This window comes from Pelophylax lessonae, assembly GCF_965119305.1.
Source record: "Pelophylax lessonae genome assembly, chromosome: 2".
In the NCBI taxonomy this organism is placed as follows: Eukaryota; Metazoa; Chordata; class Amphibia; order Anura; family Ranidae; genus Pelophylax; species Pelophylax lessonae.
The window spans coordinates 726,353,533-726,425,621 of NC_138769.1; the positions used below are offsets into that span (position 1 = coordinate 726,353,533).

Consider the following 72,089-nt stretch of genomic DNA (forward strand, 5'->3'; position numbering starts at 1 on the left):
AGGGATAAAGGCAGGCGGCTGATGTAAACAAAGCCACCTGTCATTCTCCCTGGTGTAACTGCAGAGATCATACGATCCTGCTATGTAGGATCGTATGTCTCTGTGGTTACATCAAAAGCCACGCCCCTTGACAGTTAGAATCACGCCCCTAGGGACACACTTAACCCCTGGATCTCTAATAAAGTTAACCCCTTCCCTGCCAGTGTCATGTTAACAGTAACAGTGCATATTTATAGCACTGATTACTGTAGTAAAGTCACTGGTACTCCCAAAAGTGTAAAAAATGTCAGTCAGCGGTCCGATCTGTCCGCCACAATGTCGAAGTCCCGCAAAAAAAAAAAAAGAAGATCGTCGCCATTATTAGTTAAAAAAAAAACAATAAAAATGACATAAATCTTTCCCGTAGTTAGTAAACGCAATGACTTTTGCGCAAACCAATCACAATACGCTTATTGCGTTTTTTTTTTTTACCAAAAATATGTAGCAGAAAACAAATTGGCCTAAAATGTTAGAAAATTTAGATTTTTAAATTTTTTTTTTTTTGAGAATTTCATATAAAAAAATGTGAAAAATATTGTTATTTTTTCAAAATTGTCGCTCTTTTTTTGTTTATAGCGCAAAAAGTAAAAATCGCACAGGTGATCAAATACCACCAAAAGAAAGCTCTGTTTGTGGGGAAAAAAAGGACGTCAATTTCATTTGGGTACAGCGTCGCACGACCGCGCAATTGTCCGTTAAAATCAAGCAGTGCCGAATCGCAAAATAGGCCCTGGTCTTTGAGCAGCCAAATCCTCCGGGGCTTAAGTGCTTAAAGAAGGGAGGTCTTGAAAAATGATCTGTGTAGTGTTTCAGACACTCTGGGAATGCCATGATCCGATGTAATGTAGATAGAAAAAATTTAAACAGGCGTTTCCTGAGATCTGAAAATTATTTCAAGGGATACTCCAGGCAAAGAGGTTGAGAAAGGCTGCTGTAGATTAACCTGTATTTGGGGAGTAGAGAAAGTGGTATCTCACAAGAACTTGGCAACAACAACCCAACCGCTGACTTTGCAAATAAGGCCGGACACATATGTTGAAATCGAGTTACAGGAGCATCTCAAAAAATTTGAATATCATCAAAAAGTTCATTTGGTTCAGTGATTTGATTTAAAAGGGAAACTCATATATTATATAATCTAAAAAAACTGTTTATTTTCGCTGTATTCTATTTCTCCAACGAATTTGTTAACATATGTACTCTATATATCTACTTTGGTAAAGTGGGTGGCCTCACTCAAAGTCCCATGACCTCCATTAACCACTTGCCGACTGCCTAACGCCGATCTACGTCGGCGGTCAGCCCCTCACAGGCAAAGTGACGTAGGGCTACGTCACTAGCTTGTGAGGGTCTAGGGAGCGAGCGCGCGCCCCCGGAGGCGCGCTCCCGCGTGGTCACGGACCCCCCCGCGCGTGTGACCAGCGGACCCGATGTCCGCCGGTCACTCGGCGATCGGCGGGGGAGAGGGAGAATGTCAGGCAGCTTGTGTAAACAAGCCACCTGTCATTCTCCTTGCTGTAAAGACACTGATCACACGGATCTAGTATGTAGATCCGTTGATCAGTGTCCTTACAGCTCAAGCCACAGCCAATCACAGTAGAAAGCACGCCCCTAGGGACACACACAGCCCCTCCCTCCCAAATAAAGTTAACCCCTTCACTACCAGTGTATTTTTACAGTAACAGTGCATATATATAGCACTGATTACTGTAGAAATGTCACTGGTAACCCCAAAAGTGTCACAAATGTCAGTCAAGGGTCCGATCTGTCCGCCCCAATGTCGCAGTACCGCAAAAAAAATCGCAGATCGCCGCCATTACGCGTTAAAAAAAAAAAACAACAAAAATTACAAAAATCTTTCCTTTTGTTAGTAAACGCGATAACTTTTGCGCAAACCAATCAAAATACGCTTTTTGCGATTTTTTTTACCAAACATAGGTAGCATAAAACAAATTGGCCGAAAATGTTAAAAGATTTTGATTTTTACTTTTTTTTGGGGGAAATTTTTATATAAAAAAATGTGAAAAATATTGCTATTTTTGCAAAATTGACGCTCTTTTTTTGTTTATAGCGCGTGATCAAAAAATCGCACAGGTGATCAAATACCGCCAAAAGAAAGCTCTGTTTGTGGGAAAAAAAGGACGCCAAATTTGTTTAGGTACAGCGTCGCATGACCGCGCAATTGTCCGTTAAAGTCACGCAGTGCCGAATCGCAAAATACCCCCTGGTCGGAATGGGGGAAAAATCTTCCGGGGCTTAAGTGGTTATTTACTTTTTTGTAATGATAATCTGCCTAAATTATTCTTGTTCTTATCTCCTTCAAGAATCTTAAGTAATATTCTTGTTTACTTTGCTACAGTCTGGTGTCTGTGTAATTGCATTATAACTTTGATTTATGTTCGAACCTGGGGTGTCAGAGGTGTCGGGAAGCTTGCAAGGTCAGGGCAACCTTTAGGGTCCATCATCTTCCAGCGGCCCTCATTTCGCTACATTTCCTATATTTCATAATGAATATGACCATCTTAATTATTTCATTCCTACAGCTTCTCTTTCATAGTTTGGTTGGCATTGGACTGCTGAAGATGCTTATTGCAACAAGTACTGCGCCTCTACCATGAGCAGGTTGTCCTGATCACACCACTTTACACTTGTCTATTCTCCACTAGGGTGACTTTAACTGGTTCCCCCTTCAACCAAAAAAAGATAGAAGACTCTACTCTGGTAGCTGTTCACAATTGCGAAGTTAGGTTCATGAAAATTTTAATGGCAGCTTGACATGCGTTGTTTAGGAGCTTTAAATGGCACAGCAGGTGTAGGAGTGTATTCTGGAACCACTGGGAGGAATCTAGAAGCTCTCAGCTCACCATCAACAGAACACTTCAATTTTAGAGTTCCTGCACTCTACTGTCCCATCAGTCTACCATGGAGAAGGATCCTTCTGAAGACCCAGGTGCACAACCATCAAGAAATCCACATTTTTGCTTAAGACTTGCACTTTCTTCTCTCTAGCCACCACCCAAACAGTTGCTCCAAATGTATGCCACTCCATGTCACCTTACCAAAGAGCTAGACCCTTCTTCAAGACAGATATCATTGCATCATAAGGGTGCAACTCCAGCTACTCTCTTATAGCGTGTGTTTGGCTGCACTTCTTGGTAGTGTTTACATAGTTACATAGTTACATAGTAGGTGAGGTTGAATAAAGACAATAGTCCATCCAGTTCAACCTGTGTAGGTGTGTGTGGCTGTACTCATCTCACATACCCCTGAATGTTCTGATCCTTGAGATGTAAGTCTAAGAGTCTTTTGAAAGCCACCATACTACCCGCAGAAACCACCTCTTGTGGTAGAGAATTCCACAATCTTGTAGCCCTAACAGTAAAGAACCCCCCACGTTGCCTGAGGTTAAAACGCTTCTCCTCTAATCGCATTGTATGCCCTCGAGTCCTCATGCAATCCCTTCGAATGAACAGCTTTTTTTCTAAGCTGGGATCCCCATTAAGATATTTATAAATTGCTATCATGTCCCCCCTCAGACGTCTCTTCTCCAGGGAGAATAAATAGAGCGATTGTAGACGCTCTTCATAGTCAAGGTCCTCCAATCCCCTAATTAGTTTAGTTGCCCTTCTCTGGACTCTCTCCAGCTCCAACACATCCCTCCTGAGGACTGGCGACCAGAACTGGACAGAATACTCCAGATGCGGTCAGACCAGAGTTTTATAAAGTGGAAGGATTACAGTCTTATCTCTGGAATACATCCCTTTCTTTATGCATGCTGATATTCTGCTGGCTTTGGCAGCTGCCGCTTGACATTGCATGCTGTTGCCTAATCTATCATCAACCAAGACTCCCAGATCCTTCTCCATTTTTGATTCCCCCAAGGGTTCCCCTCCTAACGTGTATTGTGTTTTTATGTTTTTAGTCCCCAAGTGAAAAACCTTACACTTCTCCACATTAAACCTCATTTGCCATGTCGTTGCCCACTCTGTAATTTTGTCCAGGTCATCCTGTAGGATATCTGCTTCATGCTGTGAAGTTATTGCCCTGTCCAATTTTGTGTCATCTGCAAAAACTGATAACGAACTACTGATCCCGTCCTCAATGCTGTTTATGAATAAATTGAACAAGGTTGGTCCCAGGACTGAGCCTTGGGGGAACCCCGCTTACTACCTCAGACCAGTCTGAGTATGTGCTGTTTATTACCACCCTTTGGACACGGCCTTTTAGCCAATTCTGTATCCAAGAGCAAACCCTGCGATCGATACCTGCAGACCTTATTTTATAAATTAAGCGCTTGTGGGGAACTGTTTGACCTTGTACTAAAAGCCAAGGTCCACTTATTGTGTCAGGCTTTGCTCCTAAATGTTAAAGGTTAACAAAAAAAAGCCTTGGCGTGCCATTCACAATTAAAAGAGAAGTATGGACTTTATTTTTATTTTAGTATTATACTTACCTAGGTCGACGCAGCATCTGTCCCCCACTGGCTCTAACACTGAGAACCAAGCGATATAATACCACAGATCGCTGGACTTCCGCCCGCTGACTGCTGACAACGTGTCACAGGAGTGCAAAATGAACTGCACTCCAGTGATCCACAAACGCACAGCCAAATGAGCTTTAAAGCCCCAGTCAAGGCAGATAAAAAATAAATTCTTGCAGTGGGGCTGTGCCTGCGTTGCAAGGGTTAGTAGCTCACTTTGTCAAGGGGAGAGAAGAAACAGTTTTACTTGCCTAATCTTCCACCCCCTGGCAGATGGGGTCCCCCACAATCCGGTAGTGGACTGTCCCTCAGAATCACCATGTCCAGAGCAGAGCTATGGAGTCTGCTCTGGTCTTGATGACATCAGGTTCCTAGACCACTAGAGGGTGGAGGTGCAGAAGCTGTGGGGACTGCTCTAGCCGCTGGGAGGAATAGAGGATTGGGTAAATAATATCTCCTTTTATTATTCCCCTAGATCAAGTAGCCTCTAAAATGCGGCCCAAGGATCGGATGATGAGGCACTATTTCTCCTACTTATACCAATGATGGGGCACTATGGTTCCCACTGACACCAATGATGGGGCACTATGGTTCCCACTGACACCAATGATGGGGCACTATTCCTCCTACTGATACCACTGATGGGGCACTATGCCTCGCACTGACACCAATGATGGGGCACTATGCCTCGCACTGACACCAATGATGGGGCACTATGGCTCCCACTGACACTAATGATTGGGCTCTATGTCTCCAACTGACACCAATGATGGGGCACAATGCCTCCCACTGACACCAATGATGGAGCACTATTCCTCCCACTGACACCAATGATTGGGCTCTATGTCTCCCACTGGCACCAATGATGGGGCACTATGCCTCCCACTGACACCAATGATGGGGCTCTATGCCTCCCACTGACACCAATGATTGGGCTCTATTTCTCCAACTGACACCAATGATGGGGCACAATGCCTCCCACTGACACCAATGATGGGGCACGATACCACCCACTGACACCAATGATGGGGCACAATGCCTCCCACTGACACCAATAATGGGGCATTATGCCTCCCACGGACACCAATGATTGGGCTCTATATCTCAAACTGACACCAGTGATGGGGAACAATGCCTTCCACTGACACCAATGATGGGGCACAATACCTCCCACTGACACCAATGATGGGGCACTATTCCTCCCACTGACACCAATGATTGGGCTCTATGTCTCCAACTGACACCAATGATGGAGCACAATGCCTCCCACTGACACCAATGATGGGGCACAATGCCTCCCACTGACACCAATGATGGGGCACAATGCCTCCCACTGACACCAATAATGGGGCATTATGCCTCCCACGGACACCAATGATTGGGCTCTATATCTCAAACTGACACCAGTGATGGGGAACAATGCCTTCCACTGACACCAATGATGGGGCACAATACCTCCCACTGACACCAATGATGGGGCACTATTCCTCCCACTGACACCAATGATTGGGCTCTATGTCTCCAACTGACACCAATGATGGAGCACAATGCCTCCCACTGACACCAATGATGGGGCACAATGCCTCCCACTGACACCAATGATGGGGCACAATGCCTCCCACTGACACCAATGATGGGGCACTATGCCTCCCACTGACACCAATGATTGGGCTCTATGTCTCCAACTGACACCAATGATGGGGCACAATGCCTCCCACTGACACCAATGATGGGGCACTATGCTTCCCACTGACACCAATGATGGAGCACTATTCCTCCCACTGACACCAATGATCTGGCACTATGCCTCCCACTGACACCAATGATTGGGCTCTATGACTCCAACTGACACCAATTATGGGGCACTATTTCTTCCACTGATACCAATGATGGAGCACTATTCCTCCCACTGATACCAATGGTGGGATCACTATCCCATTGATACCAATGATGGGGCGTTGCAGAAGAGTCCTGTGCATCTTTGGCTTTGTTTCAGGTCCGAATTCTGGCAAAAATTCAGACCTGAAATGGGGACGCACTGGCTGCAAGCTGCACCGCTCATAGTGTGAACCCAGCCTCAGTGTGGTGCATTAATGCACACGTAGAAATATGCATTGCATTGATGCAGCCCATTCATTATAAAAAAAAAACGTCATCCTGAAAGCTGAATGCTTTGATGTATTGACCCTTCTTCCTCTTCTTCTCCTCAGACTTTTAGAGGGTAATTCTTGTTCAATTCTTCAGAATGAGATTTATTTTTGGATTACACTGGGAATTTCTATTATCTGAAACATTCAGTCTCTGGAAGGATCTTTATTTAGTCCTTTCTTGTTACTATGTGTAACCAAACATCACGGAGGTTCTGCTCTTCCCATACGAGGACGGCTGTTTATGCCCCGACTCAAGTGTTTGATGTAACTGGACACGGATCTGTCTGTGTTAGTGGCAGCCTGTAATGGGCACTAGGAGAAACAAATGGGTTGATTAAAAGGTGACGTGTCACAGTGTTAAATATATTAATGCGCTGACAAACAGCAGGCACCAGGGGAGTCTGCATGCAGCTTTAGTTTCTGATGATATGACTCTGGTGCTCCAGGCTTTTTTCTCAGACAATAGGTGCAGGAACTCCCCCTTTCTGAGTCACCCCTTGTCTCCGTCCCCTACCTTCCTCTTAGCATCATTCCTTGCTTCCACCCCCTACCCACCTACGAGCATCATTCCTTGGTTCCACCCACCTACCTACCTCCGAGCATCATTCCTTGGTTCCACCGCCTACCCACCTCCGAGCATCATTCCTTGGGTCCACCACCTACCCAACTCAGAGCATCATTCCTTGCTTCCACCCCCTACCCTACTCAGAGCATCATTCCTTGCTTCCACCCCCTACCCACCTCCGAGCATCATTCCTTGCTTCCACCGCCTACCCACCTCTGAGCATCATTCCTTGGTTCCACCCCCTAACCACCTCCGAGCATCATTCCTTGGTTCCACCCCCTACCCACCCCCGAGCATCATTCCTTGCTTCCACCCCCTACCCACCTCCAAGCATCATTCCATGCTTCCACCCCCTACCCACCTCCAAGCATCATTCCTTGGTTCCACCCCCTACCCACCTCCGAGCATCATTCCTTGCTTCCACCCCTACCCACCTCCGAGCATCATTCCTTGGTTCCACCGCCTACCCACCTCTGAGCATCATTCCTTGGTTCCACCGCCTACCCACCTCCGAGCATTATTCCTTGGTTCCATCGCCTACCAACCTCCGAGCATCATTCCTTGGTTGCACCCCCTACCCACCTCCGAGCATCATTCCTTGGTTCCACCCCCTACCCACCTCCGAGCATCATTCCTTGCTTCCACCCCCTACCCACCTCCGAGCATCATTCCTTGGTTCCACCGCCTACCCACCTCCGAGCATCATTCCTTGGTTCCACCCCCTACCCACCTCCGAGCATTATTCCTTGGTTCCATCGCCTACCAACCTCCGAGCATCATTCCTTGGTTCCACCCCCTACCCACCTCCGAGCATCATTCCTTGGTTCCACCCCCTGCCCACCTCCGAGCATCATCCCTTGGTTCCACCCCCTGCCCACCTCCAAGCATCATTCCTTGGTTCCAGCCCTACCCACCTCCAAGCATCATTCCTTGGTTCCACCCCCTACCCACCTCCAAGCATCATTCCTTGGTTCCACCCCTACCCACCTCCAAGCATCATTCCTTGGTTCCACCCCTACCCACCTCCGAGCATTATTGCTTGGTTCCACCCCCTACCCACCTCCCAGTACTTCCCCCTTTAGAGAGTACAAAAAGGATAAAAAAAGGTCTGGTGCTGCCAGTGATACACCTCCATCCTTATGTCAATATACAAAAAAAGAAGTTGATTGTTCTACTTTTAATAAATCTACTACTTTGATTACATATTCAGTGGCCCTTTGTGTTCAACTCAACCAAAGTGCCAGGGCATTCCTTTTCTTTTTTCTTTAGAGAATACAGAACCAAGTAACATTTGTGGTATTAAAGTAAAACTAAAGTCTGAGTTTTTTTTCTTTTAAAATCACAAAAATGTTATACTTCCCTCCCCTGTGTAGTTGGTTTTGCACAGAGCATCCCCGATCCTCCTCTTCCCCGGTCCCTCTTCAGTACTCCTGGCCCCTCCCTTCTTCTGAGTGTCCCCACAGCATTCAGCTTGCTATGGGTGCACTCGGGCCGAGCCGCCGCTCTGCGTGTCCATTCAGACACAAAGCCGTAGTTCGGCCCCACCCCCTCTCTCTCCTCATTGGCTCACTGACTTTTATTGACAGCAGCAGGAGCCAATGGCGCTAGGGCTGTTTCTCAGCCAATGAGGAGGGGGAGTCCCGGGCTGCCGAGACTGTCCTGCAACATCGCTGGATCTAAATGGGGCTCAGGTAAGTGTGAGGGGGGATGGGGGGGGGGCTGTTACACACAGAAGGCTTTTTATCTTAATGCATAGAATGCATTAAAGCGGAGCTCCACCCGAACAGGGTTTAAGATGAAATTTAAAAATAGAATCTGAAAATAACACATATCCACCACTGTATCATTAACCACTTGCTGACCGCTCACAGTAATATTACTGCGGCAGGTTGGTTCCCCTGGGTCCAGCGACGTAGACCTACCTGTACGTCGCTGAACTCCTAGTGGTCTCGGCCGTGCGTGCATGCCCCTGGAGGCTCTAAACACAGCGGAAGTCGGGCCAGAGGAGGAGAGACGGCGATCGCCGCTTCTCTTCCCCGATTATCCGTGAAAGTGTGAGAAGATCCGCCTGCTTGTGTAAACAAAGCAGGTGAATCTTCTCTGTGACAGACAGGGAGAGATCACAGGATTCAGCTTAGCTGAACATGCGATCTCTGTGTGTGTCACAGAACCCCCTCCCCCCCACACGTCAGTAAGCATGAGGCATACATTTAACCCCTTGATCACCAACAGTGTTAACCTCTTCCCTGCCAGTGTCATTATTACAGTAACAGTGCATATTTTTAGCACTGATTACTGTAGTAATGTCACTGGTACCCCCAAAAGTGTCAAAAATGTCAGTCAGGGGTTCGATTTGTCCGCCGCAATGTTGCAGTCCCACAAAAAAAACGCAGATCGCCGCCATTACTGGTAAAAAAGAAAAAACAATAAAAATTACATAAATCTTTACCTTAATTAGTAAACTTTTGCGCAAACCAATAAAAATAGGCTTATTTTTTTGTTACCAAAAATATGTAGCAGAAAACAAATTGACCAAAAATGTTAAAACATTTTGATTTTTAAATTATGTTTTTTTGTGGAATGTTATATATCAGAATGTCAAAAATATTGTTTTTTTTTTTCTTTCAAAATTGTCACTCTTTTTTTCAAAAATGAAAAATCATACAGGTGATCAAATACCAACCAAAATACAGCTCTGTTTGTGGGGAAAAAAGGACGTAAATTTAATTTGGGTACAGCGTCGCACGACCGCGCAATTGTCCGTTAAAGTAGCGCAGTGCCGAATCGCAAAATATGGCCTGGTCAGGAATCTTCCGGTCTTAAAGTGGATAAAAATACGCTCATTGAGAATTTTTTTGTCAAAGACATGTAGCTAAATACATTTTGGCCTAAATATATGACAAAAAATTGAATATATTGGATATTTTTTTAAAAGTCAAAGTAGAAAATGTTAATTTTTCGAAAAAAATTTTTGCCCTTTTTTTATTAATAAAACAATGTCTGTGGCGCTAAACCCTATAGGAAAGTCCCAAACGAATGAGAAAAAAACAGTCCATGAAGATGTGTCCCCCACACTCAGGGGAGGACTGGCAAGGGGGGCAGGGGGGCAATTGCCCCCCGGGCCACTCTGAAAAGTAGTAAAAACTGGTAAAAAGGCCGCACTCAGGGCTGGATTACTGTAGGGGCCGGACACTGTATACAGCTGTCAGTCCAAAACCAGGTGGGCATGGATGGTGAGCTGATTCCATGGTTCAATGGGCCATTTGACTGGACTTGACCCCCAGGCCTAAGGCTGCCAGCCCTCCCCTGCCCACACTTGAAAACAAAATGAGGCAACTCCAAAGCTGAAGAACCACCACCAGAAAGCACTCCAACACCACCAACTCCTTACCAGCTGTAGTTGACCCCCATGACAGAGATCACATGCGCCCAGAAAGTAGGTTTTAAAACAGGAAGCTTCCCCCTCTGATCTCCGGCTGACAGGCTCAAAGGATGGTGTAATGTAAAAGAAGGCAGGAAAACTCACATAGAGCAGACTGCTGTTGTACTTTATTCCCACATATAAAAGTAACACTTACAGAGCTCAGAAAGAAATCTCGCATCTCCAAGTTAGGGACCTCCCCCGATGTTCCTCGGTGTTCCCAGCGTTGACCACCCGAAAGATGGCCGCCCACGTCTCCTCCACGCTGCGGCACGCGTCACCTTTTTTCTTTTTTTATTAATATCGCAAAAAATAAAAAGCGCAGAGGTGATATAATAACACCAAAAGAAAGCTCTGTTTGTGGGGAAAAAAAGGACGTAAATTTCGTTTGGGTACAGCATTGCATGATCGCGCAATTGTCAGTTAAATTCGCACAGTGGCAAGTTGAAAAAAGTGGCCTGGTCATTGAGCAGCAAAATCTTCCGGGGCTAAAGTGGTTAACCACTTTACCACCAGAGGATTTTGCTGTCTTACATCCAGGCCACTTTTTGCGTTTCGGCGCTGTGCGACTTTAACTGACAATTGCGCGGTCATGCAACGCCCTACCCAAACGAAATTTCTGTCCTTTTTTTCCCCACAAACAGAGCTTTCTTTTGGTGGTATTTGATCACCTGTGCGATTTTTACTTTTTGCGCTATAAACAAAAAAAGAGCGTTTATTTTGAAAAAATAACAATATTTTTAACATTTTTTTTATATGAAATTCCCCCCCCCCCCCCAAAAAAAATGTAAAAATCAAATTTTTTTTAATTTTTTGCCAATTTGTTTTCTGCTACATATGTTTGGTAAAAAAAAAATCACAATAAGTGTATTTTGATTGGTTTGCGCAAAAGTTATTGCGTTTACTAACTAAGGGAAAGATTTCTGTCATTTTTGGTGGGTTTTTTTTAACGCGTAATGGCGGCGATCTGTGATTTTTTTTGCGGGACTGCGACATTGCGGCGGACAGATCGGACCCTTGACTGACATTTTTGACACTTTTGGGGTTACCAGTGACATTACTACAGTAATCAGTGCTATATATATGCACTGTTACTGCAAAAATGACACTGGCAGGGAAAGGGTTAATATTATTGGAGAGGGAGGGGTTAATGTATGCCTGGTGCTTACTAACGTGTGTGGGGGGAGGTGACTGAGTGACACAGGGACAGATCGAGGGTTCAACTATGCTGAACCCTGCAATCTGACCCTGCCTGTCACTTAGGAGATCTCCAGACTCGATTCCCCGACGATCGGGGAAGAGCGGCGGTGATCACTGCCGCTCCTCCCCTGGCCCGACTCCCGCTGTGACTGAATACAGCGGGAGCGAGCCTCCGGCGGCGCGCGCGCGCCGCCGAGAAAGGGGAGTGTCTGGCGACGTAGGTCTACGCCAGACGATAACTAACCACTTTGCCGCAGTAGGCTCAACGTGAGCAGATGGCAAGTGGTTAAAGTGACATTAAACAATATCCTTATTCGCCAACAATTTATGCTCATTTGCTATTTACTGACCTTGTCATCTATCTCTTATTAAATACCCTCTAACAGGAAGTCAAATCACAGTTAGGTAGCGGAGGGGGTTTCATCAGTTTCAGCTGCTTTGGTGTTAATGAAATTACCAACAGGTGCACTAGATGGGCAACAATGAGATGACCTCCAAACAAGGAATGGTTTTACAGGTGGAGGCCAATGACATTTTCTTTTCCCTACTCATTTTTTCTGACTGTTTTTCACTAGTTTTTGGCTAGGCTCAGTGTCACTACTGGTGACATTAGGCGATACCTGGACCCTATAGAGGTTGCACAGGCAGTCCAACTCCTCCAGGATGGCACATCAATACGTGCCATTGCCAGAAGGTTTGCTGTGTCTCCCAGCACAGTCTGAGAGCATGGAGGAGATCCCAGGAGACAGACAGTTACTCTAGGAGAGCTGGACAGGGCTGTAGAAGGTCCTTAACCCATCAGCAGGACCGGTATCTGCTCCTTTGTGCAAGGAGGAACAGGATGAGCCCTGCCAGAGCCCTACAAAATGACCTCCAGCAGGACACTGGTGTGAATGTCTCTGACCAAACAATCAGAAACAGACTTCATGAGGGTGGCCTGAGGGCCCGACGTCCTCTAGTGGGCCCTGTGCTCACTGCCCGGCACCATGGAGCTCGATTGGCATTTGCCATTGAACACCAGAATTGGCAGGATCTGAGATCAGGTTCACCCTGAGCACACTTATGACAGATGTGAAAGGGTCTGGAGAAGCCGTGGAGAACGTTATGCTGCCTGTAACATCGTTCAACATGAATGGGTTTGGTGGTGGGTCAGTGATGGTCTGGGGAGGCAAATCCATGGAGGGATGCACAGACCTCTACAGGCTAGACAATGGCACCCTGACTACCATTAGGTATGGGGATGAAATCCTTGGACCCAATGTCAGAACCTACGCTGGGGCAGTGGGCTCCTGGGTTCCTCCTGGTGCACGACATTGCCCAGTCTTATGTGGTGAGAGCATGCAGCCAGTTCCTGGAGGATGGATGGAGGAATTGATACCATTGAATGGCTCCCACCCTTGCCTGACCTAAATCCAATAGAACACCTTTAGGACATTATGTTTTGGTTCATCAGCCGCTAGGTTGCACCTCAGTCTGTTCAGGAGCTCAGTGATGTCCTGGTCCAGATCTGGGAGGAAATACCCCAGGACACCATCCGTTGTCTCAATAGGAGCATGTCCCAACGTTGTCAGACATGCATACAAGCACGTGGGGGCCATACACACTACTGAGGACCATTCTGATGTAGCCCCCTTCAAGGTAGGTGCTAGGCAAAGTATAGTGGGTCTTGGCTGCCTAACAGCAGGACCATGATTTTCAGCTGGACTGTCATGTCTCTCAGGTGTGGCTGTTGAGACTGGGGAGTCTCCCCACTGCCTCCATGAGAGGGCTCTCATTGGGCAGTGGAGGAAACCCAATCAATGGCACATTCAGGCCTGTATCTACAACAGAAAGGCAGATTCTGCCGCACAGGATTCTGGGAGTGGGTATAAATTTGAAGGGAGCGCATGACGCAGCATCTTTGGCGGGAAGCAGAGTCCCAGGAGGGAGAGTACGGCTGTCTCTCCTCCTGTCAGAAGGATCGGTATCCCAGGCGGCTTGCCTGAGGGGACAGAGAGCTGAGCTGCAGAGAGGATCAGGTGTGCTGAGGACCAGCGGAGTAGAGGGGGTCCAGTTTCAGGAAAGCATTCCAAGTTTGTGAGTACTGTAACTGCCCCTGGGGGTCTGCCTAGCAGAGAGGGGACTGCTCCGATGAAGGTCCAAGGGATCCAGGAGCTAGCTAGCGGTAAAGGGGGTGCCAGTGTGACCATTAAGTACAAAGGGGGTGCCTAGTGAGAGGACCCCAAAGTGTAGAGGGGGTGCCTAGTGAGAGGACCCTGAAGTGTAGAGGGGGTGCCTAGTGAGAGGACCCTAAAGTGTAAAGGGGGCACCAGCGGTTGGGCCCTGAAGAGTTAATGCGTGCAGCGTGCAGTGTACAGTGTTAAGAGTTGCAGCAGCACAAGCAGTTACAAAGAGCTACCTCAGTCAGTGAAGGGCTGAAGGGAGCTGTTTATAGGACTTTTGAGCTAACCAGAGTGTCAAAAGTCAAATTCTAGCACAGTTCAGCAAGACGGTATTTTTCAAGTGCCAGTAAGCGTTGGTCGGCATCCAGCTGGCGTCAAGACAGCGCTAACAGGCATTTTTTCTGCAAAGTGTCCCATTTGTACCTAGTTGAGCCAGAGGAGTATCCCACTCATTCCTTCTCCCATCCCCATTATCAAATAGACAAAACAAACCAAAGACAAAAGGTGTCTTTGAATTCAGCCCTCACATTACCCAGTCCATACCAGTATAGATCCTCCTAACACATTACCCAGTCCATACCAGTATAGATCCTAACACATCACCCAGTCCATACCATCCTACACATTACCCAGTCCATACCAGTATAGATCCTAACACATTACCCAGTCCATACCAGTATAGATCCTAACACATTACCCAGTCCATACCAGTATAGATTCTAACACATTACCCAGTCCATACCAGTATAGATCCTAACACATTACCCAGTCCATACCAGTATAGATCCTAACACATTACCCAGTCCATACCAGTATAGATTCTAGAACACATTACCCAGTCCATACCACTATAGATCCTAACACATTACCCAGTCCATACCACTATAGATCCTAACACATTACCCAGTCCATACCAGTATAGATTCTAACACATTACCCAGTCCATACCAGTATAGATCCTAACACATTACTCAGTCCATACCAGTATAGATCCTAACACATTACCCAGTCCATACCAGTATAGATCCTAACACATTACCCAGTCCATACCAGTATAGATCCTAACACATTACCCAGTCCATACCAGTATAGATTCTAGAACACATTACCCAGTCCATACCACTATAGATCCTAACACATTACCCAGTCCATACCAGTATAGATCCTAACACATTACCCAGTCCATACCAGTATAGATTCTAACACATCACCCAGTCCATACCAGTATAGATCCTAACACATTACCCAGTCCATACCAGTATAGATCCTAACACATTACCCAGTCCATACCAGTATAGATCCTAACACATTACCCAGTCCATATCAGTATAGATCCTAACACATTACCCAGTCCATACCAGTATAGATCCTAACACATTACCCAGTCCATACCAGTATAGATCCTAACACATTACCCAGTCCATACCAGTATAGATTCTAGAACACATTACCCAGTCGATACCACTATAGATCCTAACACATTACCCAGTCCATACCAGTATAGATCCTAACACATTACCCAGTCCATACCAGTATAGATTCTAACACATCACCCAGTCCATACCAGTATAGATCCTAACACATTACCCAGTCCATACCAGTATAGATCCTAACACATTACCCAGTCCATACCAGTATAGATCCTAACACATTACCCAGTCCATACCAGTATAGATCCTAACACATTACCCAGTCCATACCAGTATAGATCCTAACACATTACCCAGTCCATACCAGTATAGATTCTAGAACACATTACCCAGTCCATACCAGTATAGATCCTAACACATTACCCAGTCCATACCAGTATAGATCCTAACACATTACCCAGTCCATACCAGTATAGATCCTAACACATTACCCAGTCCATACCAGTATAGATCCTAACACATCACCCAGTCCATATCAGTATAGATTCTAGAACACATTACCCAGTCCATACCAGTATAGATCCTAACACATTACCCAGTCCATACCAGTATGGATCCTAACACATCACCCAGTCCATATCCGTATAGATCCTAACACATTACCCAGTCCATACCAGTATAGATCCTAACACATTACCCAGTCCATACCAGTATAGATCCTAACACATTACCCAGTCCATACCAGTATAGATTCTAACACATCACCCAGTCCATACCAGTATAGATCCTAACACATTACCCAGTCCATACCAGTATAGATCCTAACACATTACCCAGTCCATACCAGTATAGATCCTAACACATTACCCAGTCCATACCAGTATAGATCCTAACACATTACCCAGTCCATACCAGTATAGATCCTAACACATTACCCAGTCCATACCAGTATAGATCCTAACACATTACCCAGTCCATACCAGTATAGATTCTAGAACACATTACCCAGTCCATACCAGTATAGATCCTAACACATTACCCAGTCCATACCAGTATAGATCCTAACACATTACCCAGTCCATACCAGTATAGATCCTAACACATTACCCAGTCCATACCAGTATAGATCCTAACACATCACCCAGTCCATATCAGTATAGATTCTAGAACACATTACCCAGTCCATACCAGTATAGATCCTAACACATTACCCAGTCCATACCAGTATGGATCCTAACACATCACCCAGTCCATATCCGTATAGATCCTAACACATTACCCAGTCCATACCAGTATAGATCCTAACACATTACCCAGTCCATACCAGTATAGATCCTAACACATTACCCAGTCCATACCAGTATAGATTCTAACACATCACCCAGTCCATACCAGTATAGATCCTAACACATTACCCAGTCCATACCAGTATAGATCCTAACACATTACCCAGTCCATACCAGTATAGATCCTAACACATTACCCAGTCCATACCAGTATAGATCCTAACCCATTACCCAGTCCATACCAGTATAGATCCTAACACATTACCCAGTCCATACCAGTATAGATCCTAACACATTACCCAGTCCATACCAGTATAGATCCTAACACATTACCCAGTCCATACCAGTATAGATCCTAACACATCACCCAGTCCATATCAGTATAGATTCTAGAACACATTACCCAGTCCATACCAGTATAGATCCTAACACATTACCCAGTCCATACCAGTATGTATCCTAACACATCACCCAGTCCATATCCGTATAGATATCCAGGATGAGATTTTTCCCCATTGAGATCGGATGTGTTTTCAAAGTGTTCCTTTCATTTTTTTGAGCAGTGTATATGTGTGTGTATAGTTTTTTTATTTATTTTTTTCAAACCAGAGTTCGGTGTCACTTTAGGGATTGCAGAAGTTGCGGCTGACGCTGACCCTGTATTTCCTGTGACATTTCCTGTGAGCTGACCTCAGATGTACAGGAGAAGACTTCACAATGGCTGTCACCAGTCACAGATCCCCATCTGTGCAATAAGGAGAATTTGCTTAGCTGTCTTAGTGGCGTAGATTTATTGCCCTTGGAGCTTCTGCTCATCCCGGCCAGCACTGAAATTCATATATCCTGTATGTCTAGCACGGTTGTCCTCAGGCTGTAAAAATCGCAGAGTGTCTCCTCAGTTTAAAACTGACACCTGTTTGCCGTTTTTTTCAAATCAAATCTCACATTTTAAAGTCTAACTCCATCTTTTCCACCATGTTACACCTGTATTTAGGGTGTAACATGGTGCAAATGGGAATCCCCCCACCCTAAAACCACCGAAGATGGACTTATAGTTCTCACTTCCTACAGCTCTCCAAGTGAAAGCCTGTACAGAGAGCCTGGAGGAATAGTCTGCAGGAGCCTGTCACTGCATCCATCCAGGGCCGTCTTTAACACAGGGCAAAAGGGGCAACTGCCCAGGGCCCAGTCATTGTTGTGGGGCCCAAAGCAGCTGCCCCTTGAGCCCCCACTGCCTGCAAATAGGTAATAAGTGGATTTTGGAAGGCCCAAGAAAATATATGCCCAGAGTCCAATCAATAATAGAGGTGCAAATCTTTGCAGGCTCCTGTGTAAAAGAAAAAAAATGTTTTTTTTTTTCTACAAAAATATATGCATTTTTAAGTTTTTTTTTTTTTTTAAGTTGGACCCAGGGCCGGTGCTATCACTAGGCGAACTAGGCAGCCGTCTGGGGTGCACTGCCACCTAAGGTGCAGCCATGGCCAGTGCCACATTCCTCTCCTGTCACCTCCTCACCCCCAGTGGACGTCACCACTAGACAGGGGGTGTATACAGGAAGGGTGGGTGTAGGATTAAAGGGGGGCAGTGTGTATAGGAAGAAGGGTGTAGGGTTAAATGGGAGCAGTGTGTATAGGAAGAGGGTGTAGAGTTAAAGGGGGTGTAGGGTTAAAAGGGGCCAGTGTGTGCAGGAAGGGGGTGTAGCATTAAAGGGGGCAGTGTGTGCAGGAAGGGGGGTGTAGAATTAAAGGGGGGCAGTATGTATAGAAAGGGGGGGTGTAGGGTTAAATGGGAGCAGTGTGTAAAGGAAAGGGGGTGTAGAGTTAAAGGGGGTGTAGGGTTAACGGGGGGAAGTGTGTGCAGGAAGGGGGGGGGGTGTAGGATTAAAGGGGGGCAGTATGTAGAGAAAGGGGGGTGTAGGGTTAAATGGGAGCAGTGTGTAAAGGAAGGGGGGTGTAGAGTTAAAGGGGGGAAGTGTGTGCAGGGAGGGGAGTATAGCATTAAAGGGGAGCAGTGTGTGCAGGAAGGGGGGGTGTAGCATTAAAGGAGGACAGTGTGTGCAGGACGGGGGTGTAGCATTAAAGGGGTATAGGGTCAGGGGGGCATAATGTGCAGGAAGGGGGACAACGTGTACAGTTTTTTTTTTTTTTTTTTGGGGGGGTGCAATTGGCTGTAGCATTAAAGGGGAGCAGTGTGTGCAGGAAGGGGGGTGTAGCATTAAAGGAGGACAGTGTGTGCAGAACGGGGGTATAGCATTAAAGGGGTATAGGGTCGGGGGGGCATAATGTGCAGGAAGGGGGGCAACGTGTACAGTTTTTTTTTTTTTTGGGGGGGTGCAATTGGCTGTAGCATTAAAGGGGAGCAGTGTGTGCAGGAAGGGGGGTGTAGCATTAAAGGAGGACAGTGTGTGCAGAATGGGGGTATAGCATTAAAGGGGTATAGGGTCGGGGGGGCATAATGTGCAGGAAGGGGGGCAACGTGTACAGTTTTTTTTTTTGGGGGGGTGCAATTGGCTGGTTTTGCCTAGGGCGCAAAATTGTCTAGCACTGGCCCTGGTTGGACCACTTGCGAACCAGCCTATAGCCGAATGACAGCTACAGCTCAGCCAGGCCAGTTCTGGGAGGGTGTCATATGACAGATCAGAGTAAAGGGCCAATCACAGCGGCCTGTAAAAGTGAAATATGCAGCTGCTGTACACCAAGTGCATAACTCAGAAAAAAATACAATGAAACAAATACAGCGCTTGCACAAAAACATGAATGATAGATGACAACACATATACCATAATAATATATCAATGGAAAATGCTGAAAAAAGTCCTTCAAAATGAATATATGAAATGAATAGTCCCCATAGTTACATAGTTACATAGTCAGTCAGGTTGAAAAAAAGACACAAGTCCATCTGGTTCAACCAAAAAAAAAAAAAAAACAAAACAGTATTGAAAACCCAACCATACAATGCCATATACACAATCCTATACCAGCAGTTGATCCAGAGGAAGGCGAAAAAAGTACAGTTAAGAATATATTCGCCTGGGCGGCGAACCAGGAAGACCCTCTTACACTTTCTTATGCCCTATTCCTCTGCAAGACTTGTAAGTGTTATTTTATTCTGAGCAATAAATATTTTAAACTTTATTTCACTATGGGTACTATACATTTTATTGGAGTATCAAGGTCACCCAAAGTCACTCTAAGACCAAATATTGGTGGACCCAATCCTGTTGGCAAGTGAGTTGGATCCCATCTCCCCAGATACAAGCTTTATTGACCCCCAGATTTAAAAGCTGTGGGTCCATCATTTCTGGTGAGTGGGGATACAGGAGGGGAGTGTGGCACACTTCACGGCATGTCTATATGAGGCACTTCGGCACTTTTTCTTGAAGTTTGGAGCACACAAGCACTTCATATTTTTGAAAGACTTTTCAACATTTTCACGGATTTTGGAACAAATAAGCACTTAATATAATAATTTTGAAGGACTTTTTTCAGCATTTTCCATTGATACATTATTATGGTATATGTGTTGTCATTTATCATTCATGTTTTTTGTGCAAGAGCTGTATTCGTTTGATTGTATGTCATGACATTGCTTCCGGGTTTTTACATCGCAGACCTGATCAGACCTGAATCCGGCTTTGTTTGGGTCTTCGGCCAGCCAGCGAACGTGCCGGTGGGATGGGAGACCCAGGCGAGCCGTGGGAGGGGGGGAGGGTCGTCCCCTCCCGTTCCTTGCCAAAACAACTGAGCAGTTCTTTAGCCGCATTGGTTGGTATTACAAGGAAGCCGACCACCGGCTTTAAACAATGGTACCGGGGTGAAGCAGCTATGTCCAAGCTATTGCCCTCCAGCTGTTCTGGAACTACAATTCCCACCATGCCTCGTTATGTCTGTGAATGTCAGAGATTTACAATGCCTCATGGGAATTGTAGTTCCTGAACAGCTGGGTTGCCATAGTTTGGACACCCATGATAGGCATCAGCCCGGTACAACCCCTTGAAGCCAAGGCCGCATATTTACGTTTCCGTCGCCGTGAAGGCATTAAAATTGCTACTACAATAACTTTTTTAACTTAATACAATTGCATTATAATTGTACTGTTATGTTGTAAAGAGCTGTGCAAACTGTTGGTGCTATATACTGTAAATCCTGTATTATAATAATATCAATACTCCACTTCTTTCAGCATTTGCTTGCTGTGGTGTTGGAAGGGATGGAAGGACTTTGCAATGAAGACCTGAGATCTAAGAAGCTGAAAAAGAGAGCTACTGACAGAATGGGTAGATACCGTGTTTCTTCGGGAAAAACAAAAAACAAAAAACAGGTCTTATATTAATTTTGGTTACAAAAAACACACTAGGGCTTATTTTCGGGGGATGTCTTATTTATTTACGGTATGTGCAATGAAGATCCTAAAGTGGTTGTAACCCTAAAAAAAATATCCTGATCCTTTAAAGCAAGGATCTCCAACCTATAGCCCTCCAGTTGTTCAGGAACTACAATTCCCATCACGCCTAGTCATGTCTGTGAATGTCAGAGTTTTACAATGCTTTATGGGACGTGTAGTTCCGCAACAGCTGGAGGGCCGTAGTTTGGAGACCCCTGCTTTAAAGCATGATAGACAGCACAGTGCCTGTGCTGTGTCATTAACCCCTCTATATGTCCTAAAACAAACCTGGAGTAAAATAATAAAAACATTTTAAAAAAAGTTCCTGTGTCCCCTGTCTTTTCTCCCCCTCTCCCCCTGTCAGGTCAGGAGTCGGCATTATGACATTCTGTAATCCCAAAAATAAAGCTTAGTTAAAGTATTTGTAAAATTATGCAATCCATTTTGTAAAAAGATTATATAATGTGCAGTGTGTCTCCTTTTATAACTTTATTGTGGGAAATACCTTATTTACAGCGCCGCTGGGTGCTCACGTGACCCGCAGGAGCTCTTCTTTTCTGCTCCGTATACTACAGAGGGAGGGGCCGATATCCCCGCTAATGTCAGTACTGCAGAGGGAGGAGAGGAGAAGATCTCTGGTGGGTCATGTGGGCACCCAGTGGCCCATATCCCCGCTAACGTTAGCACTGCAGAGGGAGGAGAGGAGAAGATCTCTGGTGGGTCATGTGGGCACCCAGTGGCCCATATCCCCGCTAACGTCAGCACTGCAGAGGGAGGAGAGGAGAAGATCTCTGGTGGGTCATGTGGGCACCCAGTGGCCCATATCCCCGCTAACGTCAGCACTGCAGAGGGAGGAGAGGAGAAGATCTCTGGTGGGTCATGTGGGCACCCAGTGGCCCATATCCCCGCTAACGTCAGTACTGCAGAGGGAGGAGAGGAGAAGATCTCTGGTGGGTCATGTGGGCACCCAGTGGCCCATATCCCCGCTAACGTTAGCACTGCAGAGGGAGGAGAGGAGAAGATCTCTGGTGGGTCACGTGGGCACCCAGTGGCCCATATCCCCGCTAACGTTAGCACTGCAGAGGGAGGAGAGGAGAAGATCTCTGGTGGGTCATGTGGGCACCCAGTGGCCCATATCCCCGCTAACATCAGTACTGCAGAGGGAGGAGAGGAGAAGATCTCTGGTGGGTCATGTGGGCACCCAGTGGCCCATATCCCCGCTAACGTCAGCACTGCAGAGGGAGGAGAGGAGAAGATCTCTGGTGGGTCATGTGGGCACCCAGTGGCCCATATCCCCGCTAACGTCAGCACTGCAGAGGGAGGAGAGGAGAAGATCTCTGGTGGGTCACGTGGGCACCCAGTGGCTCTGTAAATAAGGTATTTTCCACAATAAAGTTACAAAAAGAGACACGTTGGACATGTTTTTAAAAGGACTTTACTAGGATTTATTTTCGGGGTTGGGCTTATATTGCAACCACCCCCGAAAATCACACAAGGTCCTATTTTACGGGGAAACAAGGAGAAAATGAATGGTAAAAGTTATTTCCCTGCACTGTTGCCCCTAACAATTTCTGCCTACAGCTCTGCTCCTTAGTAGGAACGGGCTCGGTCGTGTTCAGGATTCCTGCTCCTTAATAGGAATGGGCTTGGTCGTGTTTAGGATCCCACCTGCATGATCCCACCAGGAAGCCGACACTGCACACGGCTAATCACAGGCAGCGACGCATTTCACGATTTGTGCAGCAGCGGATCGGCAATCTCTGGGATCCCCTGCTAAACCTTACTATATCTTCAACTCATGATACATTCGTGTGATGGTCAGTGGGAAGAATGCTCCTTAGAGTTGTGGTCATTGGGAAAAATTACCCTCTTACAGATCGCTAAAAAATCAATGGTGTCAGTGTGAACTTATCTAAGAGGCAGAAATTGTTCAAGGAACCCCTAACAACCTCTGGAAGAACCCTAGGCTTCCATGGAACCCTGGTTGAGATACCTGGTGTAGATAGATTTCCTTTGAGGAATACCGAAATAATTGATCAATGGTACAAACTATTAATAATGCAGGAGAACCTTCATCTTCCAGTTCCTTTATTGGCTTTATTTAAAGTTAGGGCATGCTTTTTTAACTCCTTTCATTGGCCACAAATCCCAGTCAAGTTTGCACAGTTTTGTCTCTTTGGTCCCAATGCTCATTGAAGACTTTTTTTGCTCACAGGTATGTTTCAGGTATGTCATTTGTGGCTCCTCTATCTTGAAGTACTGTCACGTTGTGGATGTCTGCCAAGGTGTCCCCTGCAGGAATAGAGTTAACACAAAAGATTGTGGGTGATCTACTGCTCAGGTCTGTCTCCTCAATAGTGGATCCAGGATGGAGGGGCAAAGAGGTGCCGATTAGCGGTGGCCATGGAATTCCCCGCCCTGCAGGCACACTTAACAAAGTGGTGGGGATGCTGGTGACATCATTGACCTAATTTGGTGACATTGTCCAAACTCTGTTCAACCTGAATCTTAGCTCATCCTTGTGTCCTGTAGTGATGTAGAAGCCGGTGAGGGAAACTCCAGAGTGCAGCGGGGTTCCAGCAACTGACACTCCTGGAAGTGTCTAATTCAGACTTTCAATGAGCAAGCTTCTTTTGTCAACTAAGCGGAGAGTGGCAACATGGGCAAGGCATTAGGTCAGGTCTCGACAAACCCTGGGCGCCAGGTCGCATTGGCGACTAGAATTAGTGACCTGGCGCCTGGGGTGCCCTGCAGGAGGTGTCCTGTCCCTTTTGCACCCCCCACTTCCTCCCCGAGTGCACGGACTACCGCGCTGTCCGAAAATTGAGGCCCCCCGGCTCTTCGGCCTTCTTCTGTGAGATGAGAGAGGCTTCCAACAGGGAACTGGGGCCCTCTTGTGGTGGCCGGGAGTAATGACTGTTTCCACTGCCTGTTCTCAATGCCTGCCCATCTCCTTCTTAAGAGGAGATGAGATGGAAGTTTTTGCAGGCTTCATCTCCCTGTCCACTTACCTTTGCTTAAAGGTAAGTGGACAGGGAGTGTAGTTATTATTATTTATTTATTTTTTAAATTATTTGAAAAATAATAATAATAATTTTTCTTTTTTCAATTATTGAAAAATATATATATATAATATAATATAATATATATATATATATATATATATATATATATATATATATATATATATATATATATATATATTTATATATATATATATATATATATTTATATATATATATATATATATATATATATTTTTTTTTTTTTTATCATCTCCCTGCCATGCCACAGCCACACAGCTGAAGGCCCCTTTCACACGGGGTGTCTGATCGGGTCCGCCTGTCAGTTTCTCAGGCAGACCTGATCGGACCCTTCATTCTCCTCTATGGAGCGGTAATCTGCCGCCATCTGATCCTGTCCACCAAAAACAGACAGATGGTGGTTCTATTTTCTATCCATCCCGTGGATCGGATCAGATGGCATCGGATGGAAGAGGAGATCGGGGTTCTAGTCGTATTTATGTGTAAATTTAGTATCAGTTTTTTTTTTTTAAATAAAGCTTGGTTGTTAGTTTAAAAAAAAAAAAAATTGGCTCCTAACTTTTTTAGCTGGCTCCTAGATTTCAGGCAAATTTGTCAAGCCCTGCATGAGGTATTTATTTCTGTGAAGGTTTTCATTCATCCAGGTCATGTTATATATATAGTAGTGGTTTGCCACATTTAACTGGACTTATTTAGTAATGTTGGAGACGTTTTGTAGCAGATCAAAGCCACTTTCTCAGGTTCAATGAGTGCCAGGAAAAGACCCAGGTAGCACAAACACCTTGATCCTATTACTTTAGAAAGACATATGTTACTGCTATTGTCAAAACACAAGAGTGGAAATGTTTAACCACTTAAGCCCCGGAAGATTTTAACCCCTTCCTGACCAGGGTTTTTTTTTGCGATTTTTTACTGCGTGACTTTAAGGGACAATTGCGCGGTCGTGTGACGCTGTACCTAAACGACGTCCTTTTTTTCCCACAAACAGAACTTTCTTTTGGTTGTATTTGATGACCTGTGCGATTTTTTGATCATGCGCTATAAACAAAAAAAATAGCGTCAATTTTGCAAAAATAACAATATTTTTCACATTTTTTTATATGAAATTCCCCCAAAAAAATGTAAAAATCAAAATTTTTTAACATTTTCGGCCAATTTGTTTTATGCTACATATGTTTGGTAAATAAAAATCGCAAAAAGCGTATTTTGATTGGTTTGCGTGAAAGTTATTGCGTTTACTAACAAAGGGAAAGATTTTTGTCATTTTTGGTGTTTTTTTTTTTAACGAGGACTGCGATTTTTTTTTTTTGCGGGACTGTGACATTGCGGCGGACAGATTGGACCCTTGACTGACATTTTTGACACTTTTGGGGTTACCAGTGACATTACTGCAGTGATCAGTGCTATAAATATGCACTGTTACTGTAAAAATGACACTGGCAGGGAAGGGGTTAACTGTATTGGAGAGGGAGGGGTTAAGTGTGTCCTAGGGGCGTGTTTCTAAATGTGATGGGACATGGCTACTAGTGTAAAAACAGAGATCAACGGTCCTACATAGTAGAACCGTCTGATCTCCAGTTTTACACAGGGGAGAATGACAGGCGGCTTGTTTACATCAGCCGCCTGCCTTTCTCCCTTCCCGGCGAACGATCGCGAGTGACCGGCGGACATCGGGTCCGCCGGTCACACGCACTGACTTGTTAGGGAACGAGCCGGGGGGGGGGGGGCGCGTGCCTCAGCGGGCGCGCGCTCGCCCGCTATTGGCTCACAAGCCGGTGACAGGCTAGTGACGTACCGGTACGTCACTTTACCTGGCCGGGGCTGACCGCCGCAGTATATGTACTTGCGACGGTCGGCAAGTGGTTAAATGGCATTATATGTGGAAGACAGACAGTGTTGAAGGCCCCATCCCTGTTCAATGATGGTTGTTCGAGCTTGACACTCGTTAGAACTGAAGAAGTGGCCTGAATAAGCTATGAAATGTCTTCAACATTACAGAACAAGACCTGTTGAATGGGACTAATTACTACTGGACGTAAGTACCTAGTGCTTGCTTTGCAGAGGTTTTAGTTACTTTAGTGACTGGTAGCATCACTTTTTTGCAGGTATCTGTAAATACACAAAGTGTCTTTTTGTCCAAAATGTCATCATGGTTTACATCAGTACATCAGGGGTCTTAAAACTACATTCTTACATTGGTAAAGGAGCTTCTGCTGGGGACATTGATGTAAGCAGAGATTGTGATGGGGACCCTGATGTAAGGGGTAGGGGGGGCATAAATAGGGATCTTAATCGCTAAAAGGCCGTGTCCAAAGGGTGGTAATAAACAGCGCATACTCAGACTGGTCTGAGGTGGTAAGTGGGGTCCCCCAGGGCTCAGTCTTGGGACCAACCTTGTTCAATTTATTCATAAACAGCATTGAGGACGGGATCAGTAGTTTGATATCAGTTTTTGCAGATGACACAAAATTGGGCAGGGCAATAACTGCACAGCATGAGGCAGATATCCTACAGAATGACCTGGACAAAATAACAGAGTGGGCAACGACATGGGAAATGAGGTTTAATGTGGAGAAGTGTAAGGTTTTGCACTTGGGGACTAAACACATAAAAGCACAATACACGTTAGGAGGGGAACCCTTGGGGGAATCAAAAATGGAGAAAGATCTGGGAGTCTTGGTTGATGATAGATTAGGCAACAGCATGCAATGTCAAGCGGCAGCTGCCAAAGCCAGCAGAATATTAGCATGCATAAAGAAAGGGATGTATTCCAGAGATAAGACTATAATCCTTCCACTTATAAAACTCTGGTCCGACCACATCTGGACTCTGGAGTATTCTGTCCAGTTCTGGTCGCCAGTCCTCAGGAGAGATGTGTTGGAGCTGGAGAGAGTCCAGAGAAGGGCAACTAAACTAATTAGGGGATTGGAGGACCTTAATTATGAAGAGCGGCTGCAATCGCTTGATTTATTCTCCCTGGAGAAGAGACGTCTGAGGGGGGACATGATAGCAATTTATAAATATCTCAATGGTGATCTCAGCATAGAAAAAAAGCTATTCAGTCGGAAGGACTGCATGAGGACTAGAGGACATACAATGCGATTAGAGGAGAAGCGTTTTAACCTCAGGCAACGAGGGGGGTTCTTTACTGTGAGGGCTACAAGATTGTGGAATTGTCTACCACAAGAGGTGGTTTCTGCGGGAAGTATGGTGGCTTTCAAAAGACTCTTAGACTTACATCTCAAGAATCAGAACATTCAGGGGTATGCAAGATTATTATTATACAGGGTTTATATAGCGCCAACAGTTTGCACAGCGCTTTACAATTTGACGGAAGACAATACAGTTACAATACAGTTCAGAACAGGAGGAACTAGAGGGCCCTGCTCGTTAGAGCTTACAATCTAGAAGGGAGGGTAAAGTGAAACAAAAAGGCAATAACCGTGGGGGATGGGTTGATGGAGAAAATGGAGGTACATTTATTAGGGGCTGGTAGGATAGGCTTCTCTGAAGAGGAGGGTTTTCAGAGATCGCCTAAAAGCTAATAGAGTGGGAGATAATCGCACAGATAGGGGTAAGGAGTTCCATAGGATTGGAGAGGTTCTGGAAAAGTCCTGGAGGCGAGCATGGGAGGAGGTGACGAGGGAGCTAGAGAGTAGGAGGTTTTGAGAGGAACGAAGAGAGCGATTAGGTTGGTATTTTGAGACTAGGCTAGTGATGTAGTTGGGGGCTAAGCTGTGGATGGCTTTGTAAGATGTTGTAAGTATTTTGAATTTGATTAGTTGGGTGAGTGGAAGCCAGTGGAGGGCTTGACAGAGAGGAGCGGCGGACACTGAGCGATTGGTAAGGTGGATGAGTCTGGCGGCAGCATTCATGTTGGATTGAAGGGGGGCGGAGCCTGTGTAGAGGTAAGCCAATGAGAAGGGAGTTGCAGAATTCGAGGCGCGAGATGACCAGGGAGTGGACTAGGAGCTTTGTTGTGTCTTTGGTTAGAAAGGGGCGTATTTTGGAGATGTTGCGGAGGCTGAGGCGGTAAGATTTGGACAGCGATTGGATGTGGGGCTTGAAGGAGAGTTCAGAGTCCAGGACAACACCTAAGACCTTGGCATGCGGTGATTGGCTGATAGTTGTGCCATCAATATTGACAGAGGGATCAGAGGAAGGGGCACGTGGTGGAGGAAAAATTATAAGCTCGGTTTTGGATGGATTGAGTTTGAGGAAATGGTGAGAAATCCAGATGATATATCTGATAGTAAATTAGTGATACGTGAGGAGACTGAGGGAGAGAGCTGAGGGGTGGATAAATAGATTTGGGTATCGTCAGCATAGAGATGGTATTGGAAGCCGTGGGAGGCAATCAGCTGACTCAGAGAGGAGGTGTAGATTGAAAATAGGAGGGGTCCAAGAACAGAGCCTTGGGGGACCCCAACAGAGAAAGGAAGAGGAGAGGAGGAAGTAGAATTGTACATAACGCTGAAGGTGCGGTTGGATATGTAGGAAGATAACCAGTGAAGAGTACAGTCACGGAGACCAAAAGCATGGAGTTTTTTGAGGAGGAGGGGATGGTCAACCGTATCAAAGGCAGCAGAAAGGTCCAGGAGGAGGAGTACAGAATAGTGTCCATTGCTTTTGGCCGTTAGTAGATCAGTTGTCAGTTTTAGGAGAGCAGTTTCAGTGGAGTGTTGAGGCCGAAATCCAGACTGAAGGGGATCAAGGAGGCTATGGCAAGATGATTACGGCCACACACACCTACACAGGTTGAATTGGAAGGACTATTGTCTTTATTCAACCTCACCTACTATGTAACTATGTAACTATATGTAACTATGTAATGTATAGGGGGGCTTTGATGGGGACACTGATGTGAGGTGGACTTTATGGGGACACTGATGTAAGGAGAAGCTTTGATGTAGACCCTGATGTATAGGGGCTCTTAAAGGAGGGGGGTTGATCGGGATCCTGATGTAAGGTGGGACTCTGATGGAGACCTTTGTAAGGGGGCACTTATGGAGACACTGATGTATGGAGAGACTCTGGTGGTGACCCTGATGTAAGGAAGACCATGATGGGGACCCGATGTAAAAAACACTCTGATGGGGACCCTGTTGTAAGGTGGGGGGGGGGAGGTCTGATGAGAATCCTAATGTAAAGGGGGGGTTTGATGGGGACATTGATATAAGGAGGGTTTCTAATAATCTCTTAGATTGTAAGTTACAACGAGCAGGGCCCTCTGGTTCCTACTGTATTAACCTCCTTAGCGGTGATCCCGAGCGTGACTCGGGGTTGGTTTTTCATATCAGGAGCGGTAACCCCGAGTCACGCTCGGGGTGGATTGCAGAGAGCGCAGCGGTGTTCTCTTACCTTCTCCTGGCGATCCAGCGATGATCTCTCATTGCTGTGACCGCCAGCCGAGAGTCCCGCCGCTCCTCCGTCGGTCTCCGTCGCTCTGATGACTTCCTAGTTCCGTTCCCTGCAGCAGCAATGCTGCATGGGAGCGGAACTAGGGAGGGAGATTCAAAAAAAAAAAAAAACGTTGCACAAAACACAAAACACATTTTATATTATATATATATATATATATATATATGCATATATATATATATATATATATATATATATATATATATATATATATATACATATATATATATATATATATATATATATGCATATATATATATATATATATATATATATATATATATATATATATATATGCATGCATATATATATATATGCATATATATATGTATATATATATATATATATATATATATATATACATGCATATATATATACATGCATATATATATATATATATATATATATATATATATATATATGCGCATATATATATATATATATATACACTGGTATATATATATATATATGCATATATATATATATATATATATATATATATATATGCACACACACACATATATCTATATATAATATATAATGCATGAATTATAATCTAATCAATAATATAATTTTATTATATATATTATATATTAAATAATAAAATAATATTATTGATTCGATTATAATTCACGTGTTTGTGTTTCAAATTTATCACATCTGGGATGTCTACTAGAGTCTTGTTTTGGTCAGGTTTAAGTCAGTAATTACTAAGAATTGTAGGCCTATAATACATAACGCCAAATTTCCATGAAAAGAATTGTACCGCTTTTGGTACATAATTCCTGACATAATCATACCGCCAGGGAGGTTAAAGTGTATTGTATTTGTACTGTCTACCCTCAAGTTGTAAAGTGCTGCGTAAACTGTCGGTGCTATATAAATCCTATGTAATAATAATAATAATGGGGAGTCACATGTAAACTAAAGTAACTAAAGTTCTTTCTTAATTGCTCTGAATCAAACCATGCTAATTACAAAAGAAACATTCAAGTAAAATGTAATCATTTATTTAAAAAAAACAGTTTGGAGCCCCCCGGTCTACAGGACCAGAAGTGGGGCAAAGGCAAGGCGTTTGCCAGAATACATTTGTGCCAACAAGCGTACTTCTCCCCAATCTCTAAAAGTTGGGAGGTTTGAACTGTACGGGGTGTCCCACTCCATTGCCTGCACTGACACTTATTGCTTCCTCTAGCCGGCCTCCCAGCTTGGACGGTGCTCAGAAGTCATTTCTGAACGTTGCACAAAGTTATGCAATCTCGGGACAGGCTTCTCCATCCAGGGCCTGAGCAGACAAACCCTTAGCATTTGCAAACTTAGATGATCATTGGCTCAGTAAGCAGAAATAATGACAGCCAATCCAAAATATTCATTACCATGTACCAAAATGTGCTTATCCCTGAGGTGTGTGGTGGGGTCATCAAAGAAGACCTCCACCAAGTACTCTTTATATGAGCAATGATAGCCCCATTATAAATGTAGAAGAAGAAAAAACATTCACAATTGTTTCCCCTTTGAGTTTATTTAGTAGCCCCTCCAGGCACAGAATTATGCTGCCGTGGTTCAATGAGAGGTTTCCCTTCTCTGCTTCTGCATGAACCACGTTGCCAATATCCATGATATAATGAAAGGGATCAACAGAGTGAACTATGTGGTGACTTGTCAGGGTCTAGGGTAGTTTAGTTTTAACAATTCTCCACTGACCTCACCTAAACCACCCTCCCTTCCAGAGATGTATAGTAACTAAGTAGAACTACTTCACTACTGTACTTAAAACGGTTGTAAACCCAAAAAGTAAAAAAAAAAAAAAAAAACCCTGCAAGACAAAGGCATAATGAGCTAGTATGCATCGCATACTAGCTCATTATGTATTACTTACCTTAGAATGAAGCCCCGAAACGGACCCCCGGACATCGCTGCGGGCGCCGCCATGATCCCTCGCCGTCTCTTCCGGGTTCAGCGGCTCCGGCGCTGTGATTGGCCGGAGCCGCGATGACGTCGCTCCCGCGCATGCGCGCAGGAGTGATTTTCCGGCAAGCTTCCGGCAAGCAAAACTGAAGGTCCCGACCTTCAGAGCGCATGGGCCGCACTCGTGAGCAGCTGCATGCACTGCAAATATCTCCTAAACCATGCCGGTTTAGGAGATATTAATTATACCTACAGGTAAGCCTTATTATAGGCTTACCTGTAGGTAAAAGTGTAAAAAAACATGATACTACCGCTTTAACCTCCCTGGCGGTATGATTATGTCAGGAATTCTGTACCAAAAGCGGTATGATTCTTTTCATGGAAATTTGGCGTTATGTATTATAGGCCTACAATTCTTAGTAATTACTGACTTAAACCTGAACAAAACAAGACTCTAGTAGACATCCCAGATGTGATAAATTTGAAACACAAACGCATGAATTATAATCGAATCAATAATATAATTTTATTATTTAATATATAATATATATAATAAAATTATATTATTGATTAGATTATAATTCATGCATTATATATTATATATAGATATATGTGTGTGTGTGTATATATATATATATATATATATATATCTATATATATATATTTACACACATATATATATATATATAATATATAACGCATGAATTATAATTGAATCAATAATATAATTTTATATATATATATATGTGTGTGTGTGTGCATATATATATATATATATAATATAAAATGTGTAATGTGTTTGTGTTTTGTGCAACGTTTTTTTTTTTTTTTTTTAATTTCCCTCCCTAGTTCGGCTCCCATGCAGCATTGCTGCTGCAGGGAACGGAACTAGGAAGTGATCACACCGACGGAGGACGGAGGAGCGGCGGGGATCTTGGCTGGCGGTCACAGCAATGAGAGATCATCGCTGGATCGCTAGGAGAAGGTAAGAGAACACCGCTGCGCTCTCTGCACATCCACCCCGAGCGTGACTCGGGGTTACCGCTCCTGATAGAAAAAATCAACCCCGAGTCACGCTCGGGATCACCGCCAGGGAGGTTAAGTACCGAAAGGCGGTATCTGTACTTTCCTAGAGTAGAATTTTTTTCTCCTACTTCCACTTTTACTTCACTACATTTTTTCAATGATTTCAATACTTCTACTCTGATATTTTTTTTGTGCTGCATAGTTACTCGTTACAATTATAAAAATTACCACTGCCAGAACAGTAGATGGCAGGTTTCATGAAGCTCAAAACATGTGTATTATCAGCGCATACGAAAATAAATGCTACTGTATGTATAAATAAAAGCTGCATTTGAAATAATAAAAAACAATATGATGTTCAAACGTTTGACTTCTTTCTTTAATAACTACATAACACAGTACTTGTACTTTTACTTTCAGTACTTGAGTAGCAATTTTTTTTCAAAACTACTGGTACTTTTACTTTCAGTACTTGAGTAGCAACATTTTTAAAAAAACTACTTGCAATACTTAAGTACAAAAAATGTTGAATACTTTAGTACTTCTACTCAAGTCACTTTTTGATCGAGCACTTCCACTTCTACTGAAGTCACTTTTTGATCGAGCACTTGTACTTTTACTCAAGTATGGGTTTCGAGTACTTTATACAACTCTGCTCCCTTCACAGATGCATAGTTGCCTTCATCCAATGGCCGTGGTCAGTGCTGTATCTTGGCCTAGGCCAACAAGGCTCAGGCCTAGGGCAGCACTTTGCAGGGGGGCAGCAAAAAAGCTGCACCCCACATGAAAAAAAAACAGCCTCCTCCTGGCTCTCACACGAAAAGGGTCCCTACCGGCTTGCGCTACACTTTTAGTATAGTGCCAGTCCTATGGGGCAAATCAGTCTGGCACCCCCATAGAGAGGTCACACTTCTACCTGCCAGTACTGATGGGCACTAATAGGCTTCACTGATGGCCACTGATGAGGCTGCACTGATGGGCACTGATAAGCTGCACTGATAGGCTGCACTTGTGGCCACTGATGAGGCTGCACTGATATGCTGCACTGATGAGTCTGTACTTATGGGAACTGATGAGGCTGGACTGATGGGCACTGATAGACTGGTTGTGGTCTGTGGTTTAACGTGTGTCAGGGCGGGTCATAAACAGGAAGGGGTGTGGCCTTTACAGGAAGAGGTGGGTCATATTTAAATTAGGGGCTGGACAAGTTTAGTCAGGCCAAGGGCAGCACCAAACCTAAATACACCACTGGCTGTGGTTCTGCTGTTTGCTTACATCCAGAGGTGCAAGTCTTCACTGTCCTGGCCGCGTCTGTGCATTACAGCCCATAGACTTCTAGAAGACCCTCTCCGATCGTCTCTGTCCTCAAGACACAACCCTACTGAAGTCTATGGGGCAGAAATGCAACAGACACAGCCAGGACAATGAAGACTTGCACCACTGAATGTAAATACACAACGGAACCGTGGCCAACGGATAGAGGTAAGTACGCATCTGTGGAGGGTGGTTAGGTCATAGGAATGGGGGCAAAAAAAAAAAAAATGCACTTTAAAATAACATAATTTGTTAATCTTAAATTTGGTTTCCCTTTTACATTTCTCTTTTAATTTTTAATTTTTTACTATGTTAATTTTTGATATTGGATATTGAAAAATTAGTATTATCTGGACTTTTTCATAAAAAAAAAAAGAGTATAAACATTCAAAAGTGGAAGTTTTTTTTTCAATAGCAAAAATAAATTAATAAAAAATTAACATAGTAAAAAATAAAAATTAAAAGAGAAATATAAAAGGGAAACCAAATTTTAGATTAACAAATTATGTTATTTTAAAGTGCATTTATTTTTTTTCTTGGAACCTTTCCTGAGTTTTTATCACTGTCTGTAGCTTGGCTGGGAATCTTCCTCCCTTTCTGTGATGTCACCAGGACAGGAAATGAGGGGAAATTTCTCCAATGGAGGCACAAAAACCATAAAATCTACATTTTAGTAGGCCAGGATTTTTTTTTTATTGCTGTCTGGGAAATATTTCCCCTCGACTCCTGTCCTGTTTTCAGAGAACTCTTTTGAAATTTGGCAAAATCAGCAGTAATAAAAAAAAAAAGAGTTTTATATAGAGTTGTAATTTAACCACTTTAAAACCGGATTTGCCCCCTTAATGACCAGGCCACTTTTTTCACCTTGGCACTGCGTGATTTTAACGGACAATTGCGCGCTCGTGCGATGCTGTACCCAAACAAAATTTACGTCCTTTTTTTCCCACAAATAGAGCTTTCTTTTGGTGGTATGTGATCACCTCTGCGATTTTTATTTTTTGAGCTTTAAACAAAAAAAGAGCGACAATTCTGGAAAAAATATATATATATTTTTCACATTTTGCTATATGACATTCCCAAAAAAAAAAATATTTAAAAATCAAAATTTTTAACATTTTAGGCCAATTTGTTTTCTGCTACGTATTTTTGGTAAAAAAAAAATCGCAATAAGTGTATTTTGATTGGTTTGCGCAAAAGTTATCGCGTCTACTAACTACGGGAAAGATTTCTGTCATTTTTATTGTTTTTTTTTTTACTAGTAATGGCGGCGATCTGCGTTTTTTTGCGGTACTGAGACATTGCGGTGGACAGATCGGACCCCTGACTGACATTTTTGACACTTTTGGGGGTACCAGTGACATTACTACAGTAATCAGTGCTAAACATATGCACTGTTACTGTAATAATGACACTGGCAGGGAAGGGGTTAACAGTGTGGATGATCAAGGGGTTAAATGTGTACCTAGGAGCGTGTTTCTAACTGTGAGGGGGCGTGGCTTGTGGAATGACCACAGAGACCTGTGATCCTATACAGGGCTGCTGATGGGGGGGACCACCAGCCCTCTTGTAGGGGGCCCGAGCACACAGGGGGGCCCACACAGAGAGGGGGATTAGTGATGGACAACAAATACAGAAATCTTCTTCCAGCACCTGAATCTGATCTGTCCCTCTCCCTGCTGTCAGCTTTTATCTGCTGAAAAAGACAGTTGTCCCCCACTAATCCCCCTCCCTGTGTGGGACCCCCTCCCAGCACTGGCTCTAATGTTAGCTCTGCTCCCGAGTTTATCTGTAACTTTGTTTCTCTCCCTCTGTCTCTCTGATCCCAGAGCTCCAACTGAACAGCCTGTATACTTTCTCCATCTCATCTTCATTTTTATTTATTAACATAGTTTTTTCTTTTAGATTTAGCAGGAATTATGTGAGTTACATTGTATTTGTGTCTGCTAATAGTGATTTTGTTGTAATTTTAGCTAAATATATCTTTATTTTCTTGGGGGGGGCCCTGCCAGGTAGTCTGTATGGGGCCCCGTGATTTCTAACAGCAGCCCTGATCCTATATAGATGGATCACAGGCGCTCTGTGATCATTCCAGAGAGAAGAACGGTCAGCGGTGTTTACAACAGCCGACCTTTCTTCTCTCTCCGTGGGGAGCGATCGTGGGTGGCAGGCGGCAATCGGAGCTGCCTGCCCGCTGCATCGTCTTCCCCGCCGACGATAAGGGGCGCGCGCTCACCCCCTAGCTGCCACCAAGCAACTGACGTAGACCTGGGAGTGCCACACTGCCGCAGTAAATATGAGGTAAGCAGTTGGCAAGTGGTTAATACTAGTGATGATCTTAAAGCTGAACTCTGGCCACAAAACGTTCTTTTAAATATATCCCTTGATGCACAAAGAAAAAAAGATATAAAAGGTTTGTGTGTATCAAATGCCTTTGTAGATATCACTGTGTAAAAGTAGCAGTGACATCATCACTGTGCTGTACATAGAATGTGCAGAGAGCAGAGCCGTGGGAGGGATCCAGTAGGCTCCACCCACTAGAGGCTGCCTGCAGAAAACTACAGGAGGGGGCGGAGACAAGACCAGTCACTCTGCACAAGGAGAAGGATCAGCAGTGACTGGTCTTTTTTACAGGACGCTCCTGCACAGAGGAGGGAGATTCACACTGGATTAGTGCACAGATCTGGAAGAAACACACAAAGTACACCAAGATACAAGGAAGAATACACATGCTTTTTGTATTAAGACAATATTTGCTTATCCCGGCATTAAAACTTAAAAAAAAAAAAATGATCTTCTGCACATGGCTCAAATGAGATACAGAAGCTTTTCTTCCAAAGCCCATAAACTGACTGGTCATGGGCACAGCGTAACAGCAAACTCCTGGCTCATACAACTGATCCATTTTCTTTGTAACAAAATAATTTTACTTCTTTTTTACAAAACAAAATAAAAAATCCTACAAAATTTCCAGGAGCAATGCATTTTGAATTGTGTGGCTCCTGTGTGCACCTCACAGTTCATTCCATTAGTGTACAGATGCTAAGAACAGTTGCAGAGTTGCACAGAATCACAGGTTTGAACACCATAGGCCATAGACCAGGCCGTGCCTTTGATCCTCAGGGTGGCCTAGTACAAGCATACCAAGCACCATGGTTGATGACCTCATTGGAACTCTTAGAAAGTCCTGCAAACCTTCCAGTTCCCTTCATATAATTTAAATTCACCAGTAAGAGCGAGCTCCTGGCTCATACGATCCATATTGTCCTTCTCAAAACTTTTTTACTTCTTTATACATAATTAAAAAATCCATTTTCCAGTGTCCCGCAAAATTACCAGGATGGCCGCTACTAAATTCTGTAGCCAGTGCTGTATTTTGGCCTAGGCCGACAAGGCCCAGGCCTAGGGCGGCACTTTGCAGGGGGGCAGCAAAAAAGCCACCCTCTCCACTTGAGACTCTATTGGCCACTGGTTGCTAGAGCCTTCGCTCTCACCCTCCCTCTCTCTCTCACCCCTCTATCTCTCTGACACCCTCTCTCTCTTTCACTCACCCTTCCTCTCTCTCACCCCCCTCTCTCTCTCTTTCACCCCCTCTCTTTCTCACCCCCTCCTCTCTCTCTCACACCTTTTCTCTCTCTCGCCCCCCCCTCTCTCTCAATCCCTCCTCTCTCATCCCCCCACTCTCTCTCTCTCATCCCCCCTCTCTCTATCGCCCCCTCTCTCTTTCCCCCCTTCCTCTCTCTCTCTGATCCCCTCTCTCTCTCTCTCTCTCATCCCTCTCTCTTTCCCCCCTTCCTCTCTCTCTCTCTCTCATCCTCCCTCTCTCTCTCTCTCATTCCCCCCCTCTCTCTCTCCCTCTCTCTCTCTCATCCCCCCTCTCTCTCTCCCTCTCTCTCTCTCATCCCCCCTCTCTCTCTCTCTCCCTCTCTCTCTCACCCCCCTCTCTCTCTCTCCCTCCCTCACCCCCGCTCTCTCTCTCACCCTCCCTCACCCCCCCTCTCTCTCCCTCCCCCTCTCACCCTCCCTCTCGTGAGATCTCAGGGGTTCATGCTGGGACTTGTAGTCCTTCAATTGTGGAGGGAGTCACATCCATTAAAAAGGAAGGAGTGGGACAAATTTACATATGAGGGGGAGGGGGGCGTCCAATTTTAGTCTTGCCTAGGGCAGCACAAAACCAAAATACACCACTGTCTGTAGCTCCTGTGTACATCTTACAGTTTAACCCATTTAGTGCATGAAGGCTAAAATCAGTTGAAGACTTGAAAGGAATCACATAATGTGATGTGAAGAGCCTTTGACCTTCATAGCAGCCTTGTGCCAGCAACCCAAGCACCATGAATGAGGTCCTCATTGGAACTCCTAAGAGGTTCTGCAAACCTTCCAGTTCCCTTCATTTCATTGAAACTTGTTCTTGCCACCAGTAAGAGCAAGCTCCCGGCTCATACGACTGATCCCGGAATCCCAGAAGGAGAACTCAAAACTATTTTATATCATTTCTACCAAAAAAATCACCATCAATTTTCCATCGTCCTACAAAATTCCCAAGACCAGCATTGCTACTAAATATTGTAGCTCTTGTGTGCACCTTGCAGTTCATCCCATTAGTGCATGGATGCTAAAATCAGTTGCAGAGTTGCAAGGATTCACATAATGTTTGACCACCATAGGACATAGACCAGGCCGCACCTTTGATCCTCATGGTGGCCTTGTGCCAGCAACCCAAGCACCATGAATGAGGACCTCATTGGAACTCCTAAGAGGTTCTACGAACCTTCCAGCTACCTTCATATAACTGAAACTGGACTGTTTTTAATGTAGACGTGGTAGGGGTCACTGCGTTTGTCCACATTCTTAGATCGTGTATATCCAAGTATCAGACTGCCTACAGTCACAGCAAAGAGGAACATGACAAAGATGATGAAGATATAGGCATTGTCGTCCTTGTTGGGTTTGGTGATGTTGTGTTGCGTGTCCGACTGGCACTGCGCAGTGCTTAGTGTCTTATTGATGGCCTGAAGCACGGTGTGAAGGTTTTCCAGGAGCTTTTCCATGGTAAAGTTCTTCTCCATGTCAACAGGTATTAAATGGATGAAGAGCGGTTGCAATTCATTGTGTCCAGCAGAGCAGAACCTGGAGACAAAGTAAGTACGTTAGAAAGAAGCCATCCTAACCAATCATGTCAAGCACCAACACCCCAAGAATTGATATGTAGTGTACAAAGGAGAAGCGGGCTTTACCGGTGCTAGACTACCCCACTCGGTATGATAATAATTTCATAAATTGGTAAAATATTTACTTTATTAATATCAAAATGATTAAAATTTAATACAAAACATGATTAATTCATATATTATAATACAAAAGTACAATGTAATGGATAAAAAGAGAATAGCCCTTCCTCAAAACCAAGCTTAACCTCTCACATCGATACACTGAGTTGGCAGTGTGCCCATGTATATGTCGAAAGGTGGAGCTGGCACAACGTGTTTCACTTGTGTTGCTTATTCAGGGGTATTGGGTGAAGAGGGCTCACATTGACAGATTAAAATAAATATGATTTCAAAAGGGGTAGCAGGTATTTGCCTAATCCCAAATTGTTGATCTACCAGGACGTCCGTGGATACCAATTGTACACAAATGAAGACAAGCAGGGCAGGGTGTGGTAACATCCAAACCAGTAGGAGAAAGGGGAACGGTCCACCCAAATCCAGTGGTCCAACCCAAACAAGGAAGGAAAGGCTCTAGGTATGCATAAAGATACTTCCTACAAAACAGAATGGAACACAGCAAATCCGTGGGGACACCTAGTCCTTTTCAGATCCTTTCAGAAAATGCTCCATGCTCAATCACAGCCAGCATGTACCTTTACATATCTGGATATGTCCCCCACTTGCATCGCCAACCACTGAATTCTCGAAAACCCCATGGATTTGCTGTGTTCTTCTGTGTTATTCCATAAATATTCCATAAACATTCACTCCTCTTTTCTATTGTACTTTTGAATGTATACATGTTTGTGATTGGTGGTCTTGAAGCCACTCCCCTGTAACCCCCCTTTTGTTCTCTGGCTATAAATAAACCTGAGCTCTGCTCTGTAAAGCAGAGATACTTCAGTTGGCACTACCAATGATGGGGCACTATTCCTCCCACTGACACCAATGATGGGGCACTATTCCTCCCACTGACACCAATGTTGGGGCACTATTCCTCCCACTGAAACCAATGATGGGGCACTATTCCTCTCACTGAAACCAATGATGGGGCATTGTTTCTCCCACTGAAACCAATGATGGGGCACTATTCCTTCCACTGAAACCAATGATGGGGCACTATTCCTCCCACTGAAACCAATGATGGGGCACTATTCCTCCCACTGATACCAATGTTGGGGCACTATTCCTCCCACTGAAACCAATGATGGGGCACTATTCCTCCCACTGAAACCAATGATGGGGCACTATTCCTCCTACTGATATCAATGATGGGGTATTATCCCTCCCACTGAAATCAATGATGGGGCACTATTCCTCCCACTGATACCAATGATGGGGCATTGTTTCTCCCACTGAAACCAATGATGGGGCACTATTGCTCCCACGGACACCAAGGACGGAGCACTATTCCTCCCACGGACACCAAGGATGGAGCACTATTCCTTCCACAGGCACCAAGGATGGGGCATATTCCTTCCACTGATACCAATGATAGGGCACTTATTCTTCCCACTGAAACCAATGATGGGGCACTATTCCTTCCACTGATGCCAATGATGGGGCAATATTCCTCCCACTGATACCAATGATGGGGCACTTTTCCTCCCACTGAAACCATTGATGGGGCACTATTCCTTCCACGGACACCAATGATTGGGCACTATTGCTCCCATGGACACCAAGGATGGGGCACTATTCCTAAAACACTGTATTGTCCCGGAATGAAGGTGCTCGGGACCCGGGACAGACATGTCAATTGCGGGACAGTCCCGGGCAATCTGGGACACATGGGCACCCTACTCCTCAGGAGTGCATTACATACAGAGAGCAGGGTATTGGAGTGCATTACGTACAGAGTGCAGGGTTCAGGATTGCATTACGTACAGAGTGCAGGGTTCACAAGTGCTGTGCGTACAGAGTGCAGGGATCAGGAGTGCACTCTGTACAGAGTGCAGGGTTCAGGAGTGCATTACCTACAGAGTGCAGGGTTCAGGAGTGTTTTACGTACAGACTGCAGGGTTCAGGAGTGCTCTATGTACAGAGTGCAGGGTTTAGGAGTGCATTACCTACAGAGTGCAGGGTTCATGAGTATGTTACATACAGAGTGCAGGTTTCAGAAGTACGGTATGTACAGAGTGCAGGGTTCAGAAGTAAATTATGTACAGAGTGCAGGGTTCAGGAGTGCGTTACATACAGAGTGAAGGGTTCAGGAGTGCATTACATACAGAGTGCAGGGTTCAGGAGTGCGTTACATACAGAGTGCAAGGTTCAGGAGTGCTTTACGTACAGAGTGCAGTCTTCAGGAGTGCATTAGGTACAGAGTGCAGAGTTCAGGAGTGCTCTATGTACAGAGTGCAGGGTTTAGGGGTGCGCTACGTACAGAGTGCAGGTTTAGGGATACGCTAAGTTCAGAGTGCAGGGGTGCATTACATATAGAGGGCAGGGTTTAGGAATATGTTACATATAGAGTGTGTTCGGGGTGTGCTGTGTACAGAGTGCAGAGTTTAGGGGTGCACTATATACAGTGTGCAACCCCCCACCCCCAAAGCTTCCTCACATCTCTTTCCCCAACCTGGCCCGGCTCCAGTTCCTCTCTGTGTAGGCAGATCTGCCTCGCCTTGCAGGTACATTGTTCTCTCCCCCAGATCCTGGAGATCTGTTCCTGCCGTGAGTTCCTGCAGGGATCTGTTAGTTCTGGGGGCCACTGAGAGCAAAGCCGTTCCATTTGACATGACAAGGTCTGGCGGGCCGGATTCCGCCCGTAGGCCTTGTGTTTGACATATGTGTTCTAGGGTGTCTACTTTCAGAAAATATATCATGTTTGGGGGGTTTACCTAATCTTCAGGCTTAAAATCATTTTTTAAACACAGGTGCAAAAAAATGCAAAAATGGCATGGGCAGCATAAGGGGTAAAGAGGTCTATTTATGAAAACAATTGGTGTGCAAATGCCATCAGGAAGGATCCAAGTAATGTGCGTAATGGGTGTATTTTAGTCACGTACCTGGTAAAGGCCAAACTGGTGAGAGGGCTCTCCCTTACACCTCCTGTCCCATCCCCCCCCCCCCCTCGACTGAGGACAGAGTGGCATGAGTGCCTGTAGAGAATTCTGGCCAGCAGAATATCTGGATCTTGCGATAAGGCAGAAGCTGAGGAGCAGGAAATTCATGCCAGATGTGTTCACAGAACTTGTGAGAACAAGCTTCTGGAACATGGTCAGGTCACCAGGGTTCACCAACAGGTACAGATGCAGGAGACAAGAATTGAAACAGGAGCCAAGCCTAGGTCAGTGTCAGACAGGCAGAAACAAGCCAGAACAGTAAGCAGAATGAGGAGTCAGGAAAGAAGCCAGGGGCAGGTGTCGGAGGAGTCAAGATCAGGCAATGTCAGAGGATAAGCCGGGGGAAACACAGATGTAAGAAGGTTCTGGTCACAGATCAGGAGCTGGCCACCACTCAGCAATGATCTTGAGCCTTGCAGTGCTTTAAATAGGCCTCTGGGCGCCTAAGTCACTTCAAACGTGCATGCTTATGCTCATGCTCTGATTCTATGTGCAGGTCTATGAATAGTACCACATGCATGCACAGTCCTTTGGGTACAGGCATGAACTCAGTTTTCATGACAATTTGATTGTTAGCTCCATCTAGTGGGCATAATGTGATATTTCCCTGATTGCTGTATATTAGCTCCATCTAGTGGTCATAATGTGATCTTTCCCTGATTGCTGTATATTAGCTCCATCTAGTGGTCATAATGCAGTATTGTCCTGATTGCTGTATTTTAGCTCCATCTAGTGGTCATAATGCAGTATTGTCCTGATTGCTGTATTTTAGCTCCATCTAGTGGTCATAATGCAGTATTGTCCTGATTGCTGTATTTTAGCTCCATCTAGTGGGCATAATGTGATATTTTCCTGATTGCTGTATTTTAGCTCCATCTAGTGGTCATAATGCAGTATTGTCCTGATTGCTGTATTTTAGCTCCATCTAGTGGTCATAATCCAGTATTGTCCTGATTGCTGTATTTTAGCTCCATCTAGTGGTCATAATGCAGTATTGTCCTGATTGCTGTATTTTAGCTCCATCTAGTGGTCATAATGCAGTATTGTCCTGATTGCTGTATTTTAGCTCCATCTAATAATATGGTATTTTCCTGATTGCTGTATTTCAGGAAAATGCTGCATTAGGGCCACTGGGAGGAGTTGATGACCATAGGAAAAACACATATTAGACACATTGTGGGGATTATTGGGGATGGCCGTGTGAATGCCTCAGCATTTGTATTTTATGAATGCATCCCTAGGAGTGGTGATTCTTACAAATGCCCATCCTTGACTGGACAATCATTCCTCAGTATGTATAATTAACACAAAGTCCTACTATCCACCTAAACCAAACGTGACAGCAGCCTGCAGAAAAACCAATATATAAAGTCTTTTAAATATTAAAGCGGAAATTATATAATAATAAACGGCGAGCAGACAGGCTTTTATTGCAGAACGCATACAGTGGGGTTAATTTACTAAACTGGTGCACTCATAATCTGGTGCAGCTGTGCATGGTAGCCAATCAGCTTTAAACTTCAATTTGTAAGCTTAAGCTTTGACAATAAAGCCTGAAAGCTGATTGGTCTCTATGTAAAGCAGCACCAGATTTTGCACTCTCTAGTTTTAGTAAATCTCCCCCAATGTCTCTTCCAATAAGATGCCTCTACCTCCCTGCTGACTGTCTTCTCCTGCGCATGGTGTGCCGGGAATGATGGCCTCCTACACCAGGTGGCATGTACAGTCAGCCATACAAGTGAATGGCTGTACTGGTGTATGGCCTGTCTGATCAATGTTTATAAACAATATTACTTTGTATCTCTCTCTATCTCCTGCCTTATCAATGTTTATAAACAATGTTACTTTGTATCTCTCTGTATCTCTGTCTGATCAATGTTTATAAATAATGTTGCTTTGTATTTTTCTGTATCTCTGTCTAAACAATGTTTATAAACACTGTTACTTTGTATTCAATCTATCTTCCATCTGATCAATGTTTATAAACAATGTTACTTTGTATCTCTGTCTGATAAATGTTTATAAACAATGTTACTTTGTATCTCTCTATCTCCCATCTGATCAATGTTTAAAAACAATGTTACTTTGTATCTCTCTATCTCCCATCTGATCAATGTTTAAAAACAGTGTTACTTTGTATCTCTCTGTATCTCCTGTCTGATCAATGTTTATAAACAATGTAACTTTGTATCTCTCCTGTCTGATCAATGTTTATAAACACTGTTACTTTGTATCTCTCTATCCCCATCTGATCAATGTTTATAAAAAATGTTACTTTGTATCTCTCTCCTGTCTGATCAATGTTTATAAACAATGTTACTTTGTATCTCTCTATCACCGGTCTGATCAATGTTTATAAACAATTTCACTTCATATCTCTTTATCTCTGGTCAATGTTTATAAACACTGTATCAGATGGTTTATTTTTTACAGCAGCAGCAGCAGCAGCTACTACAGCTCCTGTATTCACACAGCATCTCCTGGCTGTCATGTTGACAGCTGGAAATTGCTGGCAAGTGCAAAAGGGGAGGCGGGTAGCAGAAGCAAGGCAGGAAGATAAAACAGGGCATACAATACATACACCCTGTGTACATGATGGAGGAAGTTTTTTTGAGCATGTGTCCACAACTGCTTAGGGATGCTTTTATTTGACAGCGATTCTAGCAAAACTACAGCGGGAGCAACATGCTGGGACTCTTCAATGGTTTAAAAGGATGGCCATTATATTCAGTTCCACTCTAAAGGGAAGCTGTCTGGATGGAATTAGGGAGTTGGCTCTGTGTTCTTGTTTGGTTCCTCATCCTTGATTCTCTATAGTGAGTCACTGATCTTTACCAAGCACGTGAAGCTGGATACCGCATCAATGTAATTGTTCCGGGTCAGTGGCTCTCCAAATAGTGAAAATTTCCATCCCTGTATTTCTGTCCTCAGAGGTTCTCTTTATTGGTTGGTGCATTGTCATGCATTTTTCTGTATGAACTGATTTAGAGAAGACTGCCACCAACAAGTTACATTGTAGAGAGTTGGGAAAAGTTTCATATGTCACATATAGGGGGCGCTGACCTGCAACTTGCCATTCCAGTCATTACAAACTCAATCTAAATCAGGAAGGTGGAGAGCTGGTGTTCTGCTGTAAGTCAGTCCAAAGGATTACCTGTGAGATTTATAATGATATATATGGATATAGAAATGCCTGAAATCACCTCTTCTCTATACACTACCCCGATAATTTCCCCGGACTTACCTTACCTCCCATCCCTTACCCCCGATAATGTCCCCAAACTCACCTCCTATCCCTTACCCCCGATAATGTCCCCGGACTAACCTCCTAACCCTTACCCCCGATAATGTCCCCAAACTCACCTCCTAACCCTTACCCCCGATAATGTCCCCAGACTCACCTCCTATCCCTTACCCCCGATAATGTCCCTGGACTAACCTCCTAACCCTTACCCCCGATAATGTCCCCAAACTCACCTCCTAACCCTTACCCCCGATAATGTCCCCAGACTCACCCCCTATCCCTTACCCCCGATAATGTCCCCGGACTAACCTCCTAACCCTTACCCCCGATAATGTCCCCAAACTCACCTCCTAACCCTTACCCCCGATAATGTCCCCAGACTCACCTCCTATCCCTTACTCCCGATAATGTCCCTGGACTCATCTCCTATCCCTTACCCCTGATAATGTCTTCACACTCACCTCCTATCCCTTACCCCTGATAATGTCCCTGGACTCACCTCCTATCCCTTACCCCCGATAATGTCCCCGGACTAACCTCCTAACCCTTACCCCCGATAATGTCCCCAAACTCACCTCCTAACCCTTACCCCCGATAATGTCCCCAGACTCACCTCCTATCCCTTACCCCTGATAATGTCCCTGGACTCACCTCCTATCCCTTACTCCCGATAATGTCCCTGGACTCACCTCCTATCCCTTACCCCTGATAATGTCCCTGGACTCATCTCCTATCCCATACCCCCAATAATGTCTTCACACTCACCTCCTATCCCATACCCCCAATAATGTCCCCGGACTCACCTCCTATCCCTTACCACTGATAATGTCCCTGGACTCACCTCCTATCCCTTACCCCTGATAATGTCCCTGGACTAATCTCCTATCCCATACCCCCGATAATGTCCCCAAACTCACCTCCTAACCCTTACCCCCGATAATGTCCCCAGACTCACCTCCTATCCCTTACCCCTGATAATGTCCCTGGACTCATCTCCTATCCCTTACCCCTGATAATGTCTTCACACTCACCTCCTATCCCATACCCCCAATAATGTCCCCGGACTCACCTCCTATCCCTTAACCCTGATAATGTCCCTGGACTCACCTCCTATCCCTTACCTCTGATAATGTCCCCGGACTAACCTCCTATCCCATACCCCCAATAATGTCCCCGGACTAACCTCCTATCCCATACCCCCAATAATGTCCCCGGACTCACTTCCTATCCCTTACCCCTGATAATGTCCCTGGACTCATCTCCTATCCCTTACCCCTGATAATGTCCCCGGACTAACCTCCTAACCCTTACCCCTGATAATGTCCCCGGACTCACCTCCTATCCCTTACCCCTGATAATGTCCCCGGACTAACCTCCTAACCCTTACCCCTGATAATGGCCCTGCACAATTCATTTCTCAATTGCATTGGCAAAGGTAAAATGCATTTGTTCCTACCAAAAAAGTTTGCTTTTTTGGTAGGAATATATAATATATACTAGTAATATAGTAAAATAGTAATATATATATATATATATGTATACATAAAAGGGGTGAGCTGCAGATATTCCTGATGTTTCTCTAGATTTCCTTCATTCTGCTCTTCATTTAATTTATTTTATTTCAAAGAAAGTTATAAAAAAAAAACAAGAATCCTGTGCACAGCCCTTCTTTTGCATGTATATGTCCTTTGAGAGAGGAGAGATAGAAAGAGAGGGATACACATAAAGAGAGAAGAGATACAGAGTGTGGGGAGAGACAGAGATGGAGGAGAGGAGAGCTAGAGAGAACGGGGAGCTAGGGGAGAGAGAAGAGAGAGGAGACATAGAGGGAAAAGAGAGCTAGGGGAGAGGGCAGGCATAGAGGGAAAAGAGAGCTAGAGGAGAGAGAGATCAAGGAGAGAGGAGACATAGAGGGAAAAGAGAGCTAGAGGAAAGAGAGAACAAGGAGAAAGGAGACATAGAGGGAAAAGAGAGCTAGGGGAGAGAGGAGGCATAGAGGGAAAAGAGAGCTTGAGGAGAGAGAGAGAGCGAGGAGAGAGGAGACATAGAGGGAAAAGAGAGCTAGGGGAGAGAGGTACATAGAGGGAAAAGAGAGCTAGGGGAGAGAGGATGCATTGAGGGAAAAGAGAGCTAGGGGAGAGAGGAGATAAAGAGGGAAAAGAGAGCTAGGGGAGAGAGGAGATATAGAGGGAAAAGAAAGATAGGCGGATAGAGGAGATAAAGAGGGAAAAGATAGCTAGAAGAGAGAGAGGAGACATAGAGGGAAAAGAGAGGTAGGGGGGAAAGGATGCATTGAAGGAAAAGAGAGCTAGGTGAGAGAGGAGGCATAGAGGGAGAAGAGGGCCAGGGGAAAGAGGAGGCATAGAGGGAAAAGAAAGCTAGAGGAGAGAGAGAGCAAGGAGAGAGGAGACATAGAGGGAAAAGAGAGCTAGGGGAGAGAGGTACATTGAGGGAAAAGAGAGCTAGGGGAGAGAGAAGATATAGAGGGAAAAGAAAGATAGGCGGATAGAGGAGATCAATGTTTATAAACAATTTCACTTCATATCTCTTTATCTCTGGTCAATGTTTATAAACACTGTATCATTTGGTTTATTTTTTACAGCAGCAGCAGCAGCTACTACAGCTCCTGTATTTACACAGCATCTCCTGGCTGTCATGTTGACAGCTGGAAATTGCTGGCAAGTGCAAAAGGGGAGGCGGGTAGCAGAAGCAAGGCAGGAAGATAAAGCAGGGCATACAGGACGTACACCCTGTGTATGTGGAGGAAGTTTTTTTGAGCATGTGTCCACAACTGCTTAGGGATGCTTTTATTTGACAGCGATTCTAGCAAAACTACAGCGGGAGCAACATGCTGGGACTCTTCAAGGGTTTAAAAGGATGGCCATTATATTCAGTTCCACTCTAAAGGGAAGCTGTCTGGATGAATTAGGGAGTTGGCTCTGTGTTCTTGTTTGGTTCCTCATCCTTGATTCTCTATAGTGAGTCACTGATCTTTACCAAGCATGTGAAGCTGGATACCGCATCAATGTAATTGTTCCAGGTCAGTGGCTCTCTAACTAGTGAGAATTGCCGTCTCTGTATTTCTGTCCTCAGAGGTTCTCTTTATTGGTTGGTGCATTGTCATGCATTTTTCTGTATGAACTGATTTAGAGAAGACTGCCACCAACAAGTTACATTGTAGAGAGTTGGGAAAAGTTTCATATGTCACATATAGGGGGCGCTGACCTGCAACTTGCCATTCCAGTCATTACAAACTCAATCTAAATCAGGAAGGTGGAGAGCTGGTGTTCTGCTGTAAGTCAGTCCAAAGGATTACCTGTGAGATTTATAATGATATATATGGATATAGAAATGCCTGAAATCACCTCTTCTCTATACACTACCCCGATAATTTCCCCGGACTTACCTTACCTCCTAACCCTTACCCCCGATAATGTCCCCAAACTCACCTCCTATCCCTTACCCCCGATAATGTCCCCGGACTAACCTCCTAACCCTTACCCCCGATAATGTCCCCAAACTCACCTCCTATCCCTTACCCCCGATAATGTCCCCGGACTAACCTCCTAACCCTTACCCCCGATAATGTCCCCAAACTCACCTCCTATCCCTTACCCCCGATAATGTCCCCGGACTAACCTCCTAACCCTTACCCCCGATAATGTCCCCAAACTCACCTCCTAACCCTTACCCCCGATAATGTCCCCAGACTCACCTCCTATCCCTTACCCCCGATAATGTCCCCAGACTCACCTCCTATCCCTTATTCCCGATAATGTCCCCAAACTCACCTCCTAACCCTTACCCCCGATAATGTCCCCAGACTCACCTCCTATCCCTTACCACCGATAATGTCCCCAGACTCACCTCCTATCCCTTACTCCCGATAATGTCCCCAAACTCACCTCCTAACCCTTACCCCCGATAATGTCCCCAGACTCACCTCCTATCCCTTACCCCCGATAATGTCCCTGGACTCATCTCCTATCCCTTACCCCTGATAATGTCTTCACACTCACCTCCTATCCCATACCCCCAATAATGTCCCCGGACTCACCTCCTATCCCTTAACCCTGATAATGTCCCTGGACTCACCTCCTATCCCTTACCCCTGATAATGTCCCCGGACTAACCTCCTATCCCATACCCCCAATAATGTCCCCGGACTAACCTCCTATCCCATACCCCCAATAATGTCCCTGGACTCACCTCCTATCCCTTACCCCTGATAATGTCCCCGGACTCATCTCCTATCCCTTACCCTTGATATGGTCCCCGGACTCCCCTCCTATCCTTTACCCCTGATAATGTTCTGGGACTCACCTCCTATCCCTTACCCCTGATAATGTCCCCGGACTCACCCCTATCCCTTACCCCTGATAATGTCCCCGGACTCACCTCTTATCCCTTACCCCTGATAATGTCCCCGGACTCACCTCTTATCCCTTACCCCTGATAAGGTCCCCGGACTCACCTCTTATCCCTTACCCCTGATAAGGTCCCCGGACTCACCTCTTATCCCTTACCCCTGATAATGTCCCCAGACTCACCTCCTATCCCTTACCCCTGATAATGTCCCCGGACTCCCCTCCTATCCCCTTTATATCATCCCTTACCCCTGATAATGGCCCTGCACAATTCATTTCTCAATTGCATTGGCAAAGGTAAAATGCATTTGTTCCTACCAAAAAAGTTTGCTTTTTTGGTAGGAATATATAATATATACTAGTAATATAGTAAAATAGTAATATATATATATATGTATATATAAAAGGGGTGAGCTGCAGATATTCCTGATGTTTCTCTAGATTTCCTTCATTCTGCTCTTCATTTAATTTATTTTATTTCAAAGAAAGTTATAAAAAAAAAAACAAGAATCCTGTGCACAGCCCTTCTTTTGGATGTATATGTCCTTTGAGAGAGGAGAGATAGAAAGAGAGGGATACACATAAAGAGAGAAGAGATACAGAGTGTGGGGAGAGACAGAGATGGAGGAGAGGAGAGCTAGAGAGAACGGGGAGCTAGGGGAGAGAGAAGAGAGAGGAGGCATAGAGGGAAAAGAGAGCTAGGGGAGAGAGGAGACATAGAGGGAAAAGAGAGCTAGAGGAAAGAGAGAACAAGGAGAAAGGAAACATAGAGGGAAAGAGAGCTAGGGGAGAGAGGAGGCATAGAGGGAAAAGAGAGCTAGAGGAAAGAGAGAACAAGGAGAAAGGAGACATAGAGGGAAAAGAGAGCTAGAGGAGAGAGAGAGAGCGAGGGGAGAGGAGACATAGAGGGAAAAGAGAGGTAGGGGGGAAAGGATGCATTGAGGGAAAAGAGAGCTAGGTGAGAGAGGAGGCATATAGGGAGAAGAGGGCCAGGGGAGAGAGGAGGCATAGAGGGAAAAGAGAGCTTGAGGAGAGAGAGAGAGCGAGGGGAGAGGAGACATAGAGGGAAAAGAGAGGTAGGGGGGAAAGGATGCATTGAGGGAAAAGAGAGCTAGGTGAGAGAGGAGGCATATAGGGAGAAGAGGGCCAGGGGAAAGAGGAGGCATAGAGGGAAAAGAAAGCTAGAGGAGAGAGAGAGCAAGGAGAGAGGAGACATAGAGGGAAAAGAGAGCTAGGGGAGAGAGGTACATTGAGGGAAAAGAGAGCTAGGGGAGAGAGGAGATAAAGAGGGAAAAGAGAGCTAGGGGAGAGAGAAGATATAGAGGGAAAAGAAAGATAGGCGGATAGAGGAGATAAAGAGGAAAAAGATAGCTAGAAGAGAGAGGAGACATAGAGGGAAAAGAGAGCTAGGTGAGAGATGAGGCATTGAGGGAGAAGAGAGTCAGGGGAAAGAGGAGGCATAGAGGGAAAACAGAGCTAGAGGAGAGAGAGAGCGAGGAGAAAGGAGACATAGAGGGAAAAGAGAGCTAGGTGAGAGAGGAGGCATAGAGGCAAAAGAGAGCTAGGAGAGAGGATGGGTAGAGGGAAACGAGAGGTAGGGAAGAGAGGAGATACAGAGGGAAAAGAGAGCTAGGGGAGAAAGGAGAGTGATAGAGAGTGAGAGGGGGGGGGAGGAGCAAGGTAGAGAGGATAGGAAAGGTGGATAGAGAGAAAGAGAGAGAGAGAGAGAGAGAATAGCTTGGGGAGAGAGGAATTAGGGGAAATATGAGAGAGGAAAAATTGAGAGAAAGAGGAGAGAAAGAGAGAGAGAAGGGAGAGCTTGGGGAGAGAAGAGACATAGAGTGAAAAAAGAAAAAAGAGCTAGAAGAGAATGAAGAGAGAGACAAACAGAAAGTGAGGGGAAAAACAGAAATGAGACATAGAGAAATAAAGAGAGCTAGAAGAGAGAGAGGGGAGCTAAGGGGTAGAGAAGAGCTAAAAGAGAGAAGAAAGATGGAGAGAGAGGGAAGAGCTAGAGGAGAGAGGAGAGATAGGAGAGCAAAAGGAGAGAGAGGAAGGATGGAGAGAGAAAGAGAGAGAAGATCTAAGGGAGAGAGGAGCTAGGGGAGAGAAAAGAGAGAGAGAGAGAGAGAGATTGGTGAGAGTGCAGAGGGTAAACTACCTTTTAAAACTTTTTAACTAAAAAAACTTTTCAAACTTTGAAGAAATGTGTAATAAAACATTAGAGTTCCCCTTTAGCTCCGTGTGCAGAGGGCAGACGGCATCTCTTGTGGCTTTTTGCTGTGGCTGAACATTAACCATTTCCCTCTGAATGTTCTTCTCCTTTGAATTACAAATAACTATTTTATTAAAACTATGCTGAAGAGATTTGGAAGCTGCAGTCACTGACCTCTACTTCTGAAAATGCCACTTTCCCGGCCGCCATGCTGATCCAGAAGCTCCAGTGCTCTGAATCACTCCACCAGGAGCAATCCTGCAGGTTAGGAATACCTCATTTGCTGCATTCTCTGGGTCAGTGAGTTGAAGGATTGGGATGACAGCCGGGCAGATCAGTCAGTTGTGACTTTTCTTAGATTTTTTTGATCCGCCTGCTTGGTTTAGGTCAGTGACTTTGAGAGTCTGGAGGCCAGAGACAGCCAGGCAATTAGCATCATCAGAAAGACCCTTTGAGGTGTATTTATAAAGCGGTGACTGCTGTTGGATGTCTTTTCAGTGACACTGATTGATTCACCACCGGTGAATGTTTGGTGAAAGTCACATTTACACCTTAACATACACTTTGTATGGGATTTGGATCACTTACCTGATACATTGTAATCCTGGACTCCTGGGAAGTTCTCAGGACCTGGAGATGTGCGCTGGGTGTCAGTTGGCAGGTGCTGTGATCAGCGTCCGGGCGCCTCGTGCGTCTCATACCAACTGCTGTCAGTGAGATCCCATTCAGTGCGATCCCCGGAGCCCCTCCCCTGAGCACAGTTATGTCACAATGCTGTCCAGCCCCAGTCACTCTCATTCACTTTTTCTTACTGGTGTCACTTCCCAGCCAAGAATTTCCGATTTAACCTTTGCAGTGACTTGTTTTCGGCGCGGGGGTTCTGGATCTCATTTCCAGCAGAGTTTTGTCTGCATGATGAGCCAAAACTCAGGGATGTAATGGGATGAAGCTTGCAGGAAGACTTTAAAGCTGGCCTCCAGCCTTCCATTCAGACTTGCACAGTTGTACAGGATCCTCTCCTGACATTGCTTACTCTGATTTACACTGCACACTGTGAGCTTCTCACTTCTCATTACACTTAGTGTAATCCGTCGATTCCTCAATCCCGTGCTGCCATCTTTTTATTCTTACAGAATCAGGGTACCTGCTGCAAGAACTTGGAAGAGACAGCCAGCCCCTGATGACGTGCATCATCACACATGCACAGTGTGGTGTAGATTGTAAAGATAGCACATTTGTCTTAGTGACTATTGAAAGTCATGGGAAATCCAAATATTTTCATGCATGCGCATCGTGTAGGAGATTGTAGTTCAGCAGGTAAGGTGGGGACCCCTCATACAGGGCAAAGCAGGTGTACTGACCTAGGAACTCAGCACAGGGAGCATGGGAACCCCTCATAATGGGCACAGCAGGTGTACTGACCAGGGAACTCAGCACAGGGATGGTGGGAACCCCTCATAATGGGCACAGCAGGTGTACTGACCAGGGAACTCAGCACAGGGATGGTGGGAAACTCTCATAATGGGTACAGCAGGCGTACAAACCTGGGAAATCCACACAGGGATGGTGGGTACCCCTCATAATGGGCATAGCAGGCGTACAGACCCAGGAACTGAGCACAGGGATGAAGGGAACCCCTCATAATGGAAAAAGCAGGTGTACTGAACTGAGAACTCAGCACAGGGATGGTGGGAACCCCTCAGAATGAGCACAGCAGGTGTACAGACCCAGGAACTCGGCACAGGGATGGTGGGAACCCCTCATAATGGAAAAAGCAGGTGTACTGAACTGAGAACAGCACAGGGATGGTGGGAACCCCTCAGAATGAGCACAGCAGGTGTACAGACCCGGGAACTCAGGACAGGGATGGTGGGGACCCCTCATAATGGGAAAAGCAGGTGTACTGACCTGAGAACTCAGCACAGGGATGGTGGGAGCCCCTCAGAATAAGCACAGCAGGTGTACAGACCCGGGAACTCAGGACAGGGATGGTGGAGACCCCTCATAATGGGAAAAGCAGGTGTACTGACCTGAGAACTCAGCACAGGGATGGTGGGAGCCCCTCAGAATAAGCACAGCAGGTGTACAGACCCGGGAACTCAGCACAGGGATGGTGGGAACCTCTCATAATGGGCACAGCAGGTGTACTGACCCGGGAACTCAGCACAGGGATGGATGGAACCTCTCATAATAGGTACATAGGTACAGAAGGTGTACAAACCTGGGAACTCCACACAGGGATGGTGGGAACCCCTCATAATGGGCACAGCAGGTGTACAGACCCAGGAACTCAGCACAGAGATGGAGGGAATCCCTCATAATGGGAAAAGTAGATGTACTGACCTGAGAACTCAGCACAGGGATGGTGGGAACCCCTCAGAATGAGCACAGCAGGTGTACAGACCCGGGAACTCAGCACAGGGATGGTTGGGATTCCTCATAATGGGCAAAGCAGGTTACAGACTCAGGAACTCAGCAGAGGGATGGTGGGAATCCCTCAGAATGGGCACAGCAGGTGTACAATCCCGGGAACTCAGCACAGGGAAACTTCCATTCTACTCCTTGACAGTGAGGTGTGAGGTTGCTGGTTCCTTAGCTCGTGTGCTTCCAGAAGCCAGGGGCTAGAGTTGCTTCTCTGCCCCAGGAAGGATGCTGGATCCTGGGGAGGACCCTGGCGGGGGCCCCCTGGATAGGCCTGAGACTATGGAAGACATGGAGCTCGGCCGAAGGAGGGGTGAATCCCTGCCTACCTTTAGACGGAGGACTGTTGAAAAGCTGAGGCGGATTGAGAAAGAGGAGGAGAAATTGGCAACTTTGAAAGTAGAATTTAAAAAGAAAAAGTTATATTGTGCCAAACTGTACAGTAAGAAGAGACCGGCTCTGAGGCCTGAATTGAAGGACTTGGAGCAAGCTTTGAGGAAGCAGAAAGAGTTGGTGAGCTCTCTGAAGGAAAGCTGTGAAGCACTTCAGGAGAAATACAGGAATGAGGAGCGTTTCAGCCGTATGAGGAGAGGAGCCGTTTCCAGCATGGAGAGTGACCCAGCCAGTGAGGAGATTCAGGTACCGACAGAGTCAGCAGAGAGTGAGAAAGTGGGCCCGGAGGATGAGCCCAGCTCTTCAACACCTCAGAGATCTGCTGAGCCCCCAATGGCGGAGGCCTCTGTCTCCCTCCCTCTGCAGCAGCAATGTGGAACATCTGAGCAGGAGGTTGAGGGGGGTACTGGCATGTTGGAGTTCGTCGCTGAGCTGGAATCCCCTCTGGATGGAAGAAAGTTCCATTTTTCTGCAGATTCCCCAGATGAGGAGATGGATACCGTTCCTCGCCCTATGAGAGAGAGACCTGTGGAGAGAGGAAAATTCACCATTAAGCCTGCAACATCCAGGAGGGAGTTTGATCCCGCCATTAACCATGACACTGCAGAGGTAACACAGAAAGCAGGTACAGTGTGTGTGCAAGGTGGTGATGTGAACTTTAATGACAATGTGCTTGCTGAGGGTTGTAGTGCTATGGGCTGTCAGCCCACACCCATAGACAATGTGCAGCATGCAGTGCAACCTGATACACCTGCTGAAAAAATTCCACTTTTAAATGCAAGTGGTGAGAAAATTGGAAAAACTGTGTGTTTCTGGTTGAAGAGTCTGCAGAGAGGAGCACCACGGACATTGCAGAGGCTTTGCCTGGACCAAATACAGTGGCTGTTCCTGAGCATGGTGGAGGAGATGCTGGGAGCAGTAGTACTATAACTTTTTTGGAGTCTGCAGTAGACAAGGCTGTGATTGAACCCAGGAAAGCAGCTGAGTGCTCAGAGAAGGGGGAGGGGGTGGGTCTTGTCTCTGCTGCTCCAAAGACTGCAAGGGTTGATTCAGGCTCCTTGTCATCAGGTGTGGTTGTGTCTAAAGACAATGCTGTAATTGCTGATGTTTCTGGGAGGAAAACCTATGCTGGTGCTGCTGAAGGGTTTGGGAGGGGGGTGCAAGCAGGGAAGGAGCATGGAAATGTTTCATCTTCCTCATTATTTAAAAGGAGGAATGTGGTACAGCTCAGATGGGAAGGCGAAGGTATTCCGCCATATAGGAGAGCTGTGGTTGATAAGATTCTGCAGATGGGCTTTAAACCTGCAGATATCTTTGCCCTGATCAGTCCGACCGGCTCCTATGAGTACGATTTGTCCTTTGTCCGTCCGGAGTCTTTGGACATATTTTGGGAGAAATATGAACATGTGTATGGGAGCCTGCCGGACTGGAAAGGGCTCATCCCCAAAGTTGTGTCACGTCAGCCACTTATTAAAATGGTGACGATTCTTGTGCGCAATGAATCCATACCGCAAGGGGATTTATCTGTATGGCTGAGGAGATATGGAGACATCCTGAGCCCCTTACACAAAATTATGGATGATCGAGGAATATGGACGGGGGGATGGTCTGTGCAGCTAAAACTGAGGGTTATTGATAATGTCATCCAGCATCTGCCATCCTCAGCTTTCCTAGGGAGGGACAGACTGACCATCTTCTATCCAGGCCAGCCAAAGCTGTGCAATAAGTGTGGGGATAAAGGGCACTTTGCATCCTCCTGTCCAGTAATGAAATGCTCTCTGTGTCAGGATTTAGGGCATTTGGCAAAGGATTGCAATATTATAAGGTGCAACTTGTGCAATGCAGTTGGGCATCCTTATAGCCAGTGTCCTGAGGCAGTACACAACCAGCCTGAGCTCATGAGAGAGTTTTTCCGTCTGGACATGGAGGATGCTCAGAGCTCAGCAGCTAGGGTGCCTGCGATTCCCTCCGAGACTGTACCAATACCCAGTGTGTCAGTGTCTTCCCAGTCTGTGGTGCCCCAGTCTGTGCCAATGCCCAGTGTGTCAGTGTCTTCCCAGTCTGTGGTGCCCCAGTCTGTGCCAATGCCCAGTGTGTCAGTGTCTTCCCAGTCTGTATGTAAGGTATCGGTTACTAAGAATGTGTCCAATCCTTCTGTGTCTATGTCTTCCAAAATTGCAGAGGCGGCAAGAGGTGCTGAGGCAGGGGCATCAAGTACAGTGCCAGTCCCCTCCCCTAGACATTGCAGGGCTTCCATTAGGGACCATGGGGTGCAGAGGAGTGGGGAGAATGGTGAAGAGGCTGGCCTGGTGGTAGATAAGGTAAGGGAGAGTGGGGGTGAAGGGGAGGGTAAGAGTGGGGAAACTGTTATTTCCAATTTGTCCAAGGATGATACGGAATGGTTGGAGGAGAAAAGAAAGAAGGGCAAAAGAAGGAAAAAAAAGTGTTCAGCTACCCACAGTCCTGAGGTTTTGCCTTTGACAAATAAGTTTGGGGTCCTGTCAGATGATGAATGGGACTTGTTGAGTACAGAATCTTCCATGGATGATGAGTCGCAGGGTGCAGTGAAGCGCACTGGTTCTCCAGGGGGAGAGAGTAGTCAGGCTAAGAAACGGCTGCCTCAATTATCTGTTAAAAGTGGCAACCAATAATGTTATCAGCTGAAAACCAGTCATAAAATATAATTTTTCATTAAAGGCTCCATGCATGATGATGTTCCTTAGTCTGGCTCTCTCGTAGGGTTTATGCTGTGTGCAATTTGGTTTATTTATTATGTTCTTGTTTTGTATAGTTATATTCAATTATTTTGTAAATATGTTATTTATAATTTATTTATTATGGTTTTATTGTATATAAGTTGATTGATTGTAAGAATTTCCAATAAACAAAATTAACCCCTCAGAATGAGCACAGCAGGTGTACAGACCCGGGAACTCAGCACAGGGATGGTTGGGATTCCTCATAATGGGCAAAGCAGGTTACAGACTCAGGAACTCAGCAGAGGGATGGTGGGAATCCCTCAGAATGGGCACAGCAGGTGTACAATCCCGGGAACTCAGCACAGGGAAACTTCCATTCTACTCCTTGACAGTGAGGTGTGAGGTTGCTGGTTCCTTAGCTCGTGTGCTTCCAGAAGCCGGGGGCTAGAGCTGTTTCTGTGCCCCAGGAGGGATGCTGAATCCTGGGGAGGACCCGGCGGGGGCCCCCTGGATAGGCCTGAGACTAGGCCTCAGTCTGTGGAAGACACTGGGCCTGGCCCAAGGAGAGGTAAGTCCCTTTCTGCCTTTAGACGAAGGACTATCGACAAGCTAGCATGGATTGATAAAGATGAGGATAAATTGGCAGCTTTAAAGGCTGAATTTAAACTGTACAGCAAGAAGAGACCAGTCTGAGTTGAAGGACTTGGAGCAAGCTTTGAGGAAGCAGAAAGAATTGGTGAGCTCTCTGATGTAGCGCAGCAGAGCATTTAAAGAGAAATAAAAGAATGAGAAACGTTTTAGCCGAATTAGGAGAGATACAGGTACCGACAGAGTCAGCAGAGAGTGAGAAAGTGGGCCCGGAGGATGAGCCCAGCTCTTCAACACCTCAGACATCTGCTGAGCATCCAATGGTGGAGGCCTCTGTCTCCCTCCCTCTGCAGCAGCAATATGGAACATCTGAGCAGGAGGTTGAGGGGGGGTACTACTGGCATACAGGAGTTCATCACTGAGCTGGAATCCCCTGTGGATGGAAGAAAGTTTCCTCACCCTGTGAAAGAGAGACCTGTGGAGAGAGGTAGATTCACCATAAAGTCTGCAACAACCAGGAGGAAGTTTGATCCCTTCGTCAGCCATGACACTGCAAAGGTAACAACTTTAATAATGGCAATGGGCTTGCTGAGGGTTGTAGTGCTATGAGCATTCAGCCCAGACCCATAGTCAATGTACAGTATGCAATGCAAACTGATGAACCTGCTGAAAAAAATTCAAATTAAAATGCATTTGGCGGAAGAGCTGGAGATAACTGTAAGCTCTTGGGGGAAGAGTCTGCAGAGAGGAGCGCCATGGACATTGCAGAGGCTTTGCCTGGACCAGATAAAGCGGCTGTTCCAGAGAGGAAGTGCTGGGAGCAGTGGTGTCACAACTGTCTGGGAGTCTGCAGTAGATGGGACTGTGTTTGAACCCAGGAAAGCAGCTGAGTGGTCAGAGCAGGGGGAGGGGGTGTGTCTTGTCTCTGCTGCTCCAATGACTGCAATGGTTGATTCAGGCTCCTTGTCAGCAGGTGTGGTTGTGCCTAAAGACAATGCTGTAATTGCTGGTGGTGTGTCTGTGAGGAAAACATATGCTGGTACTGCTGCAGGATCTGGGAGAGGGGAGCGAGCAGGGAAGGAGCATGGAAATGTTTTATCTTCCTCATTATTTAAAAGGAGGAATGTGGTACAGCTCAGATGGGAAGGCGAAGGTATTCCGCCATATAGGAGAGCTGTGGTTGATAAGATTCTGCAGATGGGCTTTAAACCTGCAGATATCTTTGCCCTGATCAGTCCGACCGGCTCCTATGAGTACGATTTGTCCTTTGTCCGTCCGGAGTCTTTGGACATATTTTGGGAGAAATATGAACATGTGTATGGGAGCCTGCCGGACTGGAAAGGGCTCATCCCCAAAGTTGTGTCACGTCAGCCACTTATTAAAATGGTGACGATTCTTGTGCGCAATGAATCCATACCGCAAGGGGATTTATCTGTATGGCTGAGGAGATATGGAGACATCCTGAGCCCCTTACACAAAATTATGGATGATCGAGGAATATGGACGGGGGGATGGTCTGTGCAGCTAAAACTGAGGGTTATTGATAATGTCATCCAGCATCTGCCATCCTCAGCTTTCCTAGGGAGGGACAGACTGACCATCTTCTATCCAGGCCAGCCAAAGCTGTGCAATAAGTGTGGGGATAAAGGGCACTTTGCATCCTCCTGTCCAGTAATGAAATGCTCTCTGTGTCAGGATTTAGGGCATTTGGCAAAGGATTGCAATATTATAAGGTGCAACTTGTGCAATGCAGTTGGGCATCCTTATAGCCAGTGTCCTGAGGCAGTACACAACCAGCCTGAGCTCATGAGAGAGTTTTTCCGTCTGGACATGGAGGATGCTCAGAGCTCAGCAGCTAGGGTGCCTGCGATTCCCTCCGAGACTGTACCAATACCCAGTGTGTCAGTGTCTTCCCAGTCTGTGGTGCCCCAGTCTGTGCCAATGCCCAGTGTGTCAGTGTCTTCCCAGTCTGTGGTGCCCCAGTCTGTGCCAATGCCCAGTGTGTCAGTGTCTTCCCAGTCTGTATGTAAGGTATCGGTTACTAAGAATGTGTCCAATCCTTCTGTGTCTATGTCTTCCAAAATTGCAGAGGCGGCAAGAGGTGCTGAGGCAGGGGCATCAAGTACAGTGCCAGTCCCCTCCCCTAGACATTGCAGGGCTTCCATTAGGGACCATGGGGTGCAGAGGAGTGGGGAGAATGGTGAAGAGGCTGGCCTGGTGGTAGATAAGGTAAGGGAGAGTGGGGGTGAAGGGGAGGGTAAGAGTGGGGAAACTGTTATTTCCAATTTGTCCAAGGATGATACGGAATGGTTGGAGGAGAAAAGAAAGAAGGGCAAAAGAAGGAAAAAAAAGTGTTCAGCTACCCACAGTCCTGAGGTTTTGCCTTTGACAAATAAGTTTGGGGTCCTGTCAGATGATGAATGGGACTTGTTGAGTACAGAATCTTCCATGGATGATGAGTCGCAGGGTGCAGTGAAGCGCACTGGTTCTCCAGGGGGAGAGAGTAGTCAGGCTAAGAAACGGCTGCCTCAATTATCTGTTAAAAGTGGCAACCAATAATGTTATCAGCTGAAAACCAGTCATAAAATATAATTTTTCATTAAAGGCTCCATGCATGATGATGTTCCTTAGTCTGGCTCTCTCGTAGGGTTTATGCTGTGTGCAATTTGGTTTATTTATTATGTTCTTGTTTTGTATAGTTATATTCAATTATTTTGTAAATATGTTATTTATAATTTATTTATTATGGTTTTATTGTATATAAGTTGATTGATTGTAAGAATTTCCAATAAACAAAATTAACCCCTCAGAATGAGCACAGCAGGTGTACAGACCCGGGAACTCAGCACAGGGATGGTTGGGATTCCTCATAATGGGCAAAGCAGGTTACAGACTCAGGAACTCAGCAGAGGGATGGTGGGAATCCCTCAGAATGGGCACAGCAGGTGTACAATCCCGGGAACTCAGCACAGGGAAACTTCCATTCTACTCCTTGACAGTGAGGTGTGAGGTTGCTGGTTCCTTAGCTCGTGTGCTTCCAGAAGCCGGGGGCTAGAGCTGTTTCTGTGCCCCAGGAGGGATGCTGAATCCTGGGGAGGACCCGGCGGGGGCCCCCTGGATAGGCCTGAGACTAGGCCTCAGTCTGTGGAAGACACTGGGCCTGGCCCAAGGAGAGGTAAGTCCCTTTCTGCCTTTAGACGAAGGACTATCGACAAGCTAGCATGGATTGATAAAGATGAGGATAAATTGGCAGCTTTAAAGGCTGAATTTAAACTGTACAGCAAGAAGAGACCAGTCTGAGTTGAAGGACTTGGAGCAAGCTTTGAGGAAGCAGAAAGAATTGGTGAGCTCTCTGATGTAGCGCAGCAGAGCATTTAAAGAGAAATAAAAGAATGAGAAACGTTTTAGCCGAATTAGGAGAGATACAGGTACCGACAGAGTCAGCAGAGAGTGAGAAAGTGGGCCCGGAGGATGAGCCCAGCTCTTCAACACCTCAGACATCTGCTGAGCATCCAATGGTGGAGGCCTCTGTCTCCCTCCCTCTGCAGCAGCAATATGGAACATCTGAGCAGGAGGTTGAGGGGGGGTACTACTGGCATACAGGAGTTCATCACTGAGCTGGAATCCCCTGTGGATGGAAGAAAGTTTCCTCACCCTGTGAAAGAGAGACCTGTGGAGAGAGGTAGATTCACCATAAAGTCTGCAACAACCAGGAGGAAGTTTGATCCCTTCGTCAGCCATGACACTGCAAAGGTAACAACTTTAATAATGGCAATGGGCTTGCTGAGGGTTGTAGTGCTATGAGCATTCAGCCCAGACCCATAGTCAATGTACAGTATGCAATGCAAACTGATGAACCTGCTGAAAAAAATTCAAATTAAAATGCATTTGGCGGAAGAGCTGGAGATAACTGTAAGCTCTTGGGGGAAGAGTCTGCAGAGAGGAGCGCCATGGACATTGCAGAGGCTTTGCCTGGACCAGATAAAGCGGCTGTTCCAGAGAGGAAGTGCTGGGAGCAGTGGTGTCACAACTGTCTGGGAGTCTGCAGTAGATGGGACTGTGTTTGAACCCAGGAAAGCAGCTGAGTGGTCAGAGCAGGGGGAGGGGGTGTGTCTTGTCTCTGCTGCTCCAATGACTGCAATGGTTGATTCAGGCTCCTTGTCAGCAGGTGTGGTTGTGCCTAAAGACAATGCTGTAATTGCTGGTGGTGTGTCTGTGAGGAAAACATATGCTGGTACTGCTGCAGGATCTGGGAGAGGGGAGCGAGCAGGGAAGGAGCATGGAAATGTTTTATCTTTCTCATTATTTAAAAGGAGGAATGTTGTGCAGCTTTGATGGGAGGGTGAGGGTATTCCTCAACATAGAAGGGCAGTGGTTGATAAGATTCTGCAGATGGGGTTTAGACCCGCAGATATCTTCGCTCTGATCAGTCTGGCCGGTTCCTATGAGTGTGATTTGTCCTTTATCCGTCCAGTCTTTGGACATATTTTGGGAGAGGTATGAGCATGTGTGTACTGGCCTGCCGGACTGGAAAGGGCTCATCCCCAAGCTTGTATCACGCCAGCCACTCATTAAAATGGTGACAACTCTTGTCTGCAATTGATCCATACCACAAGGGAATTTATCTGTATGGTTGAGGAGATATGGAGACATCCTGAGCCCCTTACAGAAAATTGTAGATGATCAGGGAATATGGATGGGGGGATGGTCTGTGCAGCTAAAACTGAAAGTCATTGACAATGTCATCCAGCATCTGCTATCCTCAGCTTTCCTGGGGAGGGACAGGCTGACCATTTTCTATCCGGGCCAGCCAAAGCTGTGTAAAAAAAAAAAAAGTGTGGGGATAAAGGACACTTTGCGTCTTCCTGTCCAGTAATGAAGTGCTCTCTGGGTCAGGATTTAGGGCATTTGGCAAAGGATTGCAATATTATAAGGTGCAACTTGTGCAATGCGGTGGGGCATCCTTATAGTCAGTGTCCTGAGGCAATGCACAACCAGCCTGAGCTCATGAGAGAGTTCTGGACATGGAGAATGCTCAGAGCTTAGCAACTAGGGGGCCTGCAATTCCCTCTGAGTCTGTGCCAATGCCCAGTGTGCCTGTGTCTTCCCAGTCTGATGTGCCCCAGTTTGTGCGTTTGCCTAGGGTGCCTGTGTCTTCCCAGTCTGTGGTGCCCTAGTTTGTGCATTTGCCTAGTGTGCCTGTGTTATCCCAGTCTGTGGTGCCCCAGTCTGTGCCAATTCCCAGTGTGTCAGTGTCTTCCAAGTCTGTGGCGCCCCAGTCTGTGCGTTTACCTTGTGTGTCAGTGTCCTCCCAGTCTGTATTTAAGGTATCAGTTACCGAGAATGTGTCCAATCCTTGTGTGTCTATGTCCTCCAAAATTGCAGAGGTGGCAAGAGGTGCTGATGCAGGGGCATCAAGTGCAGTGACGGTCCCCCCCCCCCCCCCCCCCGGCATTTCAGGGCTTCTATTGAGGACCGTGGGATGCAGAGGAGTGGGGAGAATGGTGAAGAGGCTGGCCTGGTGGCAGATAAGGTAAGGCAGAGTGGGGGTGAAGGGGAGGGTAAGAGTGGGGAAAGTGTTATTTCCAGTTTGTCCAAGGATAATACGGAATGGTTGGAGGAGAAAAGAAAGAAGGGCAAAAGAAGGAAAAAAAGGTGTTCAGTTACCCCAAGTCCTAAGGTTTTGCATTTGGCAAATAAGTTTGGGGTCCTGTCGGATGATAACGATGAATGGGACTCGTTGAGTACAGCGTCTTCTATGGATGATGAGTCCCAGGGTGCACTGAAGCGCACTGGTTCTCCAGGGAGAGAGAGTAGTCAGGCTAAGAAACGGCTGCCTCAATTATCCTAATGGCAGTTCCCACTCCGTTGCCAGCTTAAAATCAGTGAGTGCTCGTCATATGGCCTTATTTTTGCTCAGCGAGTTTGATGCTGACATTTCGTTTTTGCAAGAGACCCATCTGAGTAGTCTGGCCGATAGACATCTGGCAAAGAAGGAGTGGAGATGCGGTCCCTCCTTTTGGTCTCTTGTGGCCGAGCCTTACAGCGGGGTGGCGGTCCTTTTTTCCGGTATGGTAACGTGCCGACGAGTAATCGAGGTAGAGATTGGGATATGCATGATTTTGGATGTCTCTGTGAGGGGGCAGGACCTGCGCCTGATTAACCTCTATGGTCCCCAGACGAAATGGGACAGGAAATGCCTCTTTACAAAGACTAAGCCTTTTATTTTTACGGCTCAGCAGGTAATCTTTGGAGGTGACTTCAACACCACTACTAGGCCTAAAGACAGGAGAGGTTTCAGAGATAAGCTGGACTATGGCAGCCTTTTCCTGAATGCGATGGTTAGGGAAGCAGGTCTGGTAGATCTGTACATTAAGCGCTGCCCAGACAGCACGGGGTTCACTTTTCAGTGAGGTAATAGTCAGAGTAGGATAGCTAGGTTTTTTTTTTTTATAAAGGGGGACTCTACTTTTTCGGCACCTGTGTTTTGAGCAGTGGAGTTTTCCGATCGCTGATCCCTGCACAGGAATGGGCACAGCAGATGTACAGACCCAGCAACTCAGCACAGGGATGGTGGGAACCTCTCATAATGGGTACAGCAGGTGTACTGACCCTGGAACTCAGCACAGGGATGGTGGGAACCTCTCATAATGGGTACAGCAGGTGAACAGACTCGGTAACTCAGCGCAGGAATGGTGGGATCCCATCATAATGGGCACAGCAGGTGTATGGTTGTGGGAACTCAGCACAGGGATGGTGGGAACCTCTCATAATGGGCACAGCAAATGTACAGACCTGGGAACTCAGTACAGGAATGGTGGGAACCCCTCATAATGGGCACATCAGGTGTACAGACCCTGGAACTCAGCACAGGGATGGTGAGAACCCCTCATAATGGGCACAGTAGGTGTACAGACCTGGGAACTCAGTACAGGAATGGTGGGAACCCCTCATAATGGGCACATCAGGTGTACAGACCCTGGAACTCAGCACAGGGATGGTGGGAAACTGCCATTCCACTCCCTGACAGCGAGGTGTGAGGTTGCTGGTTCCTTAGCTCGTGTGCTTCCAGAAGCCAGGGGCTAGAGTTGCTTCTCTGCCCCAGGAAGGATGCTGGATCCTGGGGAGGACCCTGGCGGGGGCCCCCTGGATAGGCCTGAGACTAGGCCTCAGTCTAAGGAAGACATGGAGCTCGGCCCAAGGAGGGGTGAATCCCTGCCTACCTTTAGGCGAAGGACTGTTGAAAAGCTGAGGCGGATTGAGAAAGAGGAGGAGAAATTGGCAACTTTGAAAGTAGAATTTAAAAAGAAAAAGTTGTATTGTGCCAAACTGTACAGTAAGAAGAGACCGGCTCTGAGGCCTGAATTGAAGGACTTAGAGCAAGCTTTGAAGAAGCAGAAAGAGTTGGTGAGCTCTCTGAAGGAAAGCTGTGAAGCACTTCAGGAGAAATACAGGAATGAGGAACGTTTTAGCCGTATGAGGAGAGGAGCCGTTTCCAGCATGGAGAGTGACCCAGTCAGTGAAGAGATTCAGGTACCGACAGAGTCAGCAGAGAGTGAGAAAGTGGGCCCGGAGGATGAGCCCAGCTCTTCAACACCTCAGGCATCTGCTGAGCCCCCAATGGCGGAGGCCTCTGTCTCCCTCCCTCTGCAGCAGCAATGTGGAACATCTGAGCAGGAGGTTGAGGGGGGTACTGGCATGTTGGAGTTTGTCGCTGAGCTGGAATCCCCTCTGGATGGAAGAAAGTTCCATTTTTCTGCAGATTCCCCAGATGAGGAGATGGATACCGTTCCTCGCCCTATGAGAGAGAGACCTGTGGAGAGAGGAAGATTCACCATAAAATCTGTAACAGCCAGGAGGGAGTTTGATCCCACCATCAGCCATGACACTGCAGAGGTAACACAGCAAGCAGGTACAGTGTGTGTGCAAAGTGGTGATGTGAACTTTAATGACAATATGCTTGCTGAGGGTTGTAGTGCTATGGGCTGTCAGCCCACACCCATAAACAAAGTGCAGCATGCAGTGCAACCTGATACACCTGCTGAAAAAATTCCACTTTTAAATGCAAGTGGTGAGAAAACTGAAAATAACATTAAGCTTCTGGTTGAAGAGTCTGCAGAGAGGAGCACCTCGGACATTGCAGAGGCTTTGCCTGGACCAAATACAGTGGCTGTTCCTGAGCATGGTGGAGGAGATGCTGGGAGCAGTAGTACTATAACTTTTTTGGAGTCTGCAGTAGACAAGTCTGTGATTGAACCCAGGAAAGCAGCTGAGTGCTCAGAGAAGGGGGAGGGGGTGGGTCTTGTCTCTGCTGCTCCAAAGACTGCAAGGGTTGATTCAGGCTCCTTGTCATCAGGTGTGTCTGTGTCCAAAGACAATGCTGCAATTGCTGGTGGTATGTCTGGGAGGAAAACATATGCTGGTGCTGCTGAAGGGTTTGGGAGGGGGGTGCAAGCAGGGAAGGAGCATGGAAATGTTTTATCTTCCTCATTATTTAAAAGGAGGAATGTGGTTCAGCTCAGATGGGAAGGCGAAGGTATTCCGCCATATAGGAGAGCTGTGGTGGATAAGATTCTGCAGATGGGCTTTAAACCTGCAGATATCTTTGCCCTGATCAGTCCGACCGGCTCCTATGAGTATGATTTGTCCTTTGTCCGTCCGGAGTCTTTGGACATATTTTGGGAGAAATATGAACATGTGTGTAGAAGCCTGCCGGACTGGAGAGGGCTCATCCCCAAAGTTGTGTCACGTCAGCCACTTATTAAAATAGTGACAATTCTTGTGCGCAATGAGTCCATACCACAAGGGGATTTATCTGTATGGCCGAGGAGATATGGAGACATCCTGAGCCCCTTACACAAAATTATGGATGATCGAGGAATATGGACGGGGGGATGGTCTGTGCAGCTAAAACTAAGAGTCATGGATAATGTCATCCAGCATCTGCCATCCTCAGCTTTCCTGGGGAGGGACAGACTGACCATATTCTATCCAGGCCAGCCAAAGCTGTGCAATAAGTGTGGGGATAAAGGGCACTTTGCATCCTCCTGTCCAGTAATGAAATGCTCTCTGTGTCAGGATTTAGGGCATTTGGCAAAAGATTGCAATATTATAAGGTGCAACCTGTGCAATGCAGTTGGGCATCCTTATAGTCAGTGTCCTGAGGCAGTACACAACCAGCCTGAGCTCATGAGAGAGTTTTTCTGTCTGGACATGGAGGATGCTCAGAGCTCAGCAGCTAGGGTGCCTGCGATTCCCTCCGAGTCTATACCAATACCCAGTGTGTCAGTGTCTTCCCAGTCTGTGGTGCCCCAGTCTGTGCCAATGCCCAGTGTGCCTGTCTCTTCCCAGTCTGTGGTGCCCCAGTCTGTGCCGATTCCCAGTGTGTCAGTGTCTTCCCAGTCTGTATCTAAGGTATCGGTTACTAAGAATGTGTCCAATCCTTCTGTGTCTATGTCTTCCAAAATTGCAGAGGCGGCAAGAGGTGCTGAGGCAGGGGCATCAAGTACAGTGCCAGTCCCCTCCCCTAGACATTGCAGGGCTTCTATTAGGGACCATGGGGTGCAGAGGAGTGGGGAGAATGGTGAAGAGGCTGGCCTGGTGGTAGATCAGGTAAGGGAGAGTGGGGGTGAAGGGGAGGGTAAGAGTGGGGAAACTGTTATTTCCAATTTGTCCAAGGATGATGTGGAATGGTTGGAGGAGAAAAGAAAGAAGGGCAAAAGAAGGAAAAAAAAGTGTTCAGCTACCCACAGTCCTGAGGTTTTGCCTTTGACAAATAAGTTTGGGGTCCTGTCAGATGATGATGATGATGAATGGGACTTGTTGAGTACAGAATCTTCCATAGATGATGAGTCGCAGGGTGCACTGAAGCGCACTGGTTCTCCAGGGGGAGAGAGTATTCAGCCTAAGAAACGGCTGCCTCAATTATCCGTTAAAAGTGGCAACCAATAATGTTATCAGCTGAAAATCAGTCATAAAATATAATTTTTGATTAAAGGTTCCAAGATTCCATGCATGGTGATGTTTCTTAGTCTGGCTCTCTCATAGGGTTTATGCTGTGTGCAATTTGGTTTATTTATTATGTTCTTGTTTTGTATAGTTATATTCAATTATTTTGTAAATATGTTATTTATTATGGTTTTATTGTATATAAGTTGATTGTTTGTAAGAATTTCCAATAAACAAAATTAACCCCTCATAATGGGCACAGTAGGTGTACAGACCTGGGAACTCAGTACAGGAATGGTGGGAACCCCTCATAATGGGCACACCAGATGTACAGTCCCTGGAACTCAGCACAGGGATGGTGGGAACCCCTCATAATGGGCACAGTAGGTGTACAGACCTGGGAACTCAGTACAGGAATGGTGGGAACCCCGCATAATGGGCACACCGGATGTACAGTCCCTGGAACTCAGCACAGGGATGGTGGGAACTCCTCATAATGGGCACAGCAGGTGTACAGACCCGGGAACTCAGCACAGGGATGGTGGGAACCCCTCATAATGGGCACAGCAGGTGTACAGACCCGGGAACTCAGCACAGGGATGGTGAGAACCCCTCATAATGGACATGTTAAATGCATTTGATGCAGTGTGGTTCAAATTCGGAATATCCTATTAACCCACCAATCGGCCAGGCTAATGAATGGCCCTGAGAAATGGATGAGATTGTATTGACTCTTCGGCTTTCACCAAACAAGCTTTACTTTTTTTTTTTAAATGTGCCAACCAGTTCAGGAGTGAAAACTCCTCTTTCATGGGTGATGTAGATAATAAGGACAATCCATTTGTCTGAGCATCCACAGAAGAGAATCCCTGACATCACGCAGCGATCGTTTGCAGATGGACCCCTCTGAGATCTTCTGTTGTCTCGCTGTACGTCTGGAAGAATTCTTGATGAAATGATCTGCCGCTACCGGCACAGATCAGCGCTGGGAACCCAAGCAAGGCCTATGCCGACATCTGCAAGATCTTCATCAGAGGAGCCCAGATTCATTTTCCACTGCTGATTACTCAGAAGCCTGCAGGAAGAATTTAAAGCTGACCTCCGGCCTTCCTTTCAGTCTTGCATAGTTGTTCAGACTCCTCTCCTCTCCTGAAATTGCTTCCTCTGATTTCACTGCACACTGTAAGCTTCTTACAGTGTGCATTAGAAGCTGCAGCAAGTCAGATAGAGCCCACCTTGCTGGAGGGCATCCAGCATCATCTAGCTCCTTTCTCCTTATTCTGACTGTCCCTGTCCGGCCACTTTCATTCACTGGATTTCAGTTCTTTCAATTACGGAGGCTCGGGATCACAGCTGCAAAGCGCCTTTAAAGTTGCAAGGAAGTTTGACTACTCCAGGAAGGGTCGATTTCCTAGCACAGCCCATCTCTCCTTTCACAGTATAGTGTCTATATACTGTCCGTGCTGGCCCAGCTCCACCTCCTCTCTCCTCTTCCCCCTTTTATAACCTTTCATGAAGCTGTCGAAGTAGGGGTGACGAAAAATACTATAGAAGCTCTGATGGGGCCGCCAACATCTCATGCAAGATGGGTGAACCCAGAAGCAGTCTGGAGGATTTTGGATGATTTGGGGGGGGGGGGGGGGGTTCAGGTGATTATACTTAAAATACAATAAATGCACATATCATCTAATGGGAAAGTTGCTAAAAAAAAAAAAAAAAGGGTTAGCAACTGGCTAACGCAAAAAAAAAAAAAAAAAAAAAAAAGAATCTATTGGGTATCAGAGCTTGTAGTAATTCATTGCAGCCTGTAGGTGGCAGAATATCACCCTTTGAAATGTTCATTGATCAAATTACAATTAAAAAGATGAATGAATATTACTATTCACAATGACATCACTATAATAAAGAAGACCCATTCAGTCCTACTGGCCATTGTAAATAACATTGAATGGCTGCTTTCAGGACCATCATTAGAAATGATGGGGCCCCATACAGCCTTCCTGACAGACCCCCCCCCCCACAACCCCACATAGAGGAGAGTCAGGGGCATAACTACAGGGGTTGCAAATGCAGCCGGGCCCCATGCTCCAGGGGTCCGGGCGGCTCCCCTGTACACCTGGATAGGAGGGGCGGCGGGGGCACCATGTAGAGAAATCACTGTCCACCTTATTCCTCCTGTAGCTGCAGGAGGAAAATGGAGGAGATTGGTTCCTCTGTATGCTGCCCTCGCCTCTCCTCCTATCCAGTTCACTTGTGTTCTGCTGTCTCTGGGCCCCTGTGTGCTCCCCTGCCCCCCCCTACTGTGCTCCCTTCCACTCTCCTGCCGGCTGCTGCAGGGGATGTGTCACAATAGAGAACCAGGAAGGGGTTGGTAAATATGTAATTTACCAGCTCCTTCCTTTTCTGAATGGACAGAGTCATAGTCAGTGACATTGTAAAAAATAAAATCATAAAAAAATAATACAATTAAAATACCAAAAAATAAAAACTACTGACACCAGTGGGTGAACTTCCAGGATCACAAAGGTCACACTTGCAACCGGGCTCTGGCATTCCACCACTGTGGGGAGGCCCCCAAGCTGACAGGATGGGGGCCCATTGCAGAGTTTGTGAAAGGGGCCCACTGCGGCACTGTAATAAAGGGCCCCGCAATGAGAGTAAAGGGCCCCAGGATCAGTGGCTTGAAGGGAAGGGCCTCAGCCAGGAGTCTGGGGGGGCCTTCATGGTTTCTTGCACCGGGGCCCTGAAGTTTCTAGTTACGCCTCTGAGGAGAGTCGTTAAATATCTTCTTGTACATGCAGAGTAATCCCACAGGCTGCAACTCCCAGATATTAAATGCAAGTTCCCCAGGCCCTATCAGTTTAGCAGCAGGGGCCCAGGGATAGAGAGGGTGCTACTCATTTTCGTGGATCACGCTGCGTAATCCTCCATGCCACGGCTCCCAACAATTTAATTAAATGAGGCCTCTGTCAACAAGAATCCATTCTGTGCCCCTCTCTAATTTAGTTTCATTAGGGATGGCTTTCTCTAGCTATACCAATGGCAGCCAGGGGTGGTAGAGTCGGCCCACATGGACTGGTCCCAGGCCCCATCAATTCAGCAGGGGTCCTGGGTGCAGAGAGGGGACTCTTTAAACACCCTTGGCTGCATGCATAGTAACCCCACAGATCGTGGCTCCTATCTAATAAATACAAGTTCCCCAGGCCCTAACAGTTTAGCAGTAAGGGCCGGGGATAGAGAGGTTACTACTCATTTTGGTCGATCAGGCAGACTAATCCTCCATGCCACAGCTCCCAATACTTTAATTAAATTTGAAGAATAACTTCTATGCCCCTCTCTGATTTAGTTTCACTAGGGCTGACTTTCTCTAATTTTAGCAATGGCAGCCAGGGGTGGTAGGGTCGACCCACCTGCACTGGTCCCAGGCCCCATCAATTTAGCAGGGGTCCTGGGTGCAGAGAGAGAACTCTTTAAATACCTTTGGCTGAATGCACAGTAACCCCACAGATCATGGCTCCCAGATATTAAATACAAGTTCCCTGGGCCCTATCAGTTTAGCAGCAGGGGATAAAAAAAGGGACAATTTACTCATTTTTCGGGATCAGGCGGAGTAATCCTCAGTGCTGCGGCTCCCAATAATTAAATTAAAATTCCGACCTTTGCCTAAAGAATCACTTCTCTGCCACTCTCTGCTTTAGTTTCACTAGGGATGAATTTCTCTGACTCCATGGCTAAACCAATGGCAGCCAGGGGTTGAAGAGTCAGCCCATCTGTACCAGTCCTGGGCAGGGGACCATCATTTCAGCAGGGGACCTGCATGCAGAGAGAGAACTCTTTAAATACCTAGTTGTACATGCACAGTAATCCCACAGGCTGCGGCTCCCATATATTAAATAAAATTTCCTTGGGCCCCGCAGTTCAACAGCGGGGGCCGGAGATAGAGAGGGGACTTTTCATTTCTGGGATCAGGCTGCGTAATCCTCCATGCCACGGCTCCTGACAATTTAATTAAAGTTCCGGCCTCTGCTTAAAGAATCACTGCTGTGCCCCTCTCTGATTTAGTTTCACTAGGGCTGAGTTTCTCTGACTTCATGGCTATACCAATGGCAACCAGGGGTGGTAGAGACGGCCCATCTACCGCTTCCGGGCCCCATCAGTTCAGCAGGGGACCCA

General features: G+C 46.0%; 1 protein-coding gene across 1 annotated transcript; it reads right to left on the reverse strand.

Annotated features, from left to right (window-relative positions):
• Positions 1 to 38,285: 38,285 nt before the first annotated feature.
• Positions 38,286 to 52,485, reverse strand: KCNE3 (potassium voltage-gated channel subfamily E regulatory subunit 3). The gene is made up of 2 exons (XM_082244566.1): positions 52,456 to 52,485; positions 38,286 to 38,899 (listed from the first exon to the last, which is right to left on the reverse strand). The coding sequence occupies exon 2, from the start codon at positions 38,836 to 38,838 to the stop codon at positions 38,554 to 38,556; it is 285 nt and encodes a 94-aa protein (XP_082100692.1). The 5' UTR covers positions 38,839 to 38,899; positions 52,456 to 52,485; the 3' UTR covers positions 38,286 to 38,553.
• Positions 52,486 to 72,089: the final 19,604 nt, after the last annotated feature.

Bases quoted from the DNA above. Each gene is read 5' to 3' on its own strand.
- KCNE3 (XM_082244566.1), bottom strand. From the start codon at position 38,838: ATGGAGAAGAACTTTACCATGGAAAAGCTCCTGGAAAACCTTCACACC.